We start from the raw sequence: 72,089 nt of genomic DNA on the forward strand, positions 1-72,089 counted from the left end.
ATGAAGGCCTGATTCACACATCTCCTCTGAACAGTTGATGTTGAGATGTGTCTGTTACTTGAACTCTGTGAAGCATTTATTTGGGCTGCAATTTCTGAGGCTGGTAACTCTAATGTTACCTCCCGAGTGGCGCAGTGGTCTAAGGCACTGCATCGCAGTGCTAGCTGTGCCACTAGAGATCCTGGTTCAAATCCAGGCTCTGTCGTAGCCGGCCGCGACCGGGAGACCCATGGGGCGGCGCACAATTGGCCCAGGGGAGGGAATGGCTGGCAGGGATGTAGCTCAGTTGGTAGAGCATGGCGTTTGCAACGCCAGGGTTGTGGGTTCGATTCCCACGGGGGGCCAGTATGAAAAAATAATGTATGCACTCACTAACTGTAAATCGCTCTGGATAAGAGCGTCTGCTTAATGATGTAAAATGTAATGAACTTATCCTCTGCAGCAGAGGTAACTCTGGGTCTTCCATTCCTGTGGCGGAATTTGCAAATAAATTCATTAAAAATCCTACAATGTGATTTTCTGGATATTTTTTCCTCATTTTGTCTGTCATAGTTGACGTGTACCTATGATGAAAATTATAGGCCTCTCTCATCTTTTTAAGTGGGAGAACTTGCACAATTGGTGGCTGACTAAATACTTTTTTCCCCCACTGTACATACATATACAGTTGAAGTCGGAAGTTTACATACACTTAGGTTGGAGTCATTAAAACTCATTTTTCAACCACTCCACACATTTCTTGTTAAGAAACTATAGTTTTGGCAAGTCGGTTAGGACATCTACTTTGTGCATGACAGAAGTAATTTTTCCAACAATTGTTTACAGACAGATTATTTCACTTATAATTCACTGTATCACAATTCCAGTCGGTCAGAAGTTTACATACACAAAGTTGACTGTGCCTTTAAAAAGCTTGGAAAATTACAGAAAATGATGTCATGGCTTTAGAAGCTTCTGATAGGCTAATTGACATAATTTGAGTCAAATGGAGGTGTACCTGTGGATGTATTTCAAGGCCTACCTTCAAACTCAGTGCCTCTTTGCTTGACATCTTGGGGAAATCAAAAATGTGTAGACCTCCACAAGTCTGGTTCATCCTTGGGAGCAATTTCCAAACTGAAGGTACTACGTTCATCTGTACAAATAATAGTATGCAAGTATAAACACCATGGGACCACGCAACTGTCATACCGCTCAGGAAGGAGACGCGTTCTGTCTCCTAGAGATAAATGTACTTTGTTGCGAAAAGTGCAAATCAATCCCAGAACAACAGCAAAGGACCATGTGAAGATGCTGGAGGAAACAGGTACAAAAGTATCTATATCCACCGTAAAACGAGTCCTATATCGAGATAACCTGAAAGGCCACTCAGGAAGGAAGAAGCCACTGCTCCAAAACCGCCATAAAAAAGCCAGACTACGGTTTGCAACTGCACATGGGGACAAAGATCGTAATTTTTGGAGAAATGTCCTCTGGTCTTATGAAACAAAAATAGAACTGTTTGGCCATAATGACCATCGTTATGTTTGGAGGAAAAAGGGGGTCGCTTGCAAGCCGAACACCATCCCAACCGTGAAGCACGGGGGTGGCAGCATCATGCTGTGGGGGTGCTTTGCTGCAGAAGGGACTGGTGCCCTTCACAAAATAGATGGCATCATGAAGAATGAAAATTATGTGGATATATTGAAGCAACATCTCAAGACATCAGTCAGGAAGTTAAAGCTTGGTCGCAAATGGGTCTTCCAAATGGACAAGCATACTTCCAAAGTTGTGGCAAAATGGCTAAAGGACAACAAAGTCAAGGTATTGGAGTGGCCATCACAAAGCCCTGACCTCAATCCTATAGAAAAGTTGTGGGCACAACTGAAAAAATGTGTGTGCAAGCAAGGAGGCCTACAAACCTGACTCAGTTACACCAGCTCTGTCAGGAGGAATGGGCCACAAGGGTGCGTGCTCAGCCCCCTCCTGTACTCCCTGTTCACCCATGACTGCATGGCCAAGCACGCCTCCAACTCAATCATCAAGTTTTCAGACGACACAACAGTAGAAGGCTTGATTACCAACAATGACGAGACAGCCTACATGGAGGAGGTGAGGGCTCTGGGAGTGTGGTGGCAGGAAAATAACCTCTCACTCAACGTCAACAAAACAAAGGAGATGATTGTGGACTTCAGGAAACAGCAGATGTTGCACCCCCCTATCCACATTGACGGGACCGCAGTGGAGAAGGTGGAAAGCTTCAAGTTCCTTGGCATACACATCACTGACAAACTGAAATGGTCCACCCACGCAGACAGTGTGGTGAAGAAGGCGCAACAGAGCGGTCTGCCGAACGCATTACCGGGGGCAAACTACCCGCCCTCCAAGACACCTACAGCACCCGATGTCACAGGAAGGCCAAAAAGATCATCAAGGACATCAACCACCCGAGCCACTGCCTGTTCACCCTGCTATCATCCAGAAGGCGAGGTCAGTACAGGTGCATCAAAGCTGGGACCGAGAGAATGAAAAAGAGCTTCTATCTCAAGGCCATCAGACTGTTAAATAGCCATCACTAGCACATTAGAAGCTGCTGCTGCCTATTGAAATCACTGGCCACTTTAAGAAATGGAACACTAGTCACTTTAATAATGTTTACGTATTTGCACTACTCATCTCAAATGTATATACTGTATTCTATTCTATAATATTCTACTGTATCTTAGTCCATGCCGCTCTGTCATTGCTTGTCCATACATCTATATATTCTTAAATTCCATTCCTCCTTACAGTGAGGGAAAAAAGTATTTGATCCCCTGCTGATTTTGTACGTTTGCCCTCTGACAAAGATATGATCAGTCTATAATTTTAATGGTAGGTTTATTGGAACAGTGAGAGACAGAATAACAACAAAAAAATCCAGAAAAACACATGTCAAAAATGATTTAAATGTATTTACATTTTAATGAGGGAAATAACTATTTGACCCCCTCTCAATCAGAAAGATTTCTGGCTCCCAGGTGTCTTTTATACAGGTAACGAGCTGAGATTAGGAGCACACTCTTAAAGGGAGTGCTCCTAATCTCAGTTTGTTACCTGTATAAAAGACACCTGTCCACAGAAGCAATCAATCAATCAGATTCCAAACTCTCCACCATGGCCAAGACCAAAGAGCTCTCCAAGGATGTCAGGGACAATATAGTACATTTATCATAATTTGGTTGTAATCCAGAGAGATTAGAAAATGTATCTAGGTCCTCTATGAGGCTGTGGAGGGATTCAAGTTGTGGATTTAAAAGAAAACATGAATCATCAGCGTACAATGACACCTTTGTTTTTAAGCCCTGGATTTTTTGTCCCTTGATGTTGGATCTGATTTTAATAGCTAACATTTCAATGGCCATAATAAATAGATATGCCGATAGTGGACAACCTTTTTTTACTCCTCTTGACAGTTTAAGACTTTCTGAGAAATAGCCATTATTTACTATTTTATACCTAGGGTTACTATACATGATTTTAACCCATTTTATAAGAGATTCTCCAAAATTGAAATGCTCCAGGCATTTATATATAAACTCCAGTAGTACTTTATCAAATGCCATTTCAAAGTCAGCTATGAATAGCAGGTCTGGTTTCCCAGATGTTTCATAGTGTTCTATTGTTTCCAGTACTTGCCTTATATTATCTCCAATGTATCGTCCATGTAAAAAACCTGTCTGATTAGAATTAATAATGTCCGACAATTGCTTTTTAATTCTATGCGCTATACATTTTGCTCAAGTTTTTGCATCACAACACTGAAGTATAAGAGGCCTCCAATTTTTTTAATGGACTGGATGTTTATATGTCCCACTTCTATCCTGTTTCAGTAATAATACAATCAGACCTTCTTCTTGAGTGTCTGATAATCTACCATTTACATAGGAGTGGTTAAAACATGCTAATAACGGTCCTCTGAGTATATAAAAAAAGGTTTGGTATACCTCAACTGGTATGCCATCCAACCCTGGAGTTTTCCCGGATTTAAAGTCTTTAATTGCATCCAGAAGTTCCTCCTCTGTAATTTCACCTTCACATGATTCTTTGTGTATGGCTGTTAATTTTACATTATCAATAGAAAATAAATCCCTACAATTAGCTTCAGTTAGAGGAGATGGAGGCGACTGAAACAAAAACATATGCTTAAAGTACTTTGCTTCCTCCTTCAAAATATCATTTGGTGAATCATGGGTGTTGTAAATTCACTCTGGAGTGCCAGAGTGCGCTCTGGCAGTTCGTAAATTGACAAATGGCACTGACCGAATCTTCTACCTAACCTAAAGTTTAAACATGTAGGCTAAATGTCCATGCCATTTTTGGTTTCAACAGGTCATTCATTGCTGTAGCCTACAGAAAATCTCATCTTGGTTGTCAAAAGTTATACGATAAAGGTTTCACACGTGGGTATAAATTACTACTAAAGGACAATAGGACACACAAGTGAGTATAAATTAGTCAACAGTTGAGTCATCTACTTTATTAAATTACAGCCTGATGCGCTTGCATCGGTGAATTCAACTTTAATTGTGTTTTCAGTTGTGCTGCTTTCGTGTGTCCGTTTACAGCGCACAGCTAAGGGAAAGTGTACAGACATGCCACTGTCCTAGCTAGGCTACTAAAATGTTGCAGGCTGGCTTCGATTTTTAAAGCTTGACAATTAATAACCAAAAAACTAAACCTGCAACAAAACACCATGCAAAGGAGAAACATGTAGGCCTATTACAGCAACATTTGAGTAGTAGCCTAGGTTGGCTACTCAACTACAAGACATTTTTAGTGCACCAAACAGCAATGCTGCATTCATTATTTATTTAGCAAGCTAAAAACACAGAGCCTAATGTTAGCTAGCTACCTACCTACTAGGAGAATGTCATGTCATTGGAGGAGTAGGTGAGTGACTGACTTTTTCCCCTCGTAGCGTTTTTCGGTAGTGTGTTTCGGTGGCTACAGCTAGAGATGCAGGTGTCATTTGGTTAGCTAGCAAGAAATGTGAATCGCTTTACTAGCTAGAACTTGAACAACTGTTATCCACAGTTAACACATCTCTTAGTTGTCAATCAAATGCATTTGGCATAGATCAAATGGGCAGGCAGGCAAGTTCCCATTCAGTTGTCAAAACGTGGGTTGGGACAAGCATGCATTGGCAGGCAAGCTGCAGAAGTACGAGCAGGCTACTACTCCCCATCGTTTATCAGTGTCAATTTGATGGCCAACTAGCTGAAAAAGTTTGAGAGGGTTCATCTAATGTTCCCTCGTTAGTCGTTAGTATTTCGCTCATCTCGTTCTGGCTAGCATTAGCTAGTTGTTGATCTTGTTGTTGATGTGCATAGGCAACTGCGGGAGAGAGAGCCTACATTTTCATGGTTGTTTAATCAAAAGGTCTGTGAAGTACCCAAATGTAAGAGGACTCCCGTGGTGTTTACATATTTGTAGAAATCCATTCAGGTGTATTTTGTGGCTTTTGGTGTATGCGTTCTAGTGTTGCGCTGTTTCTACTGCCTGTAAACACACAGTCCAGTTCAAAGTGAATGATGGCAGGCCCGTGTGGCAAAAGGCTTATTTCATATAGGCCAACTGTAAATCTGATTTGGCAATGGTGCATCGGTGTACTGTACATAGACTCCGGTCCTGGACAAGACAGATGTTTTTGTTTTATTTACTGCAGTGTCTATTCATTTGCCAAATGCATGGCTGCCTTCCCACTCTATATTGCTATAGAAATGCCTTTACTATACGTCATTCCCAAACGTTCTATGAATTTATGAAAACGTGAAAATTACCATATGTACAGTGGCTTGCAGAAGTATTCACCCCGCTTGGCATTTTTCCTATTTTGTTGCCTTACAACCTCGAATTGAAATTGATTTTGGGGGGGTTTGTATCATTTGATTTACACAACATGCCTACCACTTTGAAGATGCAAAATATTTTGTCTTGTGAAACAAACAAGAAATAAGACAGAAAAACTGAAAACTTGAGCGTTCATAACTATTCAATATAACAATATACAATATATTGTCAATACTTTGTAGAGCCACCTTTTGCAGCAATTACAGCTGCAAGTCTCTTGGGGTATGTCTCTATAAGCTTGGCACATCTAGCCACTGGGCTTTTTCCCCATTCTTCAAGGCAAAACTGCTTCAGCTCCTTCAAGTTGGATGGGTTCCGCTGGTGTACAGCAATCTTTAAATCATACCACAGATTCTCAATTGGATTGAGGTCTGGGCTTTGACAAGGCCATTCCAAGACATTTAAATGTTTCCCCTTAAACCACTCAAGTGTTGCTTTAGCAGTATACTTAGGGTCATTGTCCTGCTGGAAGGTGAACCTCTGTCCCAGTCTCAAATCTCTGGAAGACTGAAACAGGTTTCCCTCAAGAATTTCCCTGTATTCTGACCAGTTTCCCAGTCCCTGCAGATGAAAAACATTACATTTACATTTACGTCATTTAGCAGACGCTCTTATCCAGAGCGACTTACAGTTAGTGCATACATTATTCTTTTTTATTTTCATACTGGCCCCCCGTGGGAATCGAACCCACAACCCTGGCGTTGCAAACGCCATGCTCTACCAACTGAGCTACCTCCCTGCCGGCCATTCCCTCCCCTACCCTGGACGACGCTGGGCCAATTGTGCGCCGCCCCATTGGTCTCCCGGTTGCGGCCGGCTACAGCAGAGCCTGGATTTGAGCCAGGATCTCTAGTGGCACAGCTAGCACTGCGATGCAGTGCCTTAGACCACTGCGCCACTTGGGAGCATCCCCACAGCATGATGCTGCCACCACCATGCTTCACTGTGGGGATGGTGTTCTCGGGGTGATGAGAGGTGTTGGGTTGCGCCAGACATAGCGTTTTCCTTGATGGCCAAAAACTCAGTTTTAGTCTCATCTGACCAGAGTACCTTCTTCCATATGTTTGGAGTCTCCCACATGCCTTTTGCTTATTTTTTTCTTTAAGCAATGGCTTTTTTCTGGCCACTCTTCCGTAAAGCCCAGCTCTGTGGAGTGTACGGCTTAAAATGGTCCTATGGACAGATACTCCAATCTCCGCTGTGGAGCTTTGCAGCTCCTTCAGGGTTATCTTTGGTCTCTTTGTTGCCTCTCTGATTAATGCCCTCCTTGCCTGGTGCGTGAGTTTTGGTGGGCGGCCCTCTCTTGGTACGTTTGTTGTGGTGCCATAATCTTTCCATTTTTTAATAATGGTTTAATGGTGCTCCGTGGGATGTTCAAAGTTAAGGATATTTTTTTATAACCCAACCCTGATCTGTACATCTCCACAACTTTGTCCCTGACCTGTTTGGAGAGCTCCTTGGTCTTCATGGTGCCACTTGCTTGGTGGTGCCCCTTGCTTAGTGGTGTTGCAGACTCTGGGGCCTTTCAGAACAGGTGTATATATACTGAGATCATGTGACAGATAATGTGACACTTAGATTGCACACAGGTGGACTTTATTTAACTATTTATGTGACTTCTGAAGGTAATTGTTTGCACCAGATCTTATTTAGGGGCTTCATATCAAAGGGGGTGAATACATATGCACGCACCACTTTTCCGTTATAGATTTTTTAGAATTTTTTGAAACAAGTTATTTTTTTCATTCAACTTCACCAATTTGGACTATTTTGTGTATGTCCATTACATGAAATCCAAATTAAAATCAATTTAAATTTCAGGTTGTAATGCAACAAAATAGGAAAAACGCCAAAGGGGATGAATACTTTTGCAAGGCACTGTAAGTGCTCCCTGTCATAAAGTTTTTTTTTAAAGGTGTCATATCCTTCCTGGGGGTGTATATGATCAGATTTTAATACTTTTTCTCGTGCGGAAATCCACAGCATAGTCTGCCACACTGTGGGAGTCATGCCGAAGCTGGAGTAACTTCCGGGCAGCCTCTCTCCCGGACAACGGAGGATCGAAAACCTTCTTCTTCACCTCAGCCACAAACTCCTCCAGACTGGAGCACATGGCAGACTGTTGTTCCCACACTGCCGTAGCCCAGGCGAGAGCCCTCTCGGACATCAGCATGATGAGGTACGCTATCTTCGAGCGATCCGAAGGAGGAGGGCTGCAGCTAGAAGATGAGGGAACACTGAGAGAGAAACGGCCGACAGGTTCCCGACTCTCCAGCGAAGCATTCCGGGGGAGGTAAGCGGGGTTCTCGGTAAGCCGGGGTGGTCGGGAGAGACGCGCTGCTGACAGCCGGGTTACTGAGGGGCTGGGAGTTTACCGTCGTGGTAGGCTGCCTAACAGACAACCCTCGTAATTGCTCCAGCAATGTATTCAACGAGCGGTCATGGCGTTCTGCCAAGGTCTGGAAACCTTCCATAAGGCCACAAAGCAACTCCTTGTGCCTTCCAATGGTGGCTCCTTGGGAGGAGACGGCGTTGCGGAGCTGGTCTGAGTCTGCTGGGTCCGTCATGGTCAGTTCGTACTATCACGGCTCAGGAAAAGACCCAAATGCAGACAGTTTGAATAATGTAAGGAGCAGGCAAAGGACAGGTCAAGGGCAGGCAGAGGTCGGTAGTCCAGGGCAGAGTCCGTAAGGTACAGAGCTCCAGGCAGGCTCAGGGTCGGGGCAGGCAGAGGAACTTTGTGTTGGAGGTGCCAGTGCATTTGACCTATACTTATAGGCTAGTATTGATTTTTAGTAGCAGTGGCTAATGTAATGCATAGAGACCATGTTGATAAAACTAATGTTGTTAAATGTTAATTTCAATGCCAAGTGATAAGGTCCTGGGGCCTCATTTATAAAATGCTCTGTTTTTATATCAAATAAAGTTGTTAGTCACAAATAAGCATGTTTCATTTATAAATCACACAATTGAATGCAGAATCTATGTAAATTGCATTTTTTTTACATCAAATTCAAGATTTATAAATCACATTGTTGCTTTGGTTTTCGTTGTAGGCACAATTTATGATCGAATATGTGCTTACGATGGTTTTACAAATGAGGCCCCCAAGGTCTGTATGTTTTCATGAGGCGATGATGGGTCTTCGTCAGAGTTGGTGGCTTAGGACTGGAGGATTCTTTTTGAAAGTACCAGTGACATGCATTGCCATTTGAAGTGCAGCATAACCTTCGATGGAACACCAACAACACGTACATCTACAGAGTTCACCAACTCCTGCAGAGTTCAATGATCTTAACACACGTCTATGATGTTTTGAGTGTTTATTTATTTTAAAGGACTGTTTCACAATATAATACATAGCACATAACATACAAGCAGAACCATCTTTGTATATTTTGTCCTATTATAAGACCCTCCCAGGGTTTAAAGCAACAACAAAAAAATCCTAGGACTGAAACCTAAAGTCGATTTCAGAAAAGACCAGGAAGCCCCACGGCTTAAAATGGTTGACACTCTACAGACCAGAAAACGTGAGACGGTAGTTCATACGTATGAAATGGTGAAACTCTGAAACTCTCAACCTCTACACGAGGTGAAGAAGCAGATAAATGCACTAGACCTTGTCATATCAGTCTGCAGCTGGCATGCATAGTCGTCTAGATAACTTTCACTAAAGACACTAGTTGGGAAGGACAATCCCTCTCAGACAACCGTTGGTCCATCTGAAGTATCTATTCTAACGAACACTCCATTCGAAGACAAGCCGAGTCTCACCGAAGTGGGATAGGACACAAACCCTTTTTGAGAAAGTGGTTCAACAGAAATGACTTTACCCCAGTCCTCAGCAGTCCAATCCCTGTAAGTTTGCAGAATATCAGTCTGTCCCTGATGTTTTTCCTGGAGAGAAGTGGCTTTTTTGCTGCCCTTCTTGACACCAGGCCATCCTCCAAAAATCTTCGCCTCACTGTGCGTGCAGATGCACTCACACCTGCCTGCTGCCATTCCCGAGCAAGCTCTGCACTGGTGGTGCCCCGATCCCGCAGCTGAATCAACTTTAGGAGACGGTCCTGGTGCTTGCTGGACTTTCTTGGTCGCCCTGAAGCCTTCTTCACAACAATTGAACCTCTCTCCTTGAAGTTCTTGATGATCCGATAAATGGTTGATTTAGGTGCAATCTTACTAGCAGCAATATCCTTGCTTGTGAAGCCCTTTTTGGGCAAAACAATGATGACGGCACGTGTTTCCTTGCAGGTAACCATGGTTAACAGAGGAAGAACAATGATTCCAAGCACCACCCTCCTTTTAAAGCTTCCAGTCTGTTATTCTAACTCAATCAGCATGACAGAGTGATCTCAAGCCTTATCCTCGTCAACCCTCTCACCTGTGTTAACAAGAGAATCACTGACATGATGGCAGCAGGTCCTTTTGTGGCAGGGCTGAAATGCAGTGGAAATGTTTTTTTTAGGGATTAAGTTCAGTTTCATGGCAAAGATGGATTTTGCAATTAAATGCAATTTATCTGATCACTCTTAATGACATTCAGGAGTATATGCAAATTGCCATCATCAAAACTGAGGCAGCAGACTTTGTGAAAATGTCTCAAAACTTTTGACCACAACTGTACACTACCAGTCCAAAGTTTGGACACACCTACTCAAGGTTTTTTTTTTTTTTTTTTTTTTTTTTTACATTGTAGAATAATAGTGAAGACATCAAAACTATGAAATAACACATATGGAATCATGTAGTATCACCCTTTGCCTTGATGACAGCTTTGCACACGCTTGGCATTCTCTCAACCAGCTTCATGAGGTAGTAACCTGGAATGCATTTCAATTAACAGGTGTGCCTTGTTAAAAGTTAATTTGCGGAATTTCTTTCCTTAATGCGTTTGCGCCAATCAGTTGTGTTGTGACAAGGTAGGGGGGGGGGGGGTATACAGAAGATAGCCCTATTTGGTAAAAGACCAAGTCCATATTATGGCAAGAACAGCTCAAATAATCAAAGAAAATAAAGAAATGACAGTCCATCGTTACTTTAAGACATGAAGGTCAGTCAATCTGGAACATTTCAAGAACTTTGAAAGTTTCTTGAAGTGCAGTCGCAAAACCAATCAAGCGCTATCATGATACTGGTCTCATGAGGACCGCCACTGGAATGGAAGACCCAGAGTTACCTCTGCTGCAGAGGATAAGTTCATTAGAGTCACCAGCCTTAGAAATTGCAGCCCAAATAAATGCTTCACAGAGTTCAAGTAACAGTCACATCTCAACATCAACTGTTCAGAGGAGACTGTGTGAATCAGGCCTTCATGGTCGAATTGCTGCAAAAAAGCTGTTGGAAAAGCATTCCAGGTGAAGCTGGTTGAAAGAATGCCAAGAGTGTGCAAAGCTGTCATCAAGGCAAAGGGTGGCTATTTGAAGAATCTCAAATATAAAATATATTTTGATTTGTTTAACACTTTTTTGGTTACTACATGATTCCATATGTGTTATTTAATAGTTTTGATGTCTTCACTATTATTCTACAATGTAGAAAATAGTACAAATCAAGAAAAACGCTTGAATGAGTAGGTGTTCTAAAACACGGGTAGTATATATATAATCCTAAATAAAATAGAATTCTTTGGAGTGAAAAATAAATTTTACAATATATTAGAATATAGAATATATTCTATGATAAATATTAGTCCTATGAAGTCATATGAGGAAACCATTTGCTGACTTTACGTCTTAAATGGAGCAGCATGTCTGTGTCCAGGATGTCATGTATTCGACTAGCAAAAGATTTGTTGTTGCTAGGTTTGTTCTTAATAGTTGTGAGAAGGTCTAGGACAGTTGCATTTTTGGTGAAGTTTTTCCCCGCATTCCTCATGAGCACAGTCATCAGTCTTTTGTGCTTTCTTGGTGGGAGGATCTGCAGTCCCAGGAATTCCATCAACTCCCCGTCACAGATAGCTTCATCTGATTGGGTGAACGAGGGATAGAAAAGAGAGCAACCAATTAATTGACTGCATTCCAAGAAATGAGACCATTTACATTTACATTTACGTCATTTAGCAGATGCTCTTATCCAGAGCGACTTACAAATAGGTGCATTCACCTTATAGCCAGTGGGATAACCACTTTACAACCACCATTTGTGATAAACAACAAGGCTTTTCAGTTTCAGTTTTAGTAGGTAAGAAGGTGACAACATTATACAATTGTCAAACCAGTCATTCAATACATGTTTTTCCATGTGTATACAAAATACTAAACAACTGCATGGCGAAAATCTTCAAATGTTCAACATTTATTGTGGATTATATTGTTCAAGTTGACATCAATCCCTCACCTTCATGTGTTATTGAACCATTCTTACACGCTGAGCAGTAAACGTCATGCCTGTCGTCGCCCGGTATAGTGGTGCGACCTGGAGCACACACAGTGAACTTCTGACATGTTTTGCTGCTGGAGGATTCTGCAGAGAAGAAGCCCCCTCTGCAAGGTTCACATGTCACATCAGTGTATGCTGTTCCTGGAAAATAAGAATATTGATCGTATAGCCTACATGGTGTATTTAATCCATAAACAACAATAAAGGAAAAACCTGGTGGTGTGCAGAGCCAACTGGAAACATAGCAGTGGAAAAGGCATCTTTATTATGAAAGCCTAAAATTATATTATCACTTACCATTCGAGAGCACCCCTTTGCTGGGCGGACACTTGCTGTGCCTTGAACATGACCCATGTCTCATGTAAAACCCGTCCTTACACTCGCACTTTCGGTTGTGAAATCGGGTGCACTGCACGCTTACAAACTGATTATCCGTGCAAAAAATATTGCAGTACTGACACCGCTCAATGTAGTTCCAGATCTCTGTGTAGTGGGACTTTGGGCAAGGTCCGCATTCAGTTTTGCTGTCCTTCGTGCAATGCTTCCGTAAGTGTGTTCCAGGAGCACATTTGTCGCATGTGAGGGAAACCCCTGTCATGTCATCTCTCCAGATGTAGGTCGGTGTGGGTGCGCCTGGCTCTGGCTGGTTGCCGCCACAGAGTGCGAATACCAGGAGCGGCAGAAAAAAACCGATCAGCTATTGGAAGAAAGAGCAGTGTTATAATTTAGAATCAATCATAACCTTTGTGTAGGCTAGGTTACGTCTCTTAGTATAGCTGTCCAACGCCATCAAATGACTATTTCATGAGGCTATTGAGATTCAAGAGTTATTGGCTACACTATAATATCCATTCCTATAGGCACCAAAGAGCCCGGTATATTTGAGCAGAGAAATAACACTCACCAGATACATTTCCCTCTCTAGTCAGCTAGAAACTGATGTTCATTTGTTCACCGTCTTTAGAATTTATACATAAGGATGATGACTCATTTCTCATGCCCAGTTCTCAAAAACACAGAAACTTCCTGATGCCCTTTCTTTAGTCTGGAACATATCACATGGTGTTGTTTTCATTTAGAGCAATCAAAGCATGTGGCTTGGTAAATTTAAGAGACCACATTGGTCATGTTTAAGTCCCAATTTTTTATTTATTTTATTTTATTTCACCTTTATTTAACCAGGTAAACCAGTTGAGAACAAGTTCTCATTTACAACTGCGACCTGGCCAAGATAAAGCAAAGCAGTGCGATAAAAACAACAACACAGAGTTACATATGGGGTAAAACAAAACAAAGTAAAAAATACAACAGAAATACAGTGGGGAAAAAAAGTATTTAGTCAGCCACCAATTGTGCAAGTTCTCCCACTTAAAAAGATGAGAGAGGCCTGTAATTTTCATCATAGGTACATGTCAACTATGACAGACAAAATGAGAAAAAAAATTCCAGAAAATCACATTGTAGGATTTTTTATGAATTTATTTGCAAATTATGGTGGAAAATATGTATTTGGTCAATAACAAAAGTTTCTCAATACTTTGTTATATACCCCTTGTTGGCAATGACACAGGTCAAACGTTTTCTGTAAGTCTTCACAAGGTTTTCACACACTGTTGCTGGTATTTTGGCCCATTCCTTAATGCAGATCTCCTCTAGAGCAGTGATTTTTTGGGAGTGTCGCTGGGCAACACAGACTTTCAACTCCCTCCAAAGATTTTCTATGGGGTTGAGATCTGGAGACTGGCTAGGCCACTCCAGGACCTTAAAATGCTTCTTACGAAGCCACTCCTTCGTTGCCCGGGAGGTGTGTTTGGGATCATTGTCATGCTAAAAGACCCAGCCACGTTTCATCTTCAATGCCCTTGCTGATGGAAGGAGGTTTTCACTCAAAATCTCACGATACATGGCCCCATTCATTCTTTCCTTTACACGGATCAGTCGTCCTGGTCCCTTTGCAGAAAAACAGCCCCAAAGCATGAAGTTTCCACCCCCATGCTTCACAGTAGGCATGGTGTTCTTTGGATGCAACTCAGCATTCTTTGTCCTCCAAACACGATGAGTTGAGTTTTTACCAAAAAGTTATATTTTGGTTTCATCTGACCATATGACATTCTCCCAATCCTCTTCTGGATCATCCAAATGCACTCTAGCAAACTTCAGACGGGCCTGGACATGTATTGGCTTAAGCAGGGGGACACGTCTGGCAATGCAGGATTTGAGTCCCTGGCAGAGTAGTGTGTTACTGATGGTAGGCTTTGTTACTTTGGTCCCAGCTCTCTGCAGGTCATTCAGTAGGTACCCCCGTGTGGTTCTGGGATTTTTGCTCACCGTTCTTGTGATCATTTTGACCCCACGGGGTGAGATCTTGCGTGGAGCCCCAGATCGAGGGAGATTATCAGTGGTCTTGTATGTCTTCCATTTCCTAATAATTGCTCCCACAGTTGATTTCTTCAAACCAAGCTGCTTACCTATTGCATATTCAGTCTTCCCAGCCTGGTGCAGGTCTACAATTTTGTTTCTGGTGTCCTTTGACAGCTCTTTGGTCTTGACAATAGTGGAGTTTGGAGTGTGACTGTTTGAGGTTGTGGACAGGTGTCTTTTATACTGATAACAAGTTCAAACAGGTGCCATTAATACAGGTAACGAGTGGAGGACAGAGGAGCCTCTTAAAGAAGAAGTTACAGGTCTGTGAGAGCCAGAAATCTTGCTTGTTTGTAGGTGACCAAATACTTATTTTCCACCATAATTTGCAAATAAATTCATTAAAAATCCTACAATGTGATTTTCTGGATTTTTTTTTCTCAATTTGTCTGTCATAGTTGACGTGTACCTATGATGAAAATGACAGGCGTCTCTCATCTTTTTAAGTGGGAGAACTTGCACAATTGGTGGCTGACTAAATACTTTTTTTCCCCACTGTACATATAATATACAGTGTGTGCAAATTTAGCAAGTTATGGAGGTAAGGCAATAAAATAGGCTATAGTGCAAAATAATTACAATTAGTATTAACACTGGAATGATAGATGTGCAAGAGATGATGTGCAAATAGAGATACTGGGGTACAAATGAGCAAAATAAATAACAATATAGGGATGAGGTAGTTGGGCGGGCTAATTTCAGATGGGCTGTGTACAGGTGCAGTGATCGGTAAGGTGCTCTGACAACTGATGCTTAAAGTTAGTGAGGGAGATAAGTGTCTCCAGCTTCAGAGATTTTTGCAATTTGTTCCAGTCATTGGCAGCAGAGAACTGGAAGGAATTGCGGCCAAAGGAGGTGTTGGCTTTGGGGATGACCAGTGAGATATACCCGCTGGAGCGCAGACTACGGGTGGGTGTTGCTATGGTGACCAATGAGCTAAGATAAGGCGGGGATTTGCCTAGCAGTGATTTATAGATGGCCTGGAGCCAGTGGGTCCAGTTCTTCCTGATCCACATGCACTCTATTCCCCACAATTATAAAACTCGTGTTGGCATGGCCTAGACTGAGTTTCCTTATAGGCTACCAGTAATGTCCTTTAAAATCCATGAAGGGAAGTGAACAAGTGCATACTTTGGGAGAAAGGAGAGATAAAACTCAGCAAAAAATAAAACGTCCCTTTTTCAGGACCATGTCTTTCAAAGATAATTCGTAAAAATCCAAATAACTTCACAGATCTTCATTGTAAAGGGTTTAAACACTGTTTCCCATGCTTGTTCAATGAACCATAAACAATGAATGAACATGCACCTGTGGAACGGTCGTTAAGACACTAACAGCTTACAGACAGTAGGCAATTAAGGTCACAGTTATAAAAACGTATGACACTAAAGAGGCCTTTCTACTGACTCTGAAAAACACCAAAAGAAAGATGCCCAGGGTCCCTGCTCATCTGTGTGAACATGCCTTAGGCATGCTGCAAGGAGGCATGAGGACTGCAGATGTGGCCAGGGCAATAAATTGCAATGTCCATACTGTGAGACGCCTAAGACAGCGCTACAGGGAGACAGGACGGACAGCTGATCATCCTCGCAGTGGCAGACCACGTGTAACAACACCTGCACAGGATCGGTACATCCGAACATCACACCTGCGGGATAGGTACAGGATGGCAATAACAACTGCCCGAGTTACACCAGGAATGCACAATCCCTCCATCAGTACTCAGACTGTCCGCAATAGGCTGAGAGAGGCTGGACTGAGGGCTTGTAGGCCTGTTGTAAGGCAGGTCCTCACCAGACATCACCGGCAACAACATCGCCTATGGGCACAAACCCACTGTCGCTGGACCAGACAGGACTGGCAAAAAGAGCTCTTCACTGACGAGTCGCGGTTTTGTCTCACCAGGGGTGATGGTCGGATTTGTGTTTATTGTCGAAGGAATGAGCGTTACACTGAGGCCTGTACTCTGGAGCGGGATCGATTTGGAGGTGGAGGGTCCGTCATGGTCTGGGGGGTGTGTCACAGCATCATCTGACTGAGCTTGTTGTCATTGCAGGCAATCTCAAAGCTGTGCGTTACAGGGAAGAGATCCTCTTCCCTCATGTGGTACCCTTCCTGCAGGCTCATCCTGACATGACCCTCCAGCATGACAATACCACAAGCCATACTGCTCGTTCTGTACATGATTTCCTGCAAGACAGGAATGTCAGTGTTCTGCCATGGCCAGTGAAGAGCCCGGATCTCAATCCCATTGAGCACGTCTGGGACCATTTGGATCGGAGGGTGAGGGCTACGGCCATTCCCCCCAGAAATGTCCGGGAACTTGCAGGTGCCTTGGTGGAAGAGTGGGGTAACATCTCACAGCAAAAACTGGCAAATCTGGTGCAGTCCATGAGGAGGAGATGCACTGCAGTACTTAATGCAGCTGGTGGCCACACCAGATACTGACTGTTACTTTTGATTTTGACCCCCCCTTTATTCAGGGACACATTATTCAATTTATGTTAGTCACATGTCTGTGGAACTTGTTCAGTTTATGTCTCAGTTGTTGAATCTTCTTATGTTCATACAAATATTTACACATGTTAAGTTTGCTGAAAATAAACACAGTTGACAGTGAGAGGACGTTTCTTTTTTTGCTTTGTTTATGTATGCCTCGAAATCCACTGAGAGTCCAGAGTTACTCCTTTCCTAACCCAGTGGCATGTATTGACATGTCTTGGAACTCTTGGTATTTACATAACGATGTTGAAACTGACTCACCCTGTTCCCTCTGGGCAAATATGGTATTTGTTAACCCCTAGAGTCTGTATCTAATTAGCATAATACATAAATGGCCCATCACTTCTTGGCAGAAAGATACGCATATGCAAAACTGTCAAGCAAAGCACAGCACTGGAAATCTATCCGTATCCACATAAACGACTCCCAGTATCATTCTTTGACAAACACAGAAGGTTGTATATTGAATTCAGTAGAAGAAAACAGAGAGAGAGGGCGAGAGAGACCGCCAGTTCCCTAGTGTAGCCATTGGCTACAGCCAAAATATTAATACATTTGCAGTCTTTCTCTCTCCTTATCTATCTATGTCTGTTTTCTTCAATTGAATTTTATGTAGCCTAATATTTAAACACTTTTCTAAAGTGGGCAGGGGGGGAACACTTGAAATGCACTATTTGAAATATGTAGTTAGGCTATTATAAAGTATTATATAAGCCAATGGTCATCTATAAGATTTTCGTCTTTGTCTAAAATTGTGTTTATTCATTAACAACATTAACAACTAGGAAGTCAAACTTTAAGGTCCATAACAAACCATTTATAAGCATTTATAAATTGTGTTCACCATTTATGAATCATTACTCCCACATTATTAAACCAGTCTATTTGCAGTCCCTAATCTAAAGTGAGTGCTGTTTATACTTTATGAATACTTTATAAAGGTTTTGAGTGACCAGTGTAATTTCTAACAAAATGATGAGCATGCCATTGGTAGACATTCCTGCTGTACCTGGAAAAGAACAAGCACAGAACACAGGATGTTTAAGGAAATATATATACATGTGTTTACAAATGTATATAATGTATATATACATGCATTTACAAATGTGGGAGTAATGATTAATAAATGGTGAGCAAACGGTTTATAAATGCCTTATACCTGCCTTATAAATGGTTTATTATGGACACTTAAAATAAAGTGTTACTCTAGGAGGATGTTGCAGATTCTTGCTATTTTGGTAAATGGTGTATATTCTCAACGCCAGGGTTGTGGGTTCGATTCCCACGGGGGGCCAGTATGAAAAAAATAAAAATAATGTATGCACTCACTAACTGTAAGTCGCTCTGGATAAGGGCGTATGCTAAATGACTAAAATGTAAATGAATCTGGGGATATGCTCTTTGGCAAGCAGCCTTGTCTTTATCACCTCTTTAACTCTGTCATACAGCATTTCCTCCATCATGTGGGTAGCGTGTATCGTGTGCAACCTTAGGTAGCACAACAAGCATTTGTTTGCATCATGCATGACAAAACCAGCAGGTGAAACTGTTGTAAATATGTATGTATTTTGGATTTTATTTTGTATCATTATTGTTTCATTCACACCTGCACTGTTGGAGCTCAGAGCTTATGTATTTCACTGTACACTGCAACTACAGTGCATGTGACTAAATACAAATCTAAAATGTAATCTAATCTTTACAGACAGAAACTGGATGCCTGCCGTCAGAACAAAACTAAAAAAGCACATACCGTTCCTGTTCTGAGATTTGAGATGAATATTTGTGTTCCAAACAGTTCTCGGAAAATGGTGTTATCATGTGCACCTGACCGTGAGCAACAGGGGGAAGTTTGTTTTAAAGTGTTTGTCCTATATCTGAGAGATATAAGAAAGATCAGGAAATTCTTTATATATATTTTTACTAATATTTAACCCCTTTATTTTTCACACTAAACTACGTCCATATAAAGTTGAAGTCGGAAGTTTACATACACCTTAACCAAATACATTTAAACTCAGTTTTTCACAATTCCTGACATATCACGAAGGCCAAACTAAAATGTTTATTTTACATTAATGTCTTTTTTTCTGTGTAATGGCATAACATAGTCTTGACACTAGAGGACGAACACAGACCATGAGCTAGAGATACGTATCTAACCAGCCATTCTCTAGAACATTCCTTTCACAATGGTGCATTTTCTTTTTTCGTTTACTGAAAATTTAATATAGATATGATAAATAACAGCAATGTCCAGTACGTGCGACCTTGTCCACATCTTGTAGCAAATTGCATCCTGTGCATCCTCAGATTGTGGCCACATTCAGTGATAGGCTACAATGTGTCTGGCCATGTATGCAGTGTGTGAATTGGCTCCTAAACAATTCTGCTATTTTGTGTGTTTTTTTGCGTTGATCTTTACCTTTGTTGTACAAAATGTTTCCGCCATAATTTCCTATGACCGAAAAATGCTTCTGAATATCAGAACAATGATCACTATCCTCGATTTGGATGAAGATTTCTACTTCAACGAGTCGGCAGCTCAGGACGTTATGCTTACCCTGGACCAGGCCCTGATCCCCGGGACTCGAAAGAGAAAGAGAGCAGGGGTGGGCAAACCTTTTGGCTCAAGGGCCACAATGAGTTTTTGAAACCAAGTGAAGGGCCACATACTATATGCGGGACAAAACATGTGAAGCCTTTATTCATTTTCACATTGACACGCAACTACTAGTGTACTCTAGGTGTACATATGCCTGCAGAACAATTCTACCCTTGTACCATCTCTACCCTTGTTTTTTGTGAACACATTTTTCACAAAATTGATATAATTTATAACATCACAGACACAGTCAAACACACACACAGATCCTGCATCTCTACCCTTGTAAAGTACAATCAAACTTACAGTCACAATATGCAAACTTAAACATATATATATATATATATATATATATATTATATGACTGGAGACATGCAAAATGTAACAGCAGATGTGTAAAAAAAAAAAAAACTATTCTAAAATTTGACTGAAACATATGGTAAGAGCATCCGTTTCATTTGGAATGGTCTGTTTTTGAAAGCATATTAAGGAACAATTCTCATCTCCATTGTGAGCCATATTTTGAGAGGACAGATTGCTAGCGTAGTTAAGCATGCTTGCTTGAAAAATGACGATTGAGATTATATTCCTTAAAAACGACAACACTTTCTTGGTATATCAGACATACCGCCTTATGTCCAATATTAGTTAAAAAGTATTTTGCTGTCCATTCTTCTTTAAACACACAACATTCAGAGTCCACTTTTCTCATTTTTGCAGCACTCATTTTTCACGTCAAAAGTCGTCAAGCAATGAAGTGGCTGTGATGACTGAGCGCATTCTGAATCTGACTGTAGGCCCAAATACTGAGCGTGCTGCCAGGCTACAGCACCATCTATTGGAGGTTGTTTGTATATCATGGAATGAGTAATTTTAGAACAAAAATTGTAACTCAAATATAATAATATTTAAAACATTTAAATAATGGGGCCATACTTTGCCCCCCCCCCCTTGAACAAGCGACAATAAAATTATAGATCACCTTTAACGACACACAGAAACGCATACAAGGCTCTCCCTGACCATAACTCTATCTTTCTGATTCCTGCTTACAAGCAAAAACTCAAACAAGAAGTACCACAGTGACACACTCAATACAGAAGTGATCCGATGAAGCAGATGCTAAGCTACAGGACTGTTTCGGTAGCACAGACTGGAATATGTTCCGGGATTCATCTGATGGCATTGAGGAGTTTACCACATCAGTGACTAGCTTCATTAATAAGTGCATTGACGAAGTTGTCCCCACAGTGACTGTACGTACATATCCTAACCAAAAGCCATGGATTACAGGCATTATCCGCACTGAGCTAAAGGCTAGAGCTGCGGCTTTTAAGCAGCGGGACACTGATCTGGACACTTATAAGAAATCCCGCTACGACATCCGACGAGTCATCAAACAGTCGGAAGTGGCAGGGCTTGCAAACTATTACGGATTACAAAGGGAAACCCAGCCGCGAGCTGCCCAGTAAGGCGAGTCTACCAGATGAGCTAAATGTCTTCTATGCTCGCTTCAAAGCAAGCAACACTGAACCATGCAGGAGAGCACCAGCAGTTCCGGACAACCGTATGATCTCGCTCGCAGTAGCCAATGTGAGTAAGACCTTTAAACAGGTTAATATTCACAAGGCAGAGGTGTCAGATGGTTTACCAGGACGTGTACTCAGAGCAGGTGCTGACCAGCTGGCAAGTGTCTTCACTGACATTTTCAACCTCTCCCTGACCCAGTCTGTAATACCTACATGTTTCAAGCAGACCACCATAGTCCCTGGGTCCAAGAACGCCAAGGTAACCTGTCTAAATGACTATCGCCCTGTAGCACTCATATCTGTAGCCATGAAATGCTTTGAAAGGCTGGTCATGGCTCACATCAACACCATCATCCCAGACACCCTGGACCCACTCCAATTCGTATACCGCCCCAACAGATCCACAGATGACGCAATCTCTATTGCACTCCACACTGCCCTCTCCCACTGTAGTGTTTGAGAGATAAGCAGCATGTTATTATGCACATCTGGTTAAAATGGTATGCATTTGTTCAGTGCGTGATATTGGAAATATGTATCTGATTGGATGTACATAGCTTAATTGGCAGGCCCTCATTGGTTGTTGGCCAGGGTATTCAAATATGCTACCTTTGAGCAGGTGCAGATGAACTCAGCTCGGAACAGGCTATGTTGTATCCGCTGTCATAAACCGTCTTTGTGATGTTAATGCTTTAGACTGTCGGGTTTCTCTTCGTAAGAACTAAAAATAACCCGCTTCCTTTAACCTAGGATGCAACACCCACCTGGACAAGAAGAACACCTACAGTGAGCTCCAAAAGTATTGGGACAGTTACACATTTCTTGTTGTTTTGGCTCTGTACTGCAATGACGATGAGTTTGACTATATATTTTTTTATTTAACCTTTATTTAACCAGGTAAGCCAGTTGAGAACTAGTTCTCATTTACAACTGCGACCTGGCCAAGATAAAGCAAAGCAGTGCGATAAAAACAACAACACAGAGTTACATATGGGGTAAAACAAAACATAAAGTCAAAAATACAACAGAAAATATATATACAGTGTGTTCAAATGTAGCAAGTTATGGAGGTAAGGCAATAAATAGGCCATAGTGCAAAATAATTACAATTAGTATTAACACTGGAATGATAGATGTGCAAGAGATGATGTGCAAATAGAGATACTGGGGTGCAAATGAGCAAAATAAATAACAATATGGGGATGAGGTAGTTGGGTGGGCTAATTCCAGATGGGCTGTGTACAGGTGCAGTGATCGGTAAGCTGCTCTGACAACTGATGCTTAAAGTTAGTGAGGGAGATAAGAGTCTCCAGCTTCAGAGATTTTTGCAATTCGTTCCAGTCATTGGCAGCAGAGAACTGGAAGGAATGGCGGCCAAAGGAGGTGTTGGCTTTGGGGATGACCAGTTAGATATACCTGCTGGAGCGCATACTACGGGTGGGTGTTGCTATGGTGACCAATGAGCTAAGATAAGGCGGGGATTTGCCTAGCAGTGATTTATAGATGGCCTGGAGCCAGTGGGTTTGGCGACGAATATGTAGTGAGGACCAACCAACAAGAGCGTACAGGTCACAGTGGTGGGTAGTATATGGGGCTTTGGTGACAAAACAGATGGGACTGTGATAGACTACATCCAATTTGCTGAGTAGAGTGTTGAAGGCTATTTTGTAAATGACATCGCCGAAGTCAAGGATCAGTAGGATAGTCAGTTTTACGAGGGCATGTTTGGCAGCATGAGTGAAGAAGGCTTTGTTGCGAAATAGGAAGCCGATTCTAGATTTAACTTTGGATTGGAGATGCTTAATGTGAGTCTGGAAGGAGAGTTTACAGTCTAACCAGACACCTAGGTATTTGTAGTTGTCCACATACTCTAGGTCAGACCCGTCCAGAGTAGTCATTCTAGTCGGGTGGGCGGGTGCCAGCAGCGTTCGATTGAAGAGCATGCATTTCATTTTACTAGTGTTTAAGAGCAGTTGGAGGCTACTGAAGGAGTGTTGTATGGCATTGAAGCTCGTTTGGAGGTTTGTTAACACAGTGTCCAATGAAAGGCCAGATGTATACAAAATGGTGTCGTCTGCGTAGAGGTGGATCTGAGAGTCACCAGCAGCAAGAGCGACATCATTGATATACACAGAGAAAAGAGTCGGCCCAAGAATTGAACCCTGTGGCACCCCCATAGAGACTGCCATAGGTCCAGACAACAGGCCCTTCCGACTTGACACATTGAACTCTATCTGAGAAGTAGTTGGTGAACCAGGCGAAGCAGTCATTTGAGAAACCAAGGCTATTTAGTCTGCCAATAAGAATGCGGTGGTTGACAGAGTCGAAAGCCTTGGCTAGGTCGATGAAGACGGCTGCACAGTACTGTCTATTATCGATCGCGGTTATAATATCATTTAGGACCTTGAGTGTGGCTGAGGTGCACCCCAGACCAGCTCGGAAACCGAATTGCATAGCGGAGAAGGTACGGTGGGATTCGAAATGGTCGGTGATCTGTTTGTTAACTTGGCTTTCAAAAACTTTCTAAAGGCAGGGCAGGATGGATATAGGTCTGTAACCGTTTGGATCTAGAGTTTCACCCCCTTTGAAGAGGGGGATGACCGCGGCAGCTTTCCAATATCTGTGGATCTCAGACGATACGAAAGAGAGGTTGAACAGGCTAGTAAAAGGGGTTGCGACAATTTCGGCGGCTAGTTTTAGAAAGAAAGGGTCCAGATTGTCTAGCCCAGATGATTTGTGGGGGTCCAGATTTTTCAGCTCTTCAGCTCTGCCACTGCGAGGATGATCAGCTGTCCGTCCTGTCTCCCTGTAGCGCTGTCTTAGGCGTCTCACAGTATGGACATTGCAATTTATTGCCCTGGCCACATCTGCAGTCCTCATGCCTCCTTGCAGCATGCCTAAGGCATGTTCACACAGATGAGCAGGGACCCTTGGCATCTTTCTTTTGGTGTTTTTCAGAGTCAGTAGAAAGGCCTCTTTAGTGTCATACGTTTTTATAACTGTGACCTTAATTGCCTACTGTCTGTAAGCTGTTAGTGTCTTAACGACCGTTCCACAGGTGCATGTTCATTCATTGTTTATGGTCCATTGAACAAGCATGGGAAACAGTGTTTAAACCCTTTACAATGAAGATCTGTGAAGTTATTTGGATTTTTACGAATTATCTTTGAAAGACATGGTCTTGAAAAAGGGACGTTTTATTTTTTGCTGAGTTTTATCTCTCCTTTCAGCTCAGGACGTTATGCTTACCCTGGACCAGGCCCTAATCCCCGGGACTCGAAAGAGAAAGAGAGCAGGGGTGGGCAAACATTTTGGCTCAAGGGCCACAATGAGTTTTTGAAACCAAGTGAAGGGCCACATACTATATGCGGGACAAAACATGTGAAGCCTTTATTCATTTTCACATTGACACGCAACTACTAGTGTACTCTAGGTGTACATATGCCTGCAGAACAATTCTACCCTTGTACCATCTCTACCCTTGTTTTTTGTGAACACATTTTTCACAAAATTGATATAATTTATAACATCACAGACACAGTCAAACACACACACACAGATCCTGCATCTCTACCCTTGTAAAGTACAATCAAACTTACAGTCACAATATGCAAACTTAAACATACATATATATATATATATATATATATATATATATATATATATATATATATATATATATATATATATATATATATATATATATATATATATATATATATATATATATATATGACTGGAGACATGCAAAATGTAACAGCAGATGTGTAAAAAAATAAAACTATTCTAAAATTTGACTGAAACATATGGTAAGAGCATCCGTTTCATTTGGAATGGTCTGTTTTTGAAAGCATATTAAGGAACAATTCTCATCTCCATTGTGAGCCATATTTTGAGAGGACAGATTGCTAGCGTAGTTAAGCATGCTTGCTTGAAAAATGACGATTGAGATTATATTCCTTAAAAACGACAACACTTTCTTGGTATATCAGACATACCGCCTTATGTCCAATATTAGTTAAAAAGTATTTTGCTGTCCATTCTTCTTTAAACACACAACATTCAGAGTCCACTTTTCTCATTTTTGCAGCACTCATTTTTCACGTCAAAAGTCGTCAAGCAATGAAGTGGCTGTGATGACTGAGCGCATTCTGAATCTGACTGTAGGCCCAAATACTGAGCGTGCTGCCAGGCTACAGCACCATCTATTGGAGGTTGTTTGTATATCATGGAATGAGTAATTTTAGAACAAAAATTGTAACTCAAATATAATAATATTTAAAACATTTAAATAATGGGGCCATACTTTGCCCCCCCCCTTGAACAAGCGACAATAAAATTATAGATCACCTTTAACGACACACAGAAACGCATACAAGGCTCTCCCTGACCATAACTCTATCTTTCTGATTCCTGCTGTGACACTCTGGCTCTATGGACGTTTATAATTGAGCCAGGGTTGTTCATTTTCATGTGTTTGGGTGTATTTCATTTGGTGGTGTTGGGGATGGGTGAGTTTCATTTTGTTTGTGTCAGGTGGTGATTGGTCGATGACTCCCAATCGGAGGTAACGAGTGTCAGCTGTCGGCTCGTTATCTCTGATTGGGAGCCATATATATTCTGTGTGTTTTCTCCTTTGTGTTGTGGGTTATTGTTTCCTTGTTGCTGATAGTTGTATTCAGTATTGAACTTCACTTTCGTCTATTTTGGTTTATTGTTTTGATCGTGGTTTCTTTAAATAAAGTCTACGATGTTCGCTCAACAAGCTGCGCTTTGGTCTCCTCCTTTCGACGATCGTGACAGAAAAACCCACCACAAGAGGACCAAGCGGCGTAACAAGCGGCAACAGGACCTACCTACGCAGGATTTATGGACGCCTCCTAAGGATTTTTGGACATGGGAGGAGATTCGGGCTGGAAAGGGTCCTTGGGCACAACCGGAGGAATATCACCGCCCTCGTGAAGAGCTGGAGGCAGCTGCAGCCGAGAGGAGGTGGTATGAGGAGGAATATCACCGCCCTCGTGAAGAGCTGGAGGCAGCTGCAGCCGAGAGGAGGTGGTATGAAGAGGAAGCGCGGAGTCGAGGCTGGAAGCCCGTGGTTACTCCCCAAAAAATTTTTGGGGGGGGGCACATGGCTTGGGCGCCTGGGCAGCAGGAGGCTGCCACAGGTAGAGCTGGAGAGAAGGCTATCGGATTACGGGAGCCATTGGCGAGTAGAGGGAGGGAAGTTGTTGTGGCACGGCATGAGAGACTGAAGTGTGTTACCAGTCTGGTCCGGTCCGTTCTTGATCCCCAGTTAAGGCCAGTGGTGGGTGTTCCCGGTACGGACCGGTCTGTTCCTACTCCACGCACCAGGTCCACGATGTGCGTCGCCAGCCCGGCCCGGCCTGTTCCGGCCACTCGCACCAGGGATAAGGTGCGCGTCGCCAGCCCAGCCCGGCCTGTTCCTGCTCCACGCACGAATCCTACGGGGTGCGTCACCAGTCGGCCAGAGTCTGCCGTCTGCCCAACGGCGCCTGAACTGGCCGTCTGCCCAACGGCGCCTGAACTGCCCGTCGGCCCTATGGCGTCTGAACTGCCCGTCTGTCAAGCGCTGCATAAGCCGCCCGTCTGTACTGAGCCTGCAAAGCCGCCCGTCTGCCATGAGCCTTCAGAGCCGTCCGCCAGATCGGAGCCGCTAGTGCCTTCCGCCAGACAGGAGCCGCTAGAGCCTTCCGCCAGACAGAATCATACACCTGCTATGGAATCAGCAGGAGCCGACGCAACCCATACTAGACTGGAAGCTCAGGTTCGGGATCAGAAAGAGCAGCTCCTGCAGATGGGAGCCGCCCTGCTGGAGGTGATGACTGCAATCCGAGGCTGGGGTCCGCCTCCACCGCCAGCCTCCCAGCCAGCACCATCAGCCAGCCATGAGCAGCCAGATCTGTCAACCAGCCATGAGCAGCCAGATCCGTCAGCCAGCCATGAGCAGCCAGATCCGTCAGCCAGCCATGAGCAGCCAGTTCCGTCAGCCAGCCATGAGCAGCCAGATCCGTCAGCCAGCCATGAGCAGCCAGATCCGTCAGCCAGCCATGAGCAACCAGATCCGTCAGCCAGCCATGAGCAGCCAGACCCGTCAGCCAGCCATGAGCAGCCAGATCCGTCAGCCAGCCATGAGCAGCCAGATCCGTCAGCCAGCCATGAGCAGCCAGATCCGTCAGCCAGCCATGAGCAGCCAGATCCGTCAGCCAGCCAGGATCCGCCAGATCCGTCAGCCAGCCAGGATCCGCCAGAGCCGTCCAGCCAGGATCCGCCAGAACCGTCCAGCCAGGATCCGCCAGAGCCGTCCAGCCAGGATCCGCCAGAGCCGTCCAGCCAGGATCCGCCAGAGCCGTCCAGCCAGGATCCGCCAGAGCCGTCCCGCCAGGATCCGCCAGAGCCGTCCCGCCAGGATCCGCCAGAGCCGTCCCGCCAGGATCCGCCAGAGCCGTCCCGCCAGGATCCGCCAGAGCCAGCCAGCCAGGATCCTCCATCTAGTCAGGTGCTGCCCCTTAGCCCGGTGCTGCCCCTTAGTCCGGTGCTGCCCCTTAGTTCGGTGCTGCCCTTTAGCCCGGTGCTGCCCCTTAGTCCGGTGCTGCCCCTGAGTCCGGTGCCGCCCCTTAGCCCGGTGCTGCCCCGTAGTCCGGTGCTGCCCCTTAGCCCGGTGCTGCCCCTTAGTCCTGTACTGCCCTTTAGTCCGGTACTGCCCCGTAGTCCGGTGCTGCCCCTTGTCCCGGTGCTGCCCCTTGTCCCGGTGCTGCCCCTTATCCCGGTGCTGCCCCTTATCCCGGTGCTGCCCCTTAGGCCGATGCTGCCCCTTAGTCCGGGGTTGCCCCTTAGTCCAGGTGGGGTTAGGTGGAGGGTGGTCATTGGGAGGAGGCTACCGAAGCAGGTTGTGACTGTGGTGGGGTGGGGATCACGACCGGGGCCAGAGCCGCCACCATGGACAGACGCCCACCCAGACCCTCCCCTAGTCCTGATGTTGGTGCGCCCGGAGTTCGCACCTTTAGGGGGGGGTACTGTGACACTCTGGCTCTATGGACGTTTATAATTGAGCCAGGGTTGTTCATTTTCATGTGTTTGGGTGTATTTCATTTGGTGGTGTTGGGGATGGGTGAGTTTCATTTTGTTTGTGTCAGGTGGTGATTGGTCGATGACTCCCAATCGGAGGTAACGAGTGTCAGCTGTCGGCTCGTTATCTCTGATTGGGAGCCATATATATTCTGTGTGTTTTCTCCTTTGTGTTGTGGGTTATTGTTTCCTTGTTGCTGATAGTTGTATTCAGTATTGAACTTCACTTTCGTCTATTTTGGTTTATTGTTTTGATCGTGGTTTCTTTAAATAAAGTCTACGATGTTCGCTCAACAAGCTGCGCTTTGGTCTCCTCCTTTCGACGATCGTGACACCTGCTTACAAGCAAAAACTCAAACAAGAAGTACCACAGTGACACACTCAATACAGAAGTGATCCGATGAAGCAGATGCTAAGCTACAGGACTGTTTCGGTAGCACAGACTGGAATATGTTCCGGGATTCATCTGATGGCATTGAGGAGTTTACCACATCAGTGACTAGCTTCATTAATAAGTGCATTGACGAAGTTGTCCCCACAGTGACTGTACGTACATATCCTAACCAAAAGCCATGGATTACAGGCATTATCCGCACTGAGCTAAAGGCTAGAGCTGCGGCTTTTAAGCAGCGGGACACTGATCTGGACACTTATAAGAAATCCCGCTACGACATCCGACGAGTCATCAAACAGTCGGAAGTGGCAGGGCTTGCAAACTATTACGGATTACAAAGGGAAACCCAGCCGCGAGCTGCCCAGTAAGGCGAGTCTACCAGATGAGCTAAATGTCTTCTATGCTCGCTTCAAAGCAAGCAACACTGAACCATGCAGGAGAGCACCAGCAGTTCCGGACAACCGTGTGATCTCGCTCGCAGTAGCCAATGTGAGTAAGACCTTTAAACAGGTTAATATTCACAAGGCAGAGGTGTCAGATGGTTTACCAGGACGTGTACTCAGAGCAGGTGCTGACCAGCTGGCAAGTGTCTTCACTGACATTTTCAACCTCTCCCTGACCCAGTCTGTAATACCTACATGTTTCAAGCAGACCACCATAGTCCCTGGGTCCAAGAACGCCAAGGTAACCTGTCTAAATGACTATCGCCCTGTAGCACTCATATCTGTAGCCATGAAATGCTTTGAAAGGCTGGTCATGGCTCACATCAACACCATCATCCCAGACACCCTGGACCCACTCCAATTCGTATACCGCCCCAACAGATCCACAGATGACGCAATCTCTATTGCACTCCACACTGCCCTCTCCCACTGTAGTGTTTGAGAGATAAGCAGCATGTTATTATGCACATCTGGTTAAAATGGTATGCATTTGTTCAGTGCGTGATATTGGAAATATGTATCTGATTGGATGTACATAGCTTAATTGGCAGGCCCTCATTGGTTGTTGGCCAGGGTATTCAAATATGCTACCTTTGAGCAGGTGCAGATGAACTCAGCTCGGAACAGGCTATGTTGTATCCGCTGTCATAAACCGTCTTTGTGATGTTAATGCTTTAGACTGTCGGGTTTCTCTTCGTAAGAACTAAAAATAACCCGCTTCCTTTAACCTAGGATGCAACACCCACCTGGACAAGAAGAACACCTACAGTGAGCTCCAAAAGTATTGGGACAGTTACACATTTCTTGTTGTTTTGGCTCTGTACTGCAATGACGATGAGTTTGACTATATATTTTTTTATTTAACCTTTATTTAACCAGGTAAGCCAGTTGAGAACTAGTTCTCATTTACAACTGCGACCTGGCCAAGATAAAGCAAAGCAGTGCGATAAAAACAACAACACAGAGTTACATATGGGGTAAAACAAAACATAAAGTCAAAAATACAACAGAAAATATATATACAGTGTGTTCAAATGTAGCAAGTTATGGAGGTAAGGCAATAAATAGGCCATAGTGCAAAATAATTACAATTAGTATTAACACTGGAATGATAGATGTGCAAGAGATGATGTGCAAATAGAGATACTGGGGTGCAAATGAGCAAAATAAATAACAATATGGGGATGAGGTAGTTGGGTGGGCTAATTCCAGATGGGCTGTGTACAGGTGCAGTGATCGGTAAGCTGCTCTGACAACTGATGCTTAAAGTTAGTGAGGGAGATAAGAGTCTCCAGCTTCAGAGATTTTTGCAATTCGTTCCAGTCATTGGCAGCAGAGAACTGGAAGGAATGGCGGCCAAAGGAGGTGTTGGCTTTGGGGATGACCAGTTAGATATACCTGCTGGAGCGCATACTACGGGTGGGTGTTGCTATGGTGACCAATGAGCTAAGATAAGGCGGGGATTTGCCTAGCAGTGATTTATAGATGGCCTGGAGCCAGTGGGTTTGGCGACGAATATGTAGTGAGGACCAACCAACAAGAGCGTACAGGTCACAGTGGTGGGTAGTATATGGGGCTTTGGTGACAAAACAGATGGGACTGTGATAGACTACATCCAATTTGCTGAGTAGAGTGTTGGAGGCTATTTTGTAAATGACATCGCCGAAGTCAAGGATCAGTAGGATAGTCAGTTTTACGAGGGCATGTTTGGCAGCATGAGTGAAGAAGGCTTTGTTGCGAAATAGGAAGCCGATTCTAGATTTAACTTTGGATTGGAGATGCTTAATGTGAGTCTGGAAGGAGAGTTTACAGTCTAACCAGACACCTAGGTATTTGTAGTTGTCCACATACTCTAGGTCAGACCCGTCCAGAGTAGTCATTCTAGTCGGGTGGGCGGGTGCCAGCAGCGTTCGATTGAAGAGCATGCATTTCATTTTACTAGTGTTTAAGAGCAGTTGGAGGCTACTGAAGGAGTGTTGTATGGCATTGAAGCTCGTTTGGAGGTTTGTTAACACAGTGTCCAATGAAAGGCCAGATGTATACAAAATGGTGTCGTCTGCGTAGAGGTGGATCTGAGAGTCACCAGCAGCAAGAGCGACATCATTGATATACACAGAGAAAAGAGTCGGCCCAAGAATTGAACCCTGTGGCACCCCCATAGAGACTGCCATAGGTCCAGACAACAGGCCCTTCCGACTTGACACATTGAACTCTATCTGAGAAGTAGTTGGTGAACCAGGCGAGGCAGTCATTTGAGAAACCAAGGCTATTTAGTCTGCCAATAAGAATGCGGTGGTTGACAGAGTCGAAAGCCTTGGCCAGGTCGATGAAGACGGCTGCACAGTACTGTCTATTATCGATCGCGGTTATAATATCATTTAGGACCTTGAGTGTGGCTGAGGTGCACCCCAGACCAGCTCGGAAACCGAATTGCATAGCGGAGAAGGTACGGTGGGATTCGAAATGGTCGGTGATCTGTTTGTTAACTTGGCTTTCAAAAACTTTCTAAAGGCAGGGCAGGATGGATATAGGTCTGTAACCGTTTGGATCTAGAGTTTCACCCCCTTTGAAGAGGGGGATGACCACGGCAGCTTTCCAATATCTGTGGATCTCAGACGATACGAAAGAGAGGTTGAACAGGCTAGTAAAAGGGGTTGCGACAATTTCGGCGGCTAGTTTTAGAAAGAAAGGGTCCAGATTGTCTAGCCCAGATGATTTGTGGGGGTCCAGATTTTTCAGCTCTTTCAGAACATCAGCTGGTAGACAGGTGGAAAGCATGGCCAGCCGTAGCAAAATGCTTGTTGAAATTCTCGATTATTGTACACTGCTCAAAGAAATAAAGGGAACACTTAAACAACACAATGTAACCCCAAGTCAATCACACTTCTGTGAAATCAAACTGTCCACTTAGGAAGCAACACTGATATACAATAAATGTCACATGCTGTTGTGAAAATGGAATAGACAACAGGTGGAAATTATAGGCAATTAGCAAGACACCCCCAATAAAGGACTGGTTTTGCAGGTGGTAACCACAGACCACTTCTCAGTTCCTATGCTTCCTGGCTGATGTTTTGGTCACTTTTGAATGCTGGCGGTGCTTTCACTCTAGTGGTAGCATGAGACGGAGTCTACAACCCACACAAGTGGCTCAGGTAGTGCAGCTCATCCAGGATGGCACATCAATGCGAGCTGTGGCAAGAAGGTTTGCTGTGTCTGTCAGCGTAGTGTCCAGAGCATGGAGGCGCTACCAGGAGACAGGCCAGTACATCAGGAGACGTGGTGGAGGCCGTAGGAGGGTAACAACCCAGCAGCAGGACTGCTACCTCCGCCTTTATGCAAGGAGGAGCAGGAGGAGCACTGCCAGAGCCCTTCAAAATGACCTCCAGCAGGCCACAAATGTGCATGTGTCTGCTCAAACGGTCAGAAACAGACTCCATGAGGGTGGTATGAGGGCCCGACGTCCACAGGTGGGGGTTGTGCTTACAACCCAACACCGTGCAGGACGTTTGGCATTTGCCAGAGAACACCAAGATTGGCAAATTCGCCACTGGCGCCCTGTGCTCTTCACAGATGAAAGCAGATTCACACTGAGCTCATGTGACAGACGTGACAGAGTCTGGAGACGCCGTGGAGAACGTTCTGCTGCCTGCAACATCCTCCAGCTTGACCGGTTTGGCGGTGGGTCAGTCATGGTGTGGGGTGGCATTTCTTTGGGGGGCCGCACAGCCCTCCATGTGCTCGCCAGAGGTAGCCTGACTGCCATTAGGTACCGAGATGAGATCCTCAGACCCCTTGTGAGACCATATGCTGGTGCGGTTGGCCTTGGGTTCCTCCTAATGCAAGACAATGCTAGACCTAATGTGGCTGGAGTGTGTCAGCAGTTCCTGCAAGAGGAAGGCATTGATGCTATGGACTGGCCCGCCCGTTCCCCAGACCTGAATCCAATTGAGGACATCTGGGACATCATGTCTCGCTCCATCCACCAACGCCACGTTGCACCACAGACTGTCCAGGAGTTGGCAGATGCTTTAGTCCAGGTCTGGGAGGAGATCCCTCAGGAGACCATCCGCCACCTTATCAGGAGCTGCCCAGGCGTTGTAGGGAGGTCATACAGGCACGTGGAGGCCACACACACTACTGAGCCTCATTTTGACTTGTTTTAAGGACATTACATCAAAGTTGGATCAGCCTGTAGTGTGGTTTTCCACTTTAATTTTTAGGGTGACTCCAAATCCAGACCTCCATGGATTGATAAATTTGATTTCCATTGATCATTTTTGTGTGATTTTGTTGTCAGCACATTCAACTATGTAAAGAAAAAAGTATTTAATAAGATTATTTCATTCATTCAGATCTAGGATGTGTTATTTTTGTGTTCCCTTTATTTTTTTGAGCAGTGTAGATTTATTGGTGGTGATAGCGTTTCCTACCCTCAGTGCAGTGGGCAGCTGGGAGGAGGTGCTCTTATTCTCCATGGACTTTACAGTGTCCCAAAACTTTTTGTGCTACAGGATGCAAATTTCTGTTTGAAAAAGCTAGCCTTTGCTTTCCTAACTGCTTGTGTATATTGGTTCCTAACTTCCCTGAAAAGTTGCATATCGCGGGGGCTATTCGATGCTAATGCAGTACATCACAGGATGTTTTTGTGCTGGTCAAGGGCAGTCAAGTCTAAGGAGAACCAGGGGCTATATCTGTTCTTAGTTCTGTATTTTTTGAATGGGGCATGTTTATTTAAGATTGAGAGGAAATTACTTTTAAAGAACAACCAGGCATCCTCTACTGACGGAATGAGATCGATATCCATCCATGATACCTGGGCCAGGTCAATTAGGAAGGCCTGCTCGCTATAGTGTTTTAGGGAGCGTTTGACAGTGATGAGGGGTGGTCAGAATTTTTGGTGGCCTTCCTAAGTCAGGATTCAGACACTGCTAGAACATCAGGGTTGGCGGAGTGTGCTAACGCAGTGAATAACTGAAACTTAGGAAGGAGGCTTCTGATGTTAACGTGCAGAAAACCAAGGCTTTTACGGCTACAGAAGTCAAGAAATGATAGCTCCTGGGGAGTAGGAGTGATACTGGGGGCTGCAGGGCCTGGGTTAGCCTCTACATCACCAGAGGAACAGAGGAGGACTAGAATAAGGATACGGCTAAAGGCTTTAAGAACTGATCTTCTAGTGCGTTGGGTACAGAGAATAAAGGGGGCAGATTTCCGGGCGTTGTAGTATAGATTCAGAGCATTATGTACAGACAAGGATATGGAAGGATATGAGTACAGTGGAGGTAAACCTAAGCGTTGGGTAACAATGAAAGAGATAGCATCACTGGAGGCACCGATTGAGCCGGTCTTGGCGTGTATGGGGGGTGGAACAAAGGAACTATTTGAGGCAGTTTGAGAGGGACTTGGGGTTCTACAGTGAAATTGTATAATAAGAACTAACTGGAACAGCAATAGGCAAGGCATATTGACATGGGAGAGAGGCATAAAGCAATCACAGGTGTTATTAGAGAGTGCTAAGACAACAACTGGTAATGGCGATAAAGTTTGGGCTCAGGCTAAACAGATAAACAGGACAGGGTACCGTGTAAAGGAACAGTCCAGTAGGCATCGGCTGTGCAGCTGAGTGATCATAAGGTCCAGTGAACAGCAATATGTGTGTCCGAGAGCAGTTCGAATTGGTACTACAGCACAGCGATCAGGAAGCACGGCTGTCGTTTGCGTGTGCTAGCGGGCCGGGGCTAGCAGATGGATCTTCGTTGTCGTCGCAACGGGAAGCCTGTTGAAACCACAGACGATTACATTGGCAGACCAGTCGTGATGGATCGGCGGGGCTCCGTGTCGACTCTAGGAGGTCCTGTCCAGTTGACAGAGAGGTAGATAGCCAGGAGATGTGCCTGACTCAAGGCTAGCTCAAGGCTGATTAGCCAACAACAACGTTCATTTGGTTGCAGCTAGCTAGTTGCGATTATCCAGTGTTAAAGGTCCAGTGATTCAGTGATTCCGGCAGAAAATCCAATAGGTTCTGGGTCGATAACGCGCTGTGCAGACAGTTCAGATTGGCCGATAATAGTCCAGGCTAGAGCTGGCTGGTAGGTAGTGCAGGCCACGGACAATGGTGAAACACCGCTAACGGTGGCTAATAGCAAGTAGCTAGTTAGCTGGTTAGCTGGCTACTCCCGTCCAGTAGACAGAGAGGTAGATAGATAGACGGGGCTAGCTCAAGGCTCGAGGCTAACTGATGCTTGCTTCGGGGGCAGTGGTGATTAGCCTACAGCAACATCCATTTGACATCCATTCGGTTGCGGCTAGCTAGTTGCGATCCGGTGTTAAGGTCCAGTGATTCAGTTATTCCGGCAGAAAATCCGATGTTCTGGGTGAAAACCACTAACGGTGGCTAATAGCAAGTTGCTAGTTAGCTAGTTAGCTGGCTGGCTAGTTTCATCTGGAGATTCTAGATAAAGGTGAGTAAATAATATAATCCATTCTACATTGAGTGAGGCGGGTTGCAGGAAAGTATATTTAGTAGAAGGATGAAAAGTGTGATAGGGAAATATATACGTAAAATACAAAACAAATACAAAAAACAGGCTATTTACATAGACACACAAGAGAACACGACCGCACTGCTACGCCATCTTGGAACTATAATGACGCTTTCGTTTCAACCTTCAACCTTTTTTATACATGAACTGTGGCCTCACTCTCTGGCGAAGGGGCGGGCGGGGGAAAGGAGGGCAACCTCCCCAACCCCGCCTAGCCCATGAGCCTCTGCGTAAAAACAAAAAACAAAAAGAGTACAACTCTTAGCAGTGGGTCACTCGGCTCGTGCGTCGATGAAGAACGCAGCTAGCTGCGAAACTAATGTGAATTGCAGGTAACATTTATCATCGACACTTCGAACGCACCTTGCGGCCCCAGGTTCCTCCTGGGGCTACGCCTGTCTGAGGGTCGCTTTGCCATCAATCGGAACCCCCGGGTTTCCGCGGCTGGGGCAGTCGCAGGCCGCCTCCGTGCGGCCTTCGTCCCCCTAAGTGCAGACCAGGACGGCTCGGTGGGAGGGTGAGAGGTGGCCTCGGCTCTCGTTCCCCTCCCCCGTGCTCCCTTCCTTTCCCTTCCTGCCTCGGCGGGAGGCGCCCACATTCACCGCATGGTCGGGCGCAGCTGCCGGTGGACTCTGTCTCTCCGTGCTGCCCGCGCTACGCATGCGGTTCTCGGGGTAGCGCTCGGGGTTAGGATTGGGCCGTGGAGCTCCGACCGCCGACCTGAACCGAATTGAGAAGGTGAGCCCGGGTGCCCGGCCACACTCCATTCACTTTGACTCCGACCTCAGATCAGACGAGACAACCCGCTGAATTTAAGCATATTACTAAGCGGAGGAAAATAAACTAACCCGGATTCCCTCAGTATCGGCAAGCGAAGAGGGAAGAGCCCAGCGCCGAATCCCCGTCCGTCCGGTCCTTCTGATCGAGGCTCAGCCCGTGGACGGTGTGAGGCCGGTAACGGCCCCCATCGCGCCGTGGTCTGGTCTTCTCGTAGTCGAGTTGTTTGGGAATGCAGCCCAAAGCGGGTGGTAAACTCCATCTAAGGCTAAATACCGGCACGAGACCGATAGTCGACAAGTACCGTAAGGGAAAGTTGAAAATAACTTTGAAGAGAGAGTTCAAGAGGGCGTGAAACCGTTGAGAGGTAAACGGGTGGGGTCCACGCAGTCCGCCGTCGGTGGTGCACCGCGACCGGCTCTGGGTCGGCTTGGAAGGGCTGGGGGCGAAGGTGGCTACCGGTTTCGGCCGTGAGCTTTACAGCGCCCCTGCTCCGAACTCGCCGCGTCCCGGGGCCGAGGACTTAGTACCCGCTGCGTCATGAGCCTGTGCGGACTGTCAGCTTTAATTTTAGGGAACTGTTTAGAAATTACAGCACTTTTTGTACATAGTCCCCCTATTTTAGGGGACTATAAGTATTGGGACAAATGCACTTATGTGATCAACAACCAATTTGACAGAGCTTGAAGAATTTTGTAAAGAATAATGGAAAATGTTGCACAATCCAGGTTTGGAAAGTTCTTAGACACTTTACCCAGAAAGACTCACAGATGTAATATCTGCCAAAGGTACTTCTACAAAGTATTAACTCATGGGTGTGAATATGTATTTATGTAAATGAGATATTTATGTATTTTATTTTCAATACATTTGCTAACATTTCTAAAAACATGTTTTCCTTTTGTCATTATGGGGTATTGTGAGTAGCTGGGTGAGAAAAACACACATTTAATCAATTTTGAATTCAAGCTGTAACACAACTAAATGTGGAATAATTCAAAGGGTATGAATACTTTCTGAAGGCACTGTATCTACCTCAATTACCTTGTACCCCTGCACATCGACTCTGTACTGGTACCCAGTGCATATAGCCAAGTTATCATTACTCATTGTGTATTTATTCCTTGTGTTATTATGTATCTATATTTTTTTCTCTGCTTTGTTACTTACTTACCGTAAGTAAGCATTTAACTGTTAGTCTACACCTGTAGTTTACGAAGCATGTGACAAATACAATTTTATTAGATTTTATTTTATTTGAAGCATTATGAAGCATCTAGGACTGAGTAAAAGTTGGTGAGTTGAACTTTGAAAAGAAAAGACAGTTGGAAAGACAATCTCTTAGACTGTACTATATATGGGTGTGTTCTTAAATTCGCTCTGGCTATCTACACCGATTTCAGAGCACTCTCGTCTGAGTGTGCCAGAGCGTAGAATAACTGATGAATTTACGAAGGCTCAACACCCGTTGAATATGGCCGTGTTTGTAAACGTCGGCAAAAAAGTGCCATGAAATTGTTGCCAGCAGCACAGCTACAGTCACCAAAGCTCTAGATAACATGAAAACAGCCTAACCAGCTCTGCTAGGGCGAGTAAAATGGTTAGAGTGAGATGTTCTCTCATTTGTGTCGAAGTACAGTGGGGGAAAAAAGTATTTAGTCAGCCACCAATTGTGCAAGTTCTCCCACTTAAAAAGATGAGAGAGGCCTGTGATTTTCATCATAGGTACACGTCAACTATGACAGACAAATTGAGAAGAAAAAAATCCAGAAAATCACATTGTAGGATTTTTTATGAATTTATTTGCAAATTATGGTGGAAAATAAGTATTTGGTCACCTACAAACAAGCAAGATTTCTGGCTCTCACAGACCTGTAACTTCTTCTTTAAGAGGCTCCTCTGTCCTCCACTCGTTACCTGTATTGTCATGTATTAATGGCACCTGTTTGAACTTGTTATCAGTATAAAAGACACCTGTCCACAACCTCAAACAGTCACACTCCAAACTCCACTATGGCCAAGACCAAAGAGCTGTCAAAGGACACCAGAAACAAAATTGAAAACCTGCACTAGGCTGGGAAGACTGAATCTGCAATAGGTAAGCAGCTTGGTTTGAAGAAATCAACTGTGGGAGCAATTATTAGGAAATGGAAGACATACAAGACCACTGATAATCTCCCTCGATCTGGGGCTCCACGCAAGATCTCACCCCGTGGGGTCAAAATGATCACAAGAACGGTGAGCAAAAATCCCAGAACCACACGGGGGGACCTAGTGAATGACCTGCAGAGAGCTGGGACCAAAGTAACAAAGCCTACCATCAGTAACACACTACGCCGCCAGGGACTGAAATCCTGCAGTGCCAGACGTGTCCCCCTGCTTAAGCCAGTACATGTCCAGGCCCGTCTGAAGTTTGCTAGAGTGCATTTGGATGATCAGGAAGAGGATTGGGAGAATGTCATATGGTCAGATGAAACCAAAATAGAACTTTTTGGTAAACACTCAACTCGTCGTGTTTGGAGGACAAAGAATGCTGAGTTGCATCCAAAGAACACCATACCTACTGTGAAGCATGGGGGTGGAAACATCATGCGTTGGGGCTGTTTTTCTGCAAAGGGACCAGGACGACTGATCCATGTAAAGGAAAGAATGAATGGGGCCATGTATCGTGAGATTTTGAGTGAAAACCTCCTTCCATCAGCAAGGGCATTGAATATGAAATGTGGCTGGGTCTTTCAGCATGACAATGATCCCAAACACACCGCCCGGGCAACGAAGGAGTGGCTTCGTAAGAAGCATTTCAAGGTCCTGGAGTGGCCTAGCCAGTCTCCAGATCTCAACCCCATAGAAAATCTTTGGAGGGAGTTGAAAGTCTGTGTTGCCCAGCGACAGCCCCAAAACATCACTGCTCTAGAGGAGATCTGCATGGAGGAATTGGCCAAAATACCAGCAACAGTGTGTGAAAACCTTGTGAAGACTTACAGAAAACGTTTGACCTGTGTCATTGCCAACAAAGGGTATATAACAAAGTATTGAGAAACTTTTGTTATTGACCAAATAATTATTTTCCACCATAATTTGCAAATAAATTCATTAAAAATCCTACAATGTGATTTTCTGGATTTTTCTTTCTCATTTTGTCTGTCATAGTTGACGTGTACCTATGATGAAAATTACAGGCCTCTCTCATCTTTTTAAGTGGGAGAACTTGCACAATTGGTGGCTGACTAAATACTTTTTTCCCCCACTGTAGCTAGCAAGCTAGCCATAGTTAGCTTGGGTGCTTGACTGCAGTTGTGTGGTCAGAACGCTTGACTCAAGCCTACTCCTCGGCCAGAGTGTCCAGTGTCCGCTCTGAACTCTCCGAGAGTGAAACTCTCTGAATTTACGAACTAACAATCTGGCAACACTCTGAATTAGCGAATGCCCAGAGCGCACTCTGAGTGCACTCTGGCACTCCAGATTGAATTTACAAACACACCCTATGTCAGACAAATCCTAAAAGTTATATTCCATGTCTCCATCTAGTGAGACGAACAAAGGGTGTGTTGGAAAATTCAATATTGAGTGCGCTCAGAGTGAGCTCAGAGCATTGTCAAATTGTCCATTCCTAAATTCAGAGTGTTTCGCTCTCGGAGTGTTCAGAGCGCACACTGATGCTCTGGCCGAGGAGTAGGGTTGATCCAAGCGTTCTGACCTCACATCTGCAGTCATGCACCCAAGCTAACTGGCTAACGTTGGCTATCTGTGTTCGTAAATTCAATCTGGAGTGCCAAAGTGTACTCTGGGCGTTGGTAAATTCAGGGCATTGTCAGATTGTCCGTTCGTAAGTTCAGAGCGTTTTGCTCTCAGAAAGTTCTGAGCGCACACTGGACGCTCTGGCCGAGGAGTAGGGTTGATTTGAGCGTTCTGACCTCACATCTGCAGTCAAGCACCCAAGCTAACTGGCTAACTTGCTAGCTACTTCCAGACACCTCACTCTGACCATTTTACTCGCCCTAGCAGAGCTGATTAGGCTTTGTTCATGTTATCCAGAGTGTTGGTGACTGTAACTGTGCTGCTGGCAACAATTTAATTACACTTTTTTGCCGAAGTTTACTGACACCGGCCACATTCAACAGGTGTTGAGCGTTCGTAAATCCATCAGTTATTCTGCGCTCTGGCACAAGACGAGATTGCTCTGAAATCGGAGTAGATAGCCGGATTAAATTTACGAACGCACCCTTGGTAGCGCCTTCCAGACACAAATGAGAGAACACCTCACTCTGACCATTTTACTCGCCCTAACAGGGCTGGTTAGGCTTTTTTCGTGTTATCCAGAGCGTTGGTGACTGTAACTGTGCTGCTGGCAACAATTTAATCAACGTTTACTGACACCGGTCATATTCAACGGGTGTTGAGCATTCGTAAAATCATCAGTTATTCTGCGCTCTGGCACACTCAGACGAGAGTGCTCTGAAATCGTTGTAGATAGCCAGAGTGAATTTATGAACGCACCCAAAGGATCACAGTCTGAGATACACTACTTTCATTTGTAAATGTATTGATTTATTGCGCTACTGGAAATAGGGTCCTCATGATTGATTACACACACATTAGTTACACTTATCCATTATGTTACAGAACTTTTTGAAAAGGTCAAGATTGTTTAATATAAAGCCTTCATCTTAATGAAAATGTATGTATCATGAAATAAAATCTGCTAAATGAAAGAACGTATTCTGAACCTATAGAAAGTGATCCGTTCGGCCAATTCTTCACTGTTTAATGATTCGATATTGATACTTTCTAAATACTTTTATTTTGTGAGAATGCAGTGGAAAAGGAATTACTTCCGGGTTACAGTTCATTCACACGCACACCTTCAACAGCCTGCTTGTATTTCCCCCATTGTTGTTACGTGTTCTCTTTCCTTTTTGGTTTGAAACATGACTTTAAAGGTCTCCCCCCAATAGGCATTTTTGTTGACAAGGGGTTGAATGTCACGGAGTAAGTATAAAGATGTGAATTGGCTTGCTAATTGCATTGCTAGCCTGCTTGCTACCGGTACTCAAAGCTAGTTAGCATAAATTGTTAACTAGCTAGCTAGATTCTCATTGAATTAGCTAGCTGTGTAGCTAAATAGCAGCATATTTGTGTTAGCTTCCTAATTGACGATTTGCCATTTACTTTGAATGTTAACGTTATATAGCTAGGTAACCTTAGCTAGCTACCCCTCTTGATTTATTCCTTTAGCTAACTAGCTAATTTAGTTCGCTAGATAGACTAATTCGCTCCTCTTTGTTTAACTGAGGAATGCTCAACTCTGTTCTCTCAGCTATATCCGCTTTCGATATAAGAGAACGGAGTTTAGTGTTTCTCAGCTAATCTTTGTTGTCAGTATCACAGATGAGCTCATGTCATGGTGTTTGTATAGCTAAGCATGATAGCTAACTATTCTAGCCATAGCCTAGCCTAACTAGTAGCTGATGGATGCACATCCAGACCAAGTTATGCAACATGTTAATGATGGGACACATGACATACACATCTATTCATGAGCTTTTCTTGTGCCACAGACTCCCTTCTAACTAGATGTTGACCAGTGTCTGCTGCCCACCCAGGCCAGTATGGACGAAGGAACCCTGGAGGCTGCCATCACAGCCTACGGCGCCCAGCTGCAGCAGGTGGAGAGTGCCCTGTTGGCCGGCCTGGACCCGTCGCAGCAGGCTGACCTGCTAAAACTGAAAGAAGACATCTCTCAGCTTATAGAGCTCACAGAAGCTAGCCTAGTGTCAGTCAAGAAGAGCCGGCTCCTAGCCACTCTCGAAGAGGCTGACGGGTTCCAGTCGCTAGCCACAGGCACACCAGCTAACGGTGGCTTGGACAATGTGTTCGCTGCCTTCTACTCAGAAGTGGGGGAGGTTTCCGGAAGTAGCTCAGACATGAGAGAGAGGGGAGAGGAGGAGGAGGATGATGGCGAGGGAGAGGGAGAGGTAGACGTGCTAAGTGGCACCAAAGTGCGAGCACCCTACCGCACCTCTTGGGGGACTTTGGAGTACCACAATGCAATGGTCGTGGGGACAGAGAGTTGTGACAGGAATGAGGCCCAGGTGAGGGTGCTGTATGTCCATCCCACACAGAAGTCCATGAAGCCCTGCCCATTCTTCCTGGAGGACAAGTGTCGCTTCGCAGACAACTGCAGGTATATTGTTTATTAAGGGTGTGAACGTTTAAACGAAATTGGGATCCTTAACGTTGAGAAAAATCAGAAATCAAATTCAAATCGCAGTGCAGTTATCACAAAACATGTGATAACTATAGCCTAATTAGTAAGTAGGCCTGGGAAATGTGATGTAATTTAAATAAAACCAGAGAGGGAGAGGCAAACTTTAGGTTACTTTGGTGAATTTGGGAGACGCGCATATGTCTTGGTAATGTCTTGCACATCACGTTTTTTTCAGCCTGCCCCCTCTCTCTCCCTCGCGCTGGCTCGCCTGGGACTTGTTTATTAGGCCGATTCTGTTGTAAAACATTTCTTAAACGGAATGAAACGGGGAGGGACCTACCTGAATATAAACTCTAGTTTTAGTTGCAAACCGGAACGTTATGTTTTGCAACTGTTTGGATTAATGATTACACCCCTGCTCTTTCTCTTCGCTAATGATGCGAGTGTGTTCAGTCTTTACTCTGTTGCGTGTAGAATATCCTACCCTATTCACTGATGATAGGCCCTGCTTTACTGAAGTTGCAAGACATTGCAAGCCAAGAAATTGAGATAGATGGGCGTAGTGCACTGTTCTGCCTGTTAACTGACTACACTGTGCCCCTCCCCTCTCTCTCTGCCCCTCCCCTCTCTCTCCGTCCATCGCTATGAAAGATGCGAGTGTTTGTGTTCTCGGAAGTACGGCAACTAATCCGTTTCCTCCGTTCCAAAAATACTAAATCTTAGAAATCTTGACACTCATCAATTATTTTGTAGTCTACTCTCCACCACTACGTCATCGTCATTAACAATTGGAAAAATGGCAGAAAGGCAAGCTACATCAGCGAAGTCCTGAATGGCAATACTTTAAGAAGTTAAATGAGAAGGAAATGTTAACTTTGAGAGGTAGAATTTAGGTACAGTAATGATAGAACAGGTGCAATGCTTAACCATCTGAAAGGGATGCATCGTGAGACCTAAACTGTTGCTGGCTCAGCGCAGCTGCATTGTTAATTCACATTAAATTCTATAAATTGTTCTTATCGTTTTAATGGAAAACCGATCTATGATCTCACACGGATGTCTTTTTACAGGGTTGGAAGGAAAGCAGAACATATATTTCCTTTGTAACTGATGAAGTAATAACATACTTATTTTGTCAGTCAAATAATTTTACTGATAAATAATTTCACTGACTAATTTGTCAGTCAAATTATACACCCTTATTTTTCCTCAACCTCCACTTGGTTTTCCACTTCATTTTAATTGCCATAAAACGTTTGAGGTGTTGAGCTTTCATGCAGTCTTTTGCGCATTCTTTTCAGTTAAATTGAAACCCTTCGATTACTCTCCCAAATGTTATTTTGCCTGTACTGGCTATGATACGCCGTCTCAGTAAGGACCCTCGTCTGACCACTGTTCTGGTGTTGTAGGTTCTCCCATGGCGAGGTGGTGTATGTGTCAGAGCTCAGAGAGTTCCTGGAGTCAGACCTCACTAACCTTCAAGAGGGCTCCTCCTGCTTGGCCAGGCAAGACGATGGCATCTGGTACTCGGGCAAAATAACAGGTGTGTCACTGACTGTCCATCACCTACAGCAGGGGTACTCAACTACTATTTGAGGAGGTCCGGTCACACATTTTCTATGTGACAAAGGTCCGGATGGATATTGTCATTTATCGGCGTAGGAACAAGGTAGCATTTGGTGAACAGGTCAGGGTTCCATAGCAGAACAGCAGAAACTGGAGCAGCAGCACGACAAGGTATGATACCTGAGTGACTCAACAAAATCAATGGGGGCCCCCTGGGGGTTGAGGCTCCGGGGCACGTAATCTGGCCATGATAACCACAACATTTACACTGAACAAAAATATAAACGCAATATGCAACAATTTCAACGATTTTACTGAGTTACAGTTCATAAAAGGAAATCAGTCAATTGAAATGAATTCATTAGGCCCTAATCTATGGATTTCACATGACTGGGAATACAGATATGCATCTGTTGGTCACAGATACCTTTAAAAAAAGTAGGGGCGTGGATCAGAAACCAGTGTGACCACCATTTGCCTCGTGCAGCGCGACACATCTCCTTCTCATAGAGTTGATCAGGCTGTTGATTGTGGCCTGTGGAATGTTGTCCCACTCCTCTTCAATGGCTGTACGAAGTTGCTGGATATTGGCGGGAACTGGAACACGCTGACGTACACGTCAATCCAGAGCATCCCAAACGTGCTCAATGGGTGACATCTTTGAATATGTAGGCCATGGATGAACTGGGACATTTTCAGCTTCCAGGAATTGTGTACAGATCCTTAAGACCTGGGGCCATGCATTATCATGCTGAAACATGAGGTGATGGCGGCGGATGAATGGCACGACAATGGGCCTCAGGATCTCATCACGATATCTCTGTGCATTCAAATTGCTATCGATAAAATGCAATTGTTTGTTGTCCATAGCTTATGCCTGACCATACCATAACTCCACCGCCACCATGGGTCGCTCTGTTCCCAATGTTGACATCAGCAAACCGCTCGCCCACACAACGCCATACACGCTGTCTGCCATCTGCCTCGTACAGTTGAAACCGGGATTAATCCACGAAGAACACACTTCTCCAGCGTGCTAGTGGCCATTGAAGGTGAGCATTTGCCCACAGAAGTTGGTTACAACGCCGAACTGCAGTCGGGTCAAGACCCTGGCGAGGATGACGAGCACACAGATTACCTTCCCTGAGACGGTTTCTGATAGTTTATGTCAAAGTTTTTATTTGATAAGTGGCCGAACGGAAGCCACTCCTGAGAAAAAGGCGCATGACTGGAGTTTGCAAAAAGGCAAACTCGAGCATAAGGCAAACGATTCTGTGGTCAGATGAGACAAAAATGTATGTCTTTGGCCTGAATGCAAAGCGCTATGTCTGTAGAAAACCAAGCACAGCTCATCACCCATCTAACACCATCCCTACCGTGAAGCATGGTGGTGGCAGCATCATGCTATAAGGATGCTTTTCAGCGGCAGGGACTGCGAGACTGGTGAGGATAGAGGGAACAATGAATGGAGCCAAATACAGGCAAATCCTTGATGAGCACCTGCTTCAGAGTACAAACGCCCTTAGACTGGGGTGAAGATTTACATTCCAACAGGATAATGACCACAAGCATACAGCCAAAGCAACGCTGGTATGGCTTCAGAACCAGAATGTGAAAGTCCTTGAGTGGCCCAGCCAAAGCCCAGACTTGAATCCCATTGAACATTTGTGGAAAGACTTGACCCATGACTGCATGGCCAGGCACGACTCCAACACCATCATTAAGTTTGCCGACGACACAACAGTGGTAGGCCTGATCACCAACAACGATGACACAGCCTATAGATGAGGAGGTCAGAGACCAGGATAACAACCTCTCCCTCAACGTGATCGAGACAAAGGAGATGATTGTGGACTACAGGAAAAAAAGAGGACTGAGCATGCACCCATTCTCATCGACAGGGCTGTATTGGAATGGGTTGAGAGCTTCAAGTTCCTTGGTGTCCACATCACCAACAAACTATTTTTGTCCAAACACACCAAGACAGTCGTGAAGAGGGCACAACAAAGCCTATTCCCCCTCAGGAGACTGAAAATATTTGGCATGGGTCCACAGATTCTCAAAGTTCTACAGCTGCACCATGGAGAGCATCCTGACTAGTTGCATCACTGCCTGGTATGGCAACTGCTCGGCCTCCGACCGCAAGGCACTACAGAGGATAGTGCGTACGGCCCAGTACATCACTGGGGCCAAGCTTCCTGCCATCCAGGACCTCTATACCAGCCGGTGTCAGAGGAAGGCCCTAAAAATTGTCAAAGACTCCAGCCACCCTAGTCATAGACTGTTCTCTCTGCTACCGCACGGCAAGCGGTACCGGAGCGCCATGTCTAGGTCCAAAATGCTTCTTAACAGCTTCTACCCCCAAGCCATAAGACTCCTGAACAGCTAATCATGGCTACCTGGACTACTTGCATTGTCCGCCCACCCCAACCCCTCTTCTACGCTGCTGCTACTCTCTGTTTATGATCTATGCATAGTCACTTTAACTCTACCCACATGTACATATTTCCTTGACTAACCTGTGCCCCCGCACATTGACTCTGTACCGGTACCCCCTGTATATAACCCCCCTACTGTTATTTTATTTTACTGCTGCTCTTTAATTATTTTTAATTTCAATGTTTTTACTTCACACTTACTTTTCTTAAAACTGCATTGTTGGTTAAGGGCTTGTAAGTAAGCATTTCACTGTAAGGACTACACCTGTTGTATTCGGTGCATGTGACAAATACTATTTTATTTTATTTTATTTGAATGCTGTTCACTGCCGCTCCCCATCCAATTTAAGAGCTTGAGAAAATCTGCAAGGAAGAATGGGAGAAAATCCCCAAATCCAGATGTGCAAAGCTGATACAGACATACCCAAAGCTGTAATTGCAGCCAAAGGTGCTTCTACAAAGTATTGACTCGGTGTGAATACTTACACTATCGTTCAAAAGTTTGGGGTCACTTAGACATTTCCTTGTTTTCGAAAGAGAAGCAGTTTTTTTGTCCATTAAAATAATATCAAATTGATCAGAAATACAGTGTAGACATGGTTAATGTTGTAAATGGCTATTGTAGCTGGAAACGGCAGATTTTTTATGGAATATCTACATAGGCGTACAGAGGCCCATTATCAGCAACCATCAGTCCTGTGTTCCAATGGCACGTTGTGTTTGCTAATCCAAGTTTATCATTTTAAAAGGCTAATTAATCATTAGAAAACCATTTTGCAATTATGTTAGCACAGCTGAAAACTGTTGTGCTGATTTAAAGAAGCAATAAAACTGGCCTTCTTGAGACTAGTTAAGTATCTGGAGCATCAGCAATTGTGGGTTCGATTACAGAATCATAATGGCCAGAAACAAAGAACTTTCTTCTGAAACTCGTCAGTCTATTCTTGTTCTGAGAAATGAAGGCTATTCCATGTGAGAAATTGCCAAGAAACTGAAGATCTCGTACAACGCTGTGTACTACTCCCTTCACAGAACAGCGCAAACTGGCTCAAACCAGTATAGAAAGAGTGGGAGGTCCCGGTGCACAACTGAGCAAGAGGACAAATACATTAAAGTGTCTAGTTTGAGAAACAGACGCCTCACAGGTCCTCAACTGGCATCTTCATTAAATAGTACCCACAAAACACCAGTCTCAACGTCAACAATGAAGAGGCGACTCTGGGATGCTGACCTTCTAGGCAGTGTTGCAAAGAAAAAGCCATATCTAAGACTGGCCAATAAAAATAAAAGATTAAGATGGGCAAAAGAACACAGATACTGGACAGAGGAAGATTGGAAAAAAGTGTTATGGACAGATGAATCCAAGTTTGAGGTGTTCGGATCACAAAGAAGAACATTTGTGAGACGCAGACCAAATGAAAAGATGCTGGAGGAGTTCTTGATGCCATCTGTCAAGCATGGTGGAGGTAATGTGATGGTCAGGGGGTGCTTTGGTGGTGGTAAAGTGGGAGATTTGTACAGGGTAAAAGGGATCTTGAAGAAGGAAGGCTATCACTCCATTTTGCAACGCCATGCCATACCCTGTGGACGGCGCTTGATTGTAGCCAATTTCCTCCTACAACAGGACAATGACCCAAAGCACAGCTCCAAACTATGCAAGAACTATTTAGGGAATAAGCAGTCAGCTGGTATTCTGTCTATAATGGAGTGGCCAGCACAGTCACCGGATCTCAACCCTATTGAGCTGTTGTGGGAGCAGCTTGACCCTATGGTACGTAAGAAGCCAATCCAACTTGTGAGAGGTGCTTCAGGAAGCATGGGGTGAAATCTCTTCAGATTACCTCAACAAATTGACAACTAGAATGCCAAAGGTCTGCAAGGCTGTAATTGCTGCAAATGGAGGATTCTTTGATGAAAGCAAAGTTTGAAGGACACTATTATTATTTCTATTAAAAATTAGTATTTCTAATCTTGTCAATGACTACATTTCCTATGCATTTTGCTACATTTCCTATTCAAACTCATTTCATGTATGTTTTCATGGAAAACAAGGAAAATTCTAAGTGACCCCAAACTTTTGAACGGTAGTGTATATAAATGAGATATTTCTGTATTTCATTTTGAATAAATTTGCTAACATAAAAAAAAAAAACGTTTTTGTTTTCACTTTGTCATCATGGGGTATTGTGTGTAGATGGGTGAGAAATCAATTGAATCCATTTTGAATTCAGGCTGTAACACAACATGTGGAATAAGTCTAGGAGTATGAGTACTTTCTGAAGGCGCTGTATATTATTATTTTTTAAGTCATGCCCAGCGATACATATTGACCCTGTTCTGGGTCCCCCTGTTGAGTATGGCTGACCTACCATAACAGCATAACAAGCATTGCCGTTCTCAAACCCATTCAATCTCACCCAATTTACCCACTACTAGAGATGTAGCCTATTGAGTCCCGAATTGGTTAGATCATGTTGGGTGTCATGTCAATGTTTTGTAGTAGACAAGATTAACATCTGATCAGCTCAGATTACTGTGTTCCACTAACCAAGGTGATTGAAATGCTCTCCTCTGTCTGAGTAGACATCGACAGTGATTTCTACACGGTGAAGTTCGACTCGGCCTTGCTGAAGAACGTCATGGTGGAGGCTGACGGGGTCATCCCACCGTTGAGAGAAGATGACCTGCCCTCCTGCTCTGACTCGGAGGACGATGACAATGGAGATGGCGAAGCAGCGTTCGCCAGAGGTAGGTACCTCTTTCAACAATGTGTAGACCATATACACTGAACAAAAATATAAACGCAACATGCAACAATTTCAAAGATTTTACTGAGTTACAGTTCATATAAGGAAATTGAAATAAATTATTTGGGCCCTAGTCTATGGATTTCACATGACTGGGAATAGGGATATGCATCTGTTGGTCACAGATACCTTAAAAAAAAAAAAAGTAGGGGCGTGGATCAGATAACCAGTCAGTATCTGGTGTGACCACCATTTGCCTCATGCAGCGTGACACATTTCCTTCGCATAGAGTTGATCAGGCTGTTGATTGTGGAATGTTGTCCCACTCCTATTCAATGGCTGTGCGAAGTTACTGGATATTGGCGGGATCAGAGCATCCCAAACACGGTCAATGGGTGTCATGTCTGATGAGAATGCAGGCCACGAAAGAACTGGGACATTGAGCTTCCCTGAGACGGTTTCTGACAGTGTGCAGAAATGTTTAGGTTGTGCAAACCCACAGTTTCATCAGCTGTCCAGGTGAATGGTCTCAGATGATCCCTCAGTTGAAGAAGCCAGATGTGGAGGTCCTTGTCCGGCGTGGTTACACTAGGTCTGCATTTGTTACTAATGGAGCTGGAGGGGGTGGCTGCCGTTTTACGGGCTCCTAACCACTCCTGCTATTCTGTGTTTTTTATACATCATGTTTCTGCCACTGTCTCTATGACTGGAAAGAGCTTCTGGACATCAGAACAGTGATTACTCACCTCGGACTGGACAAAGATTTTTTCTTTAACGAATCAGAGGCAAACGATTTATGGCTCCTCCCGGACCAGGCCCAAATCCCCATCATTCGCATGAAGAGGAGACGCCGATACAGGGGGGCGCAGATCGGGGTGCTTGGTGAGAATCGGGGTGCTTGGTGAGAATTCGTCAGCGAGTGGATAATCTACCTTTACAATCCATGCTACTGACGAACGTGCAGTCACTGTAGAGTAAACTGGGTGAGCTCCGTTTGAGACTATCCTACCAACAGGACATTAAAAACTGTAATTTCTTATGTTTCACCGAGTCGTGGCTGAACGAGGACTTGGATAGTATACAGTTGGCTGGGTTTTCCGTGCATCGGCAAGACAGAACAGCAACCTCTGGTAAGACGAGGGGTGGTGGTCTGTGTCTATTTGTCAACAACAGCTGGTGTGCAATCTAATATTAAGGAAGTCTCTAGGTTTTTCTCGCCTGAGGTGGAGTACCTGATGATAAGCTGTAGACCACACTATTTACCAAGGGAGTTTTCATCGTAGCTGTCTATTTACCACCACAAACCGATGCAGGCTCTAAGACCTCACTCAACGAGCTGTTTAAGACCATAAGCAAACAAGAGAATGCTCACCCAGAAGCGGCGCTCCTAATGGCAGGGGACTTTAATGCAGGAAAACTTTAATCCATTTTACCTCATTTCTACCAGCATGTCACGTGCAAACAGAGGGGGGGAAAAAACTCTATACCACCTTTACTCCACACACAGAGACGCGTACAAAGCTTTCCCTCGCCCTCCATTTGGCAAATCTGACCATAATTATATCCTCCTGAATCCTGCTTACAAGCAAAAACGTGGTCTGATGCTCAGTTACAGTGCTGTTTTGCTAGCACAGACTGGAATATTTTCCGGGATTCATCCGATGGCATTGAGGAGTATACCACATCAGTCAATAAGTGCATCGATGACGTCGTCCCCACAGTGACCGTACGTACATACTGTATCCCAACCAGAAGCCATGGTTTACAGGCAAGATCCGCACTGAGCTAAAGGCTAGAGCTGCCGCTTTCAAGGAGCGGGACACTAATCCGGACGCTTATAAGAAATCCCGCTACGCCCTCCGACGAACCATCAAACAGGCAAAGCATCAATACAGGACGAAAATTGAATCCTACTACACCGGCTCTGACACTTGTCGGATGTGGCAGGGCTTGCAAAGGGAAACCCAGCCGGAGCTGCCCAGTGACTCAAGCCTACCAGACGAGCTAAATGCCTTCTATGCTCGCTTCGGCGTAAGCAACACTGAACCATGCATGAGAGCACCAGCTGTTCCGGACAGCTGTGTGATCATGCTCTCCGTAGCCGATGTGAGTAAGACCTTTAAACAAGTTAATATTCACAAGACAGATTACCAGGACGCGTACTCAGAGCATCCGCTGACCAACTGGCAAGTGTCTTTACTGACATTTTCAACTTCTCCCTGTAGGTATCGCCCTGTAATACCTACATGTTTCAAACAGACCACAATAGTTCCTGTGCCGAAGAACGCCAAGATAACCTGCCTAAATGACTACCGCCCTGTAGCGCTCACGTCTGTAGCCATGAAGTGCTTTGGAAGGCTGGTCATGGCTCACATCAACACCATCATCCCAGAAACCCTAGACCCACTACAATTCGCATACCGCCCCAACAGGTCCACAGATGATGCAATCTCTATTGCACTCCACACTGCCCTTTCCCGCCTGGACAAATGGAACACCTACATGAGAATACTGTTCGTTGACTACAGCTCAGCGCTCAACATCCTAGTGCCCTCAACACACATCACTAAGCTAAGGACCCTGGGACTAAACATCTCCCTCTGCAACTGGATCCTGGACTTCCTTACGAGCCACCCCCAGGTGGTAAGGGTAGGCAATAACACATCTTCCACCGTGATCCTCAACACGGGTTCCCCTCAGGGGTGCGTGCTTAGTCCACTCCTATACTCCCTGTTCACCCACGACTGTGTGGCCATGCACAACTCCAACACCATTAAGTTTGCCGACGACACAACGGTTGTAGGCCTGAGAAGGTCTGATCACCAACAAAGATGAGACAGCCTACAGGCAACAGGTTAGAGACCTGGCAGTGTGGTGCCAGGACAACAACCTCTCCCTCAACGTGAGCAAGACAAAAGAGCTGATAGTGGACTACAGGAAAATGGGGGGCCGAGCAGCGGGTCGAGAGCTTCAAGTTCCTTGGCGTCCACATCACTAACAAACTATCATGGTCCAAACACACCGACAGTCGTGAAGAGGGCACGACAACGTCTATTCCCCCTCAGGAGACTGAAAAGATTTGACATGGGTCCTCAGATCCTCAAAAAGTTATACAGCTGCACCATCGAGAGCATCCTCACTGGTTGCATCACCGCTCGGTATGGCAACTGCTCGGCATCCGACTGCAAGGCGCTACAGAGGGTAGTGCGTACGGCATAAGGTTTTGGTGTGTAAGGAACATTTCTGGGATCTTTTATTTCAGCTCATGAAACATGAGACCAACACTTTACATGTTGCGTTTTATATTTTTGTTCAGTATAAATAGATTCCAGATTCTATTTCTATGGTGTAGACCCAGCTTTATGTCTGAGGGTTTCCATGTAATGTTATGCAGCCACATTAAATACATTGTGTTATGGGCGATTCTACCCCAGCATGGCCAGACATTATTTGGGGTATAAGAGATTGTTTTGGCAATTCTCACATAAAAACTATGTTGGGAGGAAGGTTGTTTTAACACATTTTTACATTTGTCAAATCAAATATTTTTTGAAAATCATGATGAAAGTGTCCATTTTAGGCCCTTTTGAGAGCTATGCATGCCCCCCTCTCATTATACTCCAAGGTGTTTCTATCATGTACGGTTCACGGATCATAAAAATGGCCTAAAATGGCCACTTTCATCATGATTTTCAAAAAATTCTTTGATTTAAAATGTCAAAAGCATATTAAACATCCTTCCTCTCAATTCAGTTTCTCTAAGAAACAATCTGAGATACCAATATTTTGGGGCATGCTGACATGGAATCACCCTTATGTAGAAATAGAGGATGTTATTGATTGATTCAATTGGGAAGTAAATTACAAATGTTTTTCCTTTCGCTCTAACCACAAACATTAATGGATAACATGAAACCTACTTGCACAGTAACTTGGCAGAACGTTTCTTTGTACAGATGCCCTGCATGTAGCTAAAGTATTTAGTTTGTCTTCTCATTGACCCGTCAGTTTTGACCCAAGAGGAGGATTGGGCACCGTCGAGAAGTTCTTCTGCCTTTGGTGGCTGGGAGGCACACACACGAGGCATAGGCTCCAAGCTCATGCTCAAAATGGGATATGAATATGGGAAAGGTAAGCATAAGTGATTATCAGTCAACAATCATGGAGACAATGCAGGTAAGTTGTATGCAGTAATACTGTAAAACACAATGTAATGAAAAATGTTGGTCTACTCTAAAATCAAATGCATATTGCCTTGTGGTACATATTTGCTGTTGAATAAAATTGTAAATTAAAATGGTAGTTCACAATCAAGGATTAGTGAAACACTCACTCACCGGCTGGCACATAGGTGCAGCAACAGTCTCCACTTCTGTCAGTCTCGGGCCATCTTCTTCACCGTGCCCCAGCTCTGCTGATGTTGTTGGAGCTCAGTCTTGATTGTTCTCTGCAATGTTGTCTTGGGCTTCCCCCTTTTACGTCTGCCCTTAGATTTGTGAAATTTGTGGATTAGTAAAAGCAATGTCCCATAAAACTTGTACACTAAGTTTAAAGCAATTTAACTGTGGTCATTTCATAGTAGATGCATCTGTGCCCAACAGGTCTGGGTAAAACGTCAGAGGGTCGGGTGGAGCCAGTGCTGGCGGTGGTCCTGCCCAAAGGTAAATCTCTGGACCAGTGTGCTGAGCTCACTGGGAGGAAGACACAGAGCAAAGTGGCCAAAGGCAAAGATGGGGAGCAGGTGAGCCGCAATAAGAGAAAAAGAAAAGCTCGAGCAGGCAACACTGGTGGGTGCCACAACGTCTTTGACTTCCTGAACCGCAAGCTGGGGAATGGGGACGCCAACCCTGAGGCAGGAGGCACTGGTGGCCCCCCTCCCCCACATACTCCATCATCTCAAGGGGCCGGAGTGGAGGCTTACAAGGGGGGGAAGAGCACCAAGAGAAACCTGAACGTGAAGCTGTTCCAGGCGGCGGAGAGGGTGGCCCAGACGGAGAGGGAGATCCAGAAAATCACAGAGTCCCTGAGCCGACGGACTGGGAGGTAAGGAAAGGAGGGACCCTGGGAACTCACCTCGCCTCTCACATCATAAGATGGATGCCCAACAGCCATACAGGAGCATTTCACCGGGCATCAGATGTGAATGGCAGTATAGTTGTTAAACAATGTCGTCTAAACTCATGTCAATGATAGTTTGATCTTTGCTGGCTAGAGATGGGTATAGGATTTGCAGCAAATCACAAATATAGTAAGTCCCTATTCTCCCAATGCAGCCTCTCCCTCTCTTAGACCTCTATTGAATCTCTAAGTAGTTCTTATTAAACCACTGTTCCCTCTGTATCCCCACAGGGATTCTTCCATGGTGACTCACCTGGAAGAGAAGCTGTCTGCAGCCCGCAGCCTGCTGGTCCAGCAGAAGGCCCAGGAGCTCTCAGCCCAGAGGGAAAACAGGAAGGCTGACACTCACAAGAAAATGACAGAGTTTTGACCACACGGTCCTCCAGCGGTCAGAACGCACAAACAATTTTAGTCACCTGAGAGAGGTGCCTGTTAAGCTTATTTAATCCATTTGACTCAAAAGACTTTGGCTGTTTTAAGGCCTCTGGTTGTTGGGCTTTACCTTTTTTTTTTTGTAGTTAACTGGCTACATGCGTGAGTTCTTTCTGTTTATGAAATGGCGACGTTAAGTTGCTGATGACCCTCTTGTTTTTAAAGGATGAGCCATGACACACTTGGATTAACTGTTGATCATGGATGAGACAGCTACATATAAGTGGATATGACAGATTTTGATTTGAGGTCCATCATTCTCTTATGTCGTTTTTCAATTTCCACCAATGTAACTAACCCTTTTCTTATGTTATATAGTTTGGAATGGACAGCTTTCTTTTAAAAAAATAATTATTTTGCCAATGTTTTCAGAACTCACTGTACATTTCCATTATTTGTAAATATAAACCTCATGCACAACAAAACCTAAGTGTGATATTAAAAAAAGTATCCCAAGAAACACTTTTCATATTTGTTATTCTTAAGGATGCTTTGACAGGTTTTGTCAGAAGAAAGGTGAATTATTTTGAACAGATGTGACTGCCAGCTTTGGTGATGTCTCGCCCACATCAAATTAGATTTTTGACTGACTTGGGGATTGAAACCTTGGGAGTTCAGAGACCTTTTGAGAGTTATGAAGTGAAGCCCATCCCTTCCCCCCGCATCCTCTCTCATACTCGGCTTCTAGCTACTGCCATTGTCTCTTTTTATTAAATAATGAAATTGGAGAATTGGTTTTTTCTCCCTATATGGCAGTGTTTGAAAAGATCAAAACCGTAATGGATCATGGGTAAATTGTGACTGACTGATCTACAAATAATAATGAGTAGTTATTTATGATGTAAGGTTCTTTGTATATTGAGTTACAGTTCATATAAGGAAAACAGGCAATTGAAATAAATTATTTGGGCCCTAATCTATGTATTTCACATGACTGGGAATACAGATATGCATCTGTTGGTCACAGATACCTTTAAAAAAAGGTAGGGCCGTGGATCAGAAAACCAGTCAGTATCTGGTGTGACCACCATTTGACAGCGCAACACATCTCCGTCGCATAGAGTTGGTCAAGCTGTTGATTGTGGCCTGTGGAATGTTGTCCCACTCCTCTTCAATGGCTGTGTGAAGTTGCTGGATATTGGTGGGAACTGAAACACGCTGTTGTACACGTCGATCCAGAGCATCCCAAACATGCTCAATGGGTGACATGTTTGGTGAGTATGCAGGCCATGGATGAACTAGGATATTTTCAGCTTCCAGGAATTGTGTACAGATCCTTACGACCTGGGGCCGTGCATTATCATGCTGAAATATGAGGTGATGGCAGCGGATGAATGGGACGACAATGGGCCTCAGGATCTCGTCACGGTATCTCTGTGCTTTCAAACTGCCATCGATAACATGCAATTGTGTTTGTTGTCCGTAACTTATTCCTGCCCATACCATAACCCCACCGCCAGCATGGGGCAGTATGTTGACTACGTTGACATCAGCAAACCGCTCGCCCACAAGACGCCGTACACGTTGTCTGCGGTTGTAAGGCTGGTTGGACTTACTGCCAAAGTTATAAAACGACATTGGAGGCGGCCTATGGTAGACAAATGAACACTTAATTCTCTGGCAACAGCTCTGGTGGACATTCCTGCAGTCAGCATGCCAATTGCACGCTCCAGAACTTGAGACATTAGTGGCATTGTGTTGTTTGACAAAACTGGACTTTTATTGTCCCCATCACAAGGTGCACCTGTGTAATGATCATGCTGTTTAATCAGCTTCTTGATTTGCCACACCTGTCAGTTGGATGGATTATCTTGGCAAAGGAGAAATGGGGATGTAAACATTTGGGCACAAAATTTGAGAGGTATAAACTTTTTGTTCATATGGAAAATTCCTGGGATCTTTTATTTCAGCTCATGAAACATGGGACCAACACTTTACATGTTGACTGCAATGTCGAACAAGCCCATTGTCTGAAGTGGCTGTGCCCGTGTGGTGATTTAATCTACTGATCCAGACAGACATTGCTCTTTCAAATACATTATTAAAAGGTTGAAATCGTGGTTCGGAATTTAAGGTGACTTCACCCTTTTGAGGAAGTACAGACCGATGCTTTTGCTATCTCCTATGAACACCTAATTAGAAAAGGGATGCAGCCCCACTTTTGTATGCCCACAGACCAATAAAAAACTATATACAGCTCTGGAAAAAATTAAGAGACCACTGCAAATTCTTCTTAAATCAGCATCTCTACATGTATGACAGCCATTCCATTCCAGTGTCTGTTGAATTCCAACACAGGCACACCTCATTCTACTGAATTAGGTACTGATTAGGTGATCACCTGAACCAAATCTTATTTAACGAGGAAAAGTATAAAAACCACTGCTGTGGTCATCACTATCTTGCAATAGGACCAGCTGGATGGCAAAAACAGTGCTAATAGTACCACAAAAGTAATATTAATCAAAAAATAACTATTGACCATGCCAAAAGAGTTGAAAAGGAAAGTTTTGAGTGAGGAAAAGAAGGGTTCAATTCTGGCTTTACTGGCAGATGGATACAGTGAGCATCAGGTTGCTTCCATCCTTAAAATTTCAATGACGGCGGTTCATAAGAACAAGTTCAAGCAGAAGACATTGGGGACAACAAAGCTACAGACCGGCAGAGGGCGAAAACGACTCTCTACTGACTGGGATGACCGCCAACTCATTCAAATGTCACTCAACAACTGTAGGATGACATCAAGTGACCTTACAAAAAAATTGCAAACGGCAGCTGGGGTGAAGTGCACGGCGAGGACGGTTCGAAACAGGCTCCTAGGAGCAGGGCTGAAGTCATGCAAAGCTAGAAAAATGCCCTTCATCAATGAGAAGAAAAGAAGAGCCAGGCTGAGGTTTGCAAAAGACCATAAGGATTGGACCGTAGAGGACTGGAGTAAGGTCATCTTCTCTGTTGAGTCCAATTTTCAGCTTTGCCCAACACGTGGTCGTCTAATGGTTAGACGGAGACCTGGAGAGGCCTACAAGCCACAGTGTCTCTCACCCACTCTGAAATTTGGTGGAGGATCTGTGATGATCTGGGGGTGCTTCAGCAAGGCTGGAATCGGGCAGATTTGTCTTTGTGAAGGACGCATGAATCAAGCCATGTACAAGGTTGTCCTGGAAGAAAACTTGCTTCCTTTTGCTCTGACATTGTTCCCCAACTCTGAGGATTGGTTTTTCCAGCAGGACAATTCGCCATTCCACACAGCCATGTCAATCAAGGTGTGGATGGAGGACCACCAGATCAAAACCCTGTCATGGCCAGCCCAATCTCCAGACCTGAACCCCATTGAAAACTTCTGGAATGTGATCAAGAGGAAGATGGATGGTCCAAATTTCACAAGCCATCAAACAAAGCCGAGCTGCTTGAATTTTTGCGCCAGGAGTGGCATAAAGTCACCCAACATCAATGTGGAAGACTGGTGGAGAGCATGCCAAGACGCATGAAAGCTGTGATTGAAAATCAGGGTTATTCCACCAAATATTGATTTCTGAACTCTTCCTAAGTTAAAACATTAGTATTGTGTTGTTTAAAAATGAACATGAACTTATTTTCTTTGCATTATTCGAGGTCTGACAACACTGCTTTTTTTTGTTATTTTGACCAGTTGTCATTTTCTGCAATTAAATGCTCTAAATGACAATATTTTTATTTGGAATTTGGGAGAAATGTTGTCAGTAGTTTATAGAATAAAACAAACAATTTATTTTTACCCAAACACATACCTATAAATAGTAAAACCAGAGAAACTGATAATTTTGCAGTGGTCTCTTAATTATTTCCAGAGCTGTATATAATTTTTTTTGGGGGGGGGACTCAGTCGGGGTCTCAACTTACTGTTGAGATTTAGAATAATAGAATACACAAGGTGCAATTTCGAAATTTGGTTGTGCATCAGCAGTCACTCAATTAGCCCATGCCAGCACATTTATTTTTGATTGGTAAGTTAGTCTAGCAGCCAACTATCTAAACTTGTAAATATGGTCAAATTACCAACCGGGGTGGGGCCCATTGATTATCAGTTATCATATAAAAAAATGCTAACATTTGCCTCCACTCTATGGCCAAATGTGTAGAATTGCAAGAAATTAGCTGGTGTCCTTTAGTAGTGGTTTCTTTGCAAAAGGCCTGATTCACGCAGACTCCTCTGAACAGTTGATGTTGAGATGTGTCTCTTACTTGAACTCTGTGTTGTGAAATTGTTAGATATTACTTGTTAGATATTACTGCACTGTCGGAGCTAGAAGCACAAGCATTTCGCTACACTCGCAATAACATCTGATAAACACCTGTATGTGACCAATAAAATGTGATTTGATTTGATTTGAAGCATTTATTTGGGCTGTAATTTCTAAGACTGGTAACTCTAATGAACTTATCCTCTGCAGCAGAGGTAACTCTGGGTCTTCCTTTCCTGTGGTGGTCCTCATGAGAGCCAGTTTCATCATAGCGCTTGATAGTTTTTGCGTCTGCACTTGAATAAACTTTTTTTTTTTTTTTTTTATGTTATTGACATTTTCCGGATTGACTGACCTTCGTGTCTTAAAGTACTGATGGACTGTCGTTTCTCTTTGCTTATTTGAGCTGTTCTTGCCATAATATGGACTTGGTCTTTTACCAAATAGGGCTATCTCCTGTATACCACCCCTACCTTGTCACAATACAACTGATTGGCTCAAACGCATTAAGAAGGAAACAAATTCCACAGATTAACTTTTAACAAGTCACACCTGTTAATTGAAATGCATTTCAGGTGACTACGTCATGAAGCTGGTTGAGAGAATGCCAAGAGTGTGCAAAGCTGTCATCAAGGCAAACGGTGGATATTTGAAGAATCTCAAATATAAAATATATTTTTATTTGTTTACCACTTTTTTGGTTACTACATGATTCCATATGTGTTATTTCATAGTTTTGATGTCTTCACTATTATTCTACAATGTATAAAATAGTAAAAATCTAGAAAAACCCTTGAATGAGTAGGTGTGTCCAAACCTTTGACTGGTACTGTATATCGATTTGTAAAAATATATTTTCCTTTATTATTTTCCCCTAACCCTACCATCCCTCCCCTAGTTGGAGTAAACTAATTGACAACAACACTTAGGCTTCTACTTCCATCTTTTACAATGCGTTCGGAAATTAGTCAGACCCCTTGACTTTTTCCACATTTTGTTACGTTACAGCCTTATTTTAAAATTGATTAAATAAATGTTTTTCCTCAGCAATCTACACACAATACCCCTAATAACCAAGCAAAAACAGGTTTTTAGACATTTTAGCAAATGTATTACAAATAAAAAACAGAAATACCTTATTTACATAAATATTCAGACCCTTTGCTATGAGACTCGAAATTGAGCTCAGGTGCATCCTGGTTCCAATGATCATCCTTGATGTTTCTACAACTTGATTGGAGTCCACCTGTGGTAAATTCAATTGATTGGACATGATTTGGAAAGGCACACACCTGTCTATATAAGGTCCCACAGTTCACCGTTCATGTCAGAGCAAAAACCAAAAATAATTGCTAGTGTAAGTCAACTTTTGGCCAGCTCTCTAACGGTACATCAACTGGCAAAAGCTTGCCAAGTTAATTTACTTCTGATACGTGACAAAACAACTGCTGTTGGATAGTAATAATAGCCACCTCATATCGCTATCTGACAGATAACTAGAGGCTAGAGCTGACCTGGCTGTGGTAGCTACTCACTAGCGTAGCTTATTCATTCACCTCAGTCGAGAGGGGATGAAACATTAGCTAATGTTACATGTCAGTTACAATACTAGCTCAGCACTGCGAATAAACCCTAGTTTCTTATTTTTTTAATGTTAAGGTAAACAGCAGTTACCTTGCCAGCTACATCACGCAACTAAAGAGTAGGCAGTTTCTGTTCCTTTTACAACTCGGTTAAAGAGCGCAATGCGTACACTGAACTATGCTCAACTCTCCCGTGCTGGTCCAGCCAGCCTTCCAGAAGCTTTGCCTTCACACAGCCTGTCAGCCCTCTGTGGTGGTCCAAAATCCAGTCTAAAACAGTCTACCCGACCGCTCGGAGGTGTCCGCATGGTCCTAAAGCACACCGCCGCATTATATCACATTCCAATGATAAAACTGGGGGGGATTTGGGAGGGACATGTCCCCAGTGAAAGTTGTGCCCCTACTGATAAATATGTATAAACTGAGTGTGTGTTTTTAACGGGATCCGGTGGGGTCTCAGTGTGGTTCACACTGCTTAGAGCTGGGCGATATGGACAAAAATCCATATCACAATATCCCGATAACGATACATTTAATGATAAGTTTATACAATGAATAAGCACCAGTAACTTTTTTAGTTGACCCTTTAAACTACCACTATTACTTTTATGTTATCAATTGTCCCGTTAGCAATAGCCCATATTAGCAGGCTTAGGCCTATTTCATTTCAAACTTTACATTCCTCTAGTAAAGGCTATTTGTCATTATTATCGATATAAGTAAAATGTCCTCGATAAATGGTTGGTTTGGTCAGTGTTGATAATTTTCGGTTTATCGTCCCAGCTCTAACACTGCTATTATTGTCCTTTACATTGTCAGTCTGAGCCAACAGGAGAAATGGCAACAAACATCCATCAGTGACCCATAGAGAGAGAGAGTGTGTCACACACATTTCCCAGTCCTCATGCCCTGTAGTTATTAATTGTTGGGTTACCAATGTTGTTCGTCCCATGTATTTAGTCTGACTGGCCTATTAAGACGTGTTCCCTGCTAAATGGCACTCGTCCCAGCTAGGCTTATGTGATTTGATTTGATTTGATGAAGGAGGTGTGATTGGTGAATTGATCGGGAGGCCACCTTAACAGATGTTTTACATAGTGATTCCAACTAACCTTTCCACTAACAACAGGAACGCTAGGCTAGATCTAGGCCAATTGGAATGATTGAGCTTCTGCGTAAATGCAGAGCAAGTCTAGCTGCGATCGTCATCTAACCTCTCTAGAACGTATCTGCCTTGTCCTGTTGTGCATCTGTTATTTCTGATTCATGCATAATAATACTCAATGACAATTTCTGGCCATTAATTGTCGCAGCATTTTCTTTTAGGGATCCGATAAAAACACTTTGTTACAGCATTGATTTGCCACCAATTACATTCACCTTTAAGCCATAGGGTATCAGAAACCAATTACTTTAATACCCCACTGCATGCATTACCATCTTAGGTGGTCCTGTTGAAAGTCAGGGAAAATGCATCCTCCCTTCTGTCTGTCCTTCCTCATCCCTTCCTTCTGTCTGTCCTTCCTCATCCCTTCCTTCTGTCTGTCCTTCCTCAGCCCTTCCTTCTGTCTGTCCTTCCTCATCCCTTCCTTCTGTCTGTCCTTCCTCATCCCTTCCTTCTGTCTGTCCTTCCTCAGCCCTTCCTTCTGTCTGTCCTTCCTCAGCCCTTCCTTCTGTCTGTCCTTCCTCATCCCTCCCTTCTGTCTGTCCTTCCTCATCCCTTCCTTCTGTCTGTCCTTCCTCAGCCCTTCCTTCTGTCTGTCCTTCCTCAGCCCTTCCTTCTGTCTGTCCTTCCTCATCCCTTCCTTCTGTCTGTCCTTCCTCAGCCCTTCCTTCTTTCCTGATGGTGACAACTAGAGTCATATATAGAGATTGCCTATATACAGTTCTGGTGACAACTGATTTGACTGGATTTAATAGATTGAAGGTGATGGATGGGAACAGGGCTGTAAGTAATAATAATAATATGCCATTTAGCAGACGCTTTTATCCAAAGTGACTTACAGTCATGCGTGCATAATTTTTTTTTTTGTGTATGGGTGGTCCTGGGGATCGAACCCACTACCTGGGTGTTCTAGCCTTACTCTGAAGCATACCGTAATCCAAAGGACATACTTCAAATTCATACAATCCAAGTAAACCTTTGTTTTGCATTTGCTTAGTCATTTTGATGCAGATTAGGTCTGAAGTCAATGAACGCTGCAAGTGTTTAATCTTTTTAAAAGTGCTGCGTTTCCATATCGTGCTTAATGACTATTTTTTTCTATCTGCGTTTTTCTATACACAGATCAATGCTAGTTCCTGTGCTGAGGCAGTGGAAATACCATTGTTGTACTTGAGGTCAGGATTGAGGGCATCTGTCCGGGCCTTCAGGTGTAACATTAGATACTATCATTGATGATGGCCAGGTTCTGGCTGCTCTACCTGGGGGTTGATACCTCTCTCCATCCCCTCCTCTTGCCCCCTCCTTACTCCACCTTCCCTCCATCCCTCCCTCCATCCGCTCCCATATCAACTGGACCACCCTTCTGCCGGCCAAACACATGAAGCATTACAAGCCTGTTGGCATGGAGACGGGGTCACAGGAGGTCACGGGGCAGGAGGGAGATCTTCTCCCGGGGTTGCTGGATGTCCGAGCGGCGCCGCTGCTGGTGGAGCAGGGAGTTCTGGGTAGAACCCTGCGAGCTTACATTCTAACGTGTGAGTACGATGTGCTCAGAGACGATGGGTTGATGTGTACCAGGAGGCTACAGGACGCGGGCGTCACGGTTTCCAGCGATCACTATGACGACGGTTTCCATGGCGCCTTGAGTTTTGCGCACTGGCCGTTTTTCTTCGATGTGGGGAAAATAATGATCAGAGGATACATGGACTTGCTGCAGGAAAACCTCTAGTGTGTGTGTGTGTGTGTGTGTGTGTGTCTATGCACCTGCAAATAGCCATCTTGCAGTCAGAATTTCAGACCAATGTCCAGGTTAGACAAGCAGATGTTTTTAAGGCTTTTAAACTGGGTTCAACCTGATTGTTAACCTGGTTTAGAATGTCTCTCTTACTGGGTTAAACTGGATCAAGCTGGGTTGGACTGGTGTTTAAAACTGCGTTAGAATGTATGAAAAAATGTATGCACTCACTAACTGTAAGTCGCTCTGGATAAGAGCGTCTGCTAAATGACTAAAATGTAAAATGTAAAATGTATCATTGAGGTTCAACAGCAGTGGGCTTTGAAAAAATGAATATAACTTATTTGCCATTGTGTCTCAAGATTTACTTGAGTTGATCAGTGGGCACGTAACACTGAGGTTAGGTATGGAAGAGTTGTTTATTCAAAAGTCAAGATTCTAAAAGTATCAAAGACGCATTTATTTTGTTAAATTGATGTATATGGATTGTTTAGACTGAAATAAACAAATTGGTAACTTTCAAACTTATAATTTATTTTCTTTAAATAGAGGTCTAATAAATCCCAATGTTAAGGGTTGAATAGAAACTAATTTCTGTAATGATAAAGACAAAAATAAGTCTCAAAGTAATGTGACATATCAGCTATCAATGAAAACATCACACAAGTGTGTCAAAGTTGGATCAGCCTGTAGTGTGGTTTTCCACTTTAATTTTGAGGGTGACTCCAAATCCAGACCTCCATGGGTTGATAAATTTGATTTCCATTGATAATTTTTGTGTGATTTTGTTGTCAGCACATTCAACTATGTAAAGAAAAAAGTATTTAATAAGATTATTTCATTCATTCAGATCTAGGATGTGTTATTTTAGTGTTCCCTTAATTTTTTTGAGCAGTGTATTTCAAATGTGGTACTTTTTTTATTAACGCAATTAAAACTCTTTATAATGGTGGTAATAGTTGTGTTAAACTTTCCTGTGTAAATACCACCTTCCACTTGGTTAGGAATACAAGGTTAGGCCTACTAAATCTGTCTTTAAATGTGTGGTCAACTGTTCCTAGAGAGCCATAGTATACAGTGGGGAAAAAAAGTATTTAGTCAGCCACCAATTGTGCAAGTTCTCCCACTTAAAAAGATGAGAGAGGCCTGTAATTTTCATCATAGGTACACGTCAACTATGACAGACAAAATGAGAAAAAGAAATCCAGAAAATCACATTGTAGGATTTTTAATGAATTTATTTGCTAATTATGGTGGAAAATAAGTATTTGGTCACCTACAAATAAGCAAGATTTCTGGCTCTCACAGACCTGTAACTTCTTCTTTAAGAGGCTCCTCTGTCCTCCACTCGTTACCTGTATTAATGACACCTGTTTGAACTTGTTATCAGTATAAAAGACACCTGTCCACAACCTCAAACAGTCACACTCCAAACTCCACTATGGCCAAGACCAAAGAGCTGTCAAAGGACACCAGAAACAAAATTGTAGACCTGCACCAGGCTGGGAAGACTGAATCTGCAATAGGTAAGCAGCTTGGTTTGAAGAAATCAACTGTGGGAGCAATTATTAGGAAATGGAAGACATACAAGACCACTGATAATCTCCCTCGATCTGGGGCTCCACGCAAGATCTCACCCCGTGGGGTCAAAATGATCACAAGAACGGTGAGCAAAAATCCCAGAACCACACGGGGGGACCTAGTGAATGACCTGCAGAGAGCTGGGACCAAAGTAACAAAGCCTACCATCAGTAACACACTAGGGACTCAAATCCTGCAGTGCCAGGAGGACACCAGCTTCCTGGACCCAAGAAACATGTCTGTCATAGTTGACGTGTACCTATGATGAAAATTACAGGCCTCTCTCATCTTTTTAAGTGGGAGAACTTGCACAATTGGTGGCTGACTAAATACTTTTTTCCCCCACTGTAGATGAGGTTAATGTCTCGAGGGTCTAGCCCTATTGTCTACAGCTGGAAAACCATAGCAGAAAAGTTATAATTGAAAGGCCACTACACATAACACAAGGCTAGGTAAATGTATTGAGGGCCTAGCCTCCCAAACTAAATCAAGGATGAAGTGACTGTCATTATAGTACTCTATTGTGCTTAGTAAAGTGTGAATAAGAAAAACAGCAAAATCCAATCAGCAAAACCAAGTGTGTAGCTCACAACATGACACAAACAGTCATCAACCAGAAGAAGAGAACGTATGTGTGCACATGTTTTCCAAACCACACTCCAACATGTACTGTAGGGTACCACGCGTGATAGAGGAAAACTAGAAAGACACTTGACCTGCTGGTGTGAGGATGTAGTCCTTGAGGTTGTTGTGCACGTCTATAGCAACTCTGGTTGCCCTGTCTCCCAACATGTTTCTTGGGTCCAGGAAGCTGGTGTCCTCTTGTACTACCTGTCTCCACTCTCCTGGAAGCAGGTCCCCAGTGGGTGTGGAGTGGTCAACAAATGTGGGGTGGATGTATCGTGTTGATGAATCTGTGTTGTGTTGTAGGTGTCTGTGGTGCAAAGGTAGTTGTGGAGGGCCACACAGGCCTTCACAATGGTCTCAACTTTCTCACCTGAAGGGCTCATCCCAGGATCCTCCATCTTGCAGCAAGGATCCAAAAGCAGTTCTCTGAAATTCTTTGAATAAAATACTGTGTGTTTCCATTAGTATTGAAAAGTCCATGTTGCCCAGCGACAGCCCCAAAACATCACTGCTCTAGAGGAGATCTGCATGGAGGAATGGGCCAAAATACCAACAACAGTGTGTGAAAACCTTGTGAAGACTTACAGAAAACGTTTGACCTGTGTCATTGCCAACAAAGGGTAAATTGGACTGCAGAGTGAAGGAAAAGCAGCCAACAAGCGCTCAGCATATGTGGGAACTCCTTCAAGACTGTTGGAAAAGCATTCCTCATGAAGCTGGTTGAGAGAATGCCAAGAGTGTGCAAAGCTGTCATAAAGGCGAAGGGTGGCTACTTTGAAGAATCTTTGTTTAACACTTTTTGGGTTACTACATGATTCCATATGTGTTATTTCATAGTTTTGGTGTCTTCACTATTATTCTACAATGTAGAAAATTGTAAAAAATAAAGAAAAAGCCTTGAATGAGTTGGCGTGTCCAAACTTCTGACTGGTACTGTATGACCAGAAATGTGCAGACCTTTTAGATATTTATTTACTATCATAATAGGAAAATAGTGCAATGTAAAATAATGTAATACACAGTTGAAAAGTGTGATGAAAGGGGAAATAAGAGCAAAAACTAAGTAACCACCAGTAACATGTGAATGAGGAAATAAGTATAAAAACACCCCCCCCCCCCCCCCCCAAACAGGAGACGTTGATCAGCAGCAAGACACCATCCATGGTACCATGACATCGTAGACGGCCTTTGCTGGACACTGCTGCTGTTTCTATAACTCATCCACCCGCTGCATAATGTCAGTGACCAAAGGATCCTCAGCTGTCTTTTCCTCTTCCGGATATTGAAGCGGAGAGATAGGGTGGAGGGTGTTAGTGCAGGGCAGAGAGCACGGGTACGCCTGGACGGTGGGTTGGGTGTTAGTGAGAAGGGCCTGGGTGTTGGTGAGAAGGGCCTGGGCATTGGGGAAGGGGCCGGAAAGGTGATGAACCAGGCTGGGGAGATGATGAATCACGGGGCGGTGGGCCCTCAGGGCTCAGCGCCATCTCTGGACTGTCCAAAACACCACCCCCCTCCAACACCTACAAGCAGATGGTGAATACGTTAGAATACTCTAATCTTAAAACATCTCCATGGGTTCCTTTTGAGTTAAAATGTTTACCCAAAATAACTGATTTCAGAAGCATCTCAATCTAATTAACACATACACACAAAACACTGTCTGTTTTCTGATGTTTGAACAAGCCTTGATAATCGTATGAAAACACAGGCACTGAATATTTCCCACTCCCATCCAGAAAAGAGCTGATTTCACATGTTCTAACAAGGTCTCCTAAACATAAGATCACAAACATACACACTGACTGTACAAAAGGACTTGGCAACATGACGAGTACATACCGTATCTGGGATATTGGTGTCTGTCTGACGATTCACGTGAACACGAAGCAATCCAGTTGTCTGACAATTGGGGGGACCACACACCTGCGGAAGCACCACACCTCATCTCCTTCACCCTTTTCAGATTGCGAAAATACCGGTCCTGAATCTTTCTCCATGTTTCTTTGATATCAGTATTGGTGTTCACATTTCATGATATCTCCAGCTGTTGTGTTTTGCTTGCTTGTCCGAATACAACCGCATCGAAGGGTTGTAAAGGTTCTCGCATTGTCTCACCAGCTTGCAGAGACGCTCCTCCAAACTGGCCATAGACATGATTGCGCTTAGCAAATCTCTAACTAAAAAGTACTAAAAAGGAAGCTTGCAAGTAGTAGAAGCGAAGTAGCAGAATGTCCATCTCTTCTGTGTTTATACCAGAAGGGATACCGGAAAATATGTGATGTAGACACAGGTGCAAAACTTCATTTGCAAAACTCACTCAATACTTCCCCTCAGTATTCACAAGGAATGATACGTCGGGTCTCAATTTCCAGGTAGGAAAAAACTGCGTAGAACGACGGAGAGTATTACAAGGAGCCTCCCCCTTTGTGACGAAAAAACGACATTGCAACACTGCACTGTTTGTCGGCCCTGTTTGCGTATTGTCTGTAGACCCGGTTCGTGGGAAACTACCAATCAGATGAGGGATTGTATGCCGACCTGCAGGGTCAGACAAGGCATTTCTTCTATGTAGTGATCCATCATATATTTGGTTATTTATTAGCTATAATTAAACCAACCGTTCTAAATGCAAAGTGGTAATCGGATGTCTTATTCAAACTCAGCTTGCAAGCTTATCATGATGTTTGCCCTGTTTACTGTTTACTCATAGTTACTTGTCTTAACCCAAAATAGGTTTACTCCAATATCTGCATTGTTTTTAAAATGGCATGTAGACAAACAAATTGACATATCTTGATTTTAAATGTTATTGTTTATTTTTTCCACATGTAATCCACAAGTAAAACGTACACAGTTTCATAAAAATGTTCAGACATTTCCATTTTTAAAATTGGCAGTTTTTTGGGCTGATTTAAGATGAAAACTTTAACCCTGTTACTTTATTTGACACCTAGTCACTTACTATAGTTATTTATTTATTTAACTTAACATAGCCTTGCAGTCCACCTTTTTTTGGTATTTTGCAAAAAAAATTGTATTTGTACAAAGGCATGGTCTTCAAGCTATGGAAGATGGCAAAACATTTAATAATAATAATTGATTGGACTGACATGGCACTTTTCTAGACACCCAAAGAACTTTACAGTGTAAGGGGAAACTCACCACCCTAACCCCACTTACATACTCTTTATTTGTATTTATGTTGTTGGACCACCCACCCCCCTCTTCTGAGGACAAACATAACTTTTTTTTACTTTTTTTTTTTTTTACTGATATTGTGTTACATATACATTATTCATACACTTTACATACATGGTACTTTTATACACAGTATTACATGATAGGAATACAGTTTTGTATACAGTGCATTCGCAAAGTATTCACACCCCACATTTTGTTACGTAACAAGCCTTATTCTAAAATGGATTCAATCGTTTTTTCCCCTCAAAATACCCCATAATGACAAAGCAAAAACAGGTTTTAGACATTTTAGCAAATTTATTAAAAATAGAAAATGGAAAAATACATTTACATAACTATTCAGACACTTTACTCAGTACTTCGTCAACCATTTTGAAGGTTGACGACATCCGATCCTCATTTATTAAGTCAAATGACACCGCTGGTCCTGCTCACACTGCCCTACTCTATGCTTTTAATTATTTTCCCCCTCTCTCTCCAGATGAAATCTTGTGACTTGTGACGGCCGGCCGCCCAACAACCTGCCCGCTTGACCCTATCCCCTCCTCTCTTCTCCAGACCATTTCCGGAGACCTTCTCCCTTACCTCACCTCGCTCATCAACTCATCCTTGACCGCTGGCCATGTCCCTTCCGTCTTCAAGAGAGCGAGAGTTGCACCCCTCCTCAAAAAACCTACACTCGATCCCTCCGATGTCAACAACTACAGACCAGTATCCCTTCTTTCTTTTCTCTCCAAAACTCTTGAGCGTGCCGTCTCTAGCCAACTCTCCTGCTATCTCTCTCAGAATTACCTTCTTGATCCAAACCAGTCAGGTTTCAAGACTGGTCATTCAACTGAGACTGCTCTTCTCTGTGTCACGGAGGCTCTCCGCACTGCTAAAGCTAACTCTCTCTCCTCTGCTCTTATCCTTCTAGACCTATCCGCTGCCTTTGATACTGTGAACCATCAGATCCTCCTCTCCACCCTCTCCAAGTTGGGCATCTCCGGCGCTGCTCACTCTTGGATTGCGTCCTACCTGACAGGTCACTCCTACCAGGTGGCGTGGTGAGAGCACGTGGTGCGGAGACAGATTCTCACCACGCCACCTGGTAGGAGTGACCTGTCAGGTAGGACGCAATCCAAGAGTGAGCAGCGCCGGAGATGCCCAACTTGGAGAGGGTGGAGAGGTCACTTATGGACACTCAATCATTACGTTTTTTTTTTAAATGGTAAATTTACAAACATATATAATGATAAATAGACTTGAAACTTGTATCTCATTATGGTGTATGGTGAAATAAGTATCATATCTGTCATATCCTCACATGGTCTCTCCTATCATTGCTACGCAGACGACACACAATACATTTTCTCCTTTCCCCCTTCTGATAACCAGGTGGCGAATCGCATCTCTGCATGTCTGGCAGACATATCAGTGTGGATGTCGGATCACCACCTCAAGCTGAACCTCGGCAAGACGGGGAAGGACTGCACGCTCCATGATCTCGCCATCACGGTTGACAACTCCATTGTGTCCTCCTCCCAGAGTGCAAAGAACCTTGGCGTGACCCTGGACAACACCCTGTCGTTCTCCGCTAACATCAAAGCGGTGACCCGATCCTGCAGGTTCATGCTCTACAACATTCGCAGAGTACGACCCTACCTTACACAGAAAGCGGCACAGGTCCTAATCCAGGCACTTGTCATCTCCCGTCTGGATTACTGCAACTCGCTGTTGGCTGAGCTCCCTGCCTGTGTCATTAAACCCCTACAAAGCATCGGGATTCCGGTGGGGTACCCCCACCCAGGTAGTGGCAGTGCTGGCAACACTGGCTGCAGTAACCCATTGGGAGGGGGTCACACTCGGACAATCAGAGAGGGGTTTTATCATTGTGGCCCAGGTGGCACAAAATAATCAAAGGTCTGACTGCACGGAGATGCTTGGGAAAAATGGTTACAACGGGGGACCAGAGTGTTTGTGTCTCAGGTGAAGAGGGTGGATCTGATCTCCATCACCTAGGACTTGACATAGATTAAGTAGATTAATCAAGTCTGACATTGTCAATTTCTGCTCAATCTTGCATGCTTTCTCAATCAGCTGTAACTGTATGTGCACTAAATCAGGTCCTTTCTTGAGTTGGGATCTGGGATATAACAACCGTTGAGTATCTGATTTTATGGTGGATTGTGGAGGAGGGGGGATGAATGTGTTGGAGTATGTGAGTATGTGCGTGTGTGTTTGTCCGGCATCTGTTGTGGGGGGCTGGGGGGTATGGGATGGACCACGGTAATTATTTGCTAGGATAATAATCGCTTGTCAATAAATTAAATGTAATACAATGGCAATCCGGGTTATATGTTAAAATCCTACGTATGAACTGCTGACATTATTACGCATATTAATTGATAATGATGGAAAATAAGATATGCAAGATATTTTAATAGATATATATTTTTAAATAGTTATATATAGAGGTGACAGCATTGGAAATGCTTTTGGCGGTTAATCTGCTTCTGTTTTGTGTGTGGCACTGTGTGCTGTTTTCGATGGATGGGTCCTGGCCTCTTGGGGCCCTAGGGATCCAGAGGGATGTGGGTGGGATGGCGATTACTGGGATGACGGCTCAATTTGGGATGGGGAGGGGCTTTAGCGAGGGAATTAGTGGAGAACAATTGAAGGGATACTTAGTAGCAATGCAAATATCATGGTACAGCTATATGGACACTCAATCATTACGTTTTTTTTTTAAATGGTAAATTTACAAACATATATAATGATAAATAGACTTGAAACTTGTATCTCATTATGGTGTATGGTGAAATAAGTATAGCCAGTTATAATTGTAATTGCTTAGCTGATAATAACAAAAGAAGAACAATATTTACATGGCTCAAAGAGAAGGAATATAATATCTATTGTTTACAGGAAACTC

General features: G+C 43.9%; 2 protein-coding genes across 2 annotated transcripts; one reads left to right on the plus strand and one right to left on the minus strand.

The window, feature by feature from the left end:
• Nucleotides 1-11,512: 11,512 nt before the first annotated feature.
• LOC311149958 (tumor necrosis factor receptor superfamily member 6B-like) lies at nt 11,513-13,165 on the minus strand (the record flags this gene model as incomplete). The annotated part of the gene is made up of 4 exons (XM_084187178.1): nt 11,513-11,837; nt 12,211-12,393; nt 12,550-12,949; nt 13,157-13,165. The coding sequence occupies 4 exons, from the start codon at nt 13,163-13,165 to the stop codon at nt 11,566-11,568; spliced, it is 864 nt and encodes a 287-aa protein (XP_084043304.1). The 3' UTR covers nt 11,513-11,565.
• Nucleotides 13,166-41,384: 28,219 nt separating this feature from the next.
• Nucleotides 41,385-55,517, plus strand: LOC311150239 (zinc finger CCCH-type with G patch domain-containing protein). The gene is made up of 7 exons (XM_084187616.1): nt 41,385-41,543; nt 42,113-42,738; nt 44,172-44,305; nt 49,350-49,514; nt 53,522-53,644; nt 54,115-54,556; nt 54,863-55,517. The coding sequence occupies exons 2-7, from the start codon at nt 42,164-42,166 to the stop codon at nt 54,999-55,001; spliced, it is 1,578 nt and encodes a 525-aa protein (XP_084043742.1). The 5' UTR covers nt 41,385-41,543; nt 42,113-42,163; the 3' UTR covers nt 55,002-55,517.
• Nucleotides 55,518-72,089: the final 16,572 nt, after the last annotated feature.

Source organism: Coregonus lavaretus (genome assembly GCF_964263955.1).
Source record: "Coregonus lavaretus genome assembly, chromosome: 22".
Taxonomy (NCBI): domain Eukaryota; kingdom Metazoa; phylum Chordata; class Actinopteri; order Salmoniformes; family Salmonidae; genus Coregonus; species Coregonus lavaretus.

What these genes read in the sequence shown, in the direction of transcription:
- LOC311150239 (XM_084187616.1), top strand. Translation starts at nt 42,164, where the DNA reads ATGGACGAAGGAACCCTGGAGGCTGCCATCACAGCCTACGGCGCCCAG. An exon ending in CGCTTCGCAGACAACTGCAG is followed by an intron (nt 42,739 to 44,171) that starts GTATATTGTTTA and finishes CTGGTGTTGTAG; the next exon opens with GTTCTCCCATGGCGAGGTGG. An exon ending in GGGATATGAATATGGGAAAG is followed by an intron (nt 53,645 to 54,114) that starts GTAAGCATAAGT and finishes TGTGCCCAACAG; the next exon opens with GTCTGGGTAAAACGTCAGAG.